Source organism: Hippopotamus amphibius, chromosome 9 (genome assembly GCF_030028045.1).
Source record: "Hippopotamus amphibius kiboko isolate mHipAmp2 chromosome 9, mHipAmp2.hap2, whole genome shotgun sequence".
Taxonomy (NCBI): Eukaryota; Metazoa; Chordata; class Mammalia; order Artiodactyla; family Hippopotamidae; genus Hippopotamus; species Hippopotamus amphibius.
In genome coordinates, this window is record NC_080194.1 from 39,675,810 (window position 1) to 39,747,898 (window position 72,089).

General features: G+C 35.2%; 2 protein-coding genes and 4 pseudogenes across 2 annotated transcripts; 5 read left to right on the plus strand and 1 right to left on the minus strand.

Moving 5' to 3' along the window:
* Window positions 1-6,062: 6,062 nt before the first annotated feature.
* On the plus strand, window positions 6,063-7,015 carry LOC130829001 (olfactory receptor 52A5-like; annotated as a pseudogene).
* Window positions 7,016-9,623: 2,608 nt separating this feature from the next.
* On the plus strand, window positions 9,624-14,132 carry LOC130860824 (olfactory receptor 52A1-like; annotated as a pseudogene).
* A 9,765-nt stretch (window positions 14,133-23,897) lies between these two features.
* Window positions 23,898-24,854, plus strand: LOC130861785 (olfactory receptor 52A5-like; annotated as a pseudogene).
* Window positions 24,855-29,926: 5,072 nt separating this feature from the next.
* LOC130861758 (olfactory receptor 52A1) lies at window positions 29,927-30,865 on the plus strand. The gene has a single exon (XM_057750926.1). The coding sequence runs from the start codon at window positions 29,927-29,929 to the stop codon at window positions 30,863-30,865; it is 939 nt and encodes a 312-aa protein (XP_057606909.1).
* Window positions 30,866-38,790: 7,925 nt separating this feature from the next.
* Window positions 38,791-41,935, minus strand: LOC130860825 (olfactory receptor 52A1-like; annotated as a pseudogene).
* A 21,825-nt stretch (window positions 41,936-63,760) lies between these two features.
* Window positions 63,761-64,717, plus strand: LOC130861648 (olfactory receptor 52A5-like). The gene has a single exon (XM_057750707.1). It carries the CDS (start codon window positions 63,761-63,763, stop codon window positions 64,715-64,717), a length of 957 nt encoding a protein of 318 aa, XP_057606690.1.
* Window positions 64,718-72,089: the final 7,372 nt, after the last annotated feature.

Here is a 72,089-nt window from a genome sequence, read left to right on the forward strand (position 1 = left end):
ACAGGAAAGCATGGCTCAGTCTGAGGAACAAAATGAATCTTTAAAAATCAATCCTAAATAAACAGAGGTATATGATTTACCTGACAAATAATTGAAAATAACCGTCATACAAATGCCTAATGATCTAAGAAAAACAACAAATGGACAAAATGAGAATATCAACAGAAATAGAAAACATATTAAAAACATTAAACAGAAAATTTGGAGCCGAAGAATATAACTGAGTTGAAAAAATTCAGTAGGGGAGTTCAACATCACACTTGATCAATCACAAGAGAAAATCACTGAACTCAAAAACAGGTTTCTCCCTTCTAATTGAGAAATAATGTACATATTATAAAATTCATCCTTTAAAGTGCAAAAGTCTAGTGTTTAGTGTATTAAAAATTGTGTGCCTGTCACTATTATGAAATTCCAGAAGGTTTTCATCACCCCGATAAAAATATCGCCTTCCTTTTAGCAGTCACTCCGCATTCTGTCCTGTCCCCAGTCTATGGAGAAACCACTAATTTACTTTCTGTTTCTATGCACTTGACTATTCTGGACATTTCATATAAGTGGACCATATAATATGTGGCTTTTTACCTCTGGCTTCTTTCACATAACATAAAATTTTCAAAGTTCATGCAATTGCAGCATAAATCAGATTGTGATTTCTTTTTCTGTCTAAATGAAATCTGATGGCATGGATGTACCAAAGTCAACTCTTGCACCAAGGAAGCAGGTCTCCAGCCAAATAAACATTGCCATGATCCCTCTCTATCTTCATGGGAAGGACTCCCATCGTGATTCAGAAAATTCCACAAATAATATAGACGTGGCCAGGTCCTTCCATTTTATATTTTCCACATTTCATTTACAATGACTTCTTCTCACTTGATGAATTTCATCAACCATCCATAATAAAATGTATTCAGCTTCCATTTCTAACTGTTTTACTTAAAAAGTAAATGTTTTGTTTCTGATTCCTCTGGAAAATATACAGAAATAAGGTCCTCTTCTGAAAATCTGCTATTTCCTATTACATTTCACAGAGGACTATATTTATATTAAAACATTTATTGAGGCAATTCTTTCTATTTAATGTTAGAAGTTATAAGTAACTATACCTGTCACCAAAATAGTCACATTGTTGCTAAAACATTTTATACCCTTATATAGTTCTAATAGATTTTAACTAAATAGTAGCTAAGACAAATTTTGTCCTTAACGTTCAATGGCATTATAATTCCTTGAGGTTTAAACATTTTTGGCCTGTTTCCCAAAGTAGCTTGGGAGTTATTCAATAGACCTATACTATTAGTTCCATTGTATAGTAACAGTAGTATACAGCCTTTGGAACTTGCTGACCTCACCTCTGCCAACTTCATATTCTATCTGGAAAGTACTCATCTTGTTTACCCTGAAAATATTTCTATTTATTTTGAGTCCATATGTTGTTACTTTGGTGGGTGGTCTACACTGATATACACTGTTGTTTTGCAGTTTGCTTATATCAATTGGCCGACGTAAATCACTGAGGGCAGAGCTGGGAAGAGATGCACACAACCAGCTCTCCTAATCCAGGGTGACCTGGCTCCACCATGTAAATGTCCTCAATGTTACACCATTGTTTTTTCTAGGATGAATTAATGACAAGATGGGGTCATAGAGTCTTTCCGTGGAAACAAAACAGGACTATGAAACAGGGCCAGGCCCAATGACACAAAACAAAAACAGTTTGACCACAAGTAAAGCCGTCCATGTCTCTCAGGTAGATGAAAATAATACAGTCTTGTGAGACTTTTTCTTGTACTCTGTAGAGAATGGGAATCTTTCCCCTTTATCTTCTTGTTACTAAAGCTTAAAATCCTTTTCATAAGGCACGCTTTTCAACTAAATAAATACCTGCCATGAGCAATAGATCTCAATGGGAAGCTACTATAGATATTGTGACTGGTACTAAAATATGTGAAAATGCATATCATTTCATAAGAATTCTGAACATGACTGGGACAAGTTGGTGAGAGCAAGTTTGGATATGGAAAAGATTTGTTTCACCAAAGTTCACGTGGAAGAAGCTCAGAAAGTGACAGATGATTGAGGCTCTGAGGGAAACTTTCCCGTCAGCTCCTTTCGTGAGCCTAAATAGAAAATCAGTTCTTCTCTGATTGGAATTAGATTACAGAAATATTCCTTTTATTTCTAGGTCAGCATGTCTACACTAACTAGTCAGTATATCTCAAGATGCTTTTATGTTCTTATATTGGCTCATTATTTTTGTAAATAAGTATAACTGACTTGTTTTGTGTTCTCTTGGGGGTACTGTCTTCTCTTAGGAATGTTTAAAAGGAAGCTGACTTTGTTCCCAGTCCCAAAATGAAATCAAAACTTAAGACCTTTTTCTCTTTAGAAGCAGAAACTCTATTGCACAATGAATCTTGTATGTTCTGAACCATATAGTGCTCCCTCTTTCCCCCTAGTCCCAGGTGAATCTAAAACTCACCAGGGATTGGTGAAAATCAATCCTGCAGGTGCATCCTCTTATATAAAATATTCATTCTTCACTCTCTGAAACAAGAAAAAAGATTCCCACTCTATTGCTTGTATGTGTATTACCACAGATGATCCCAGGTAAGTCTTTAGGCTTGAAACTCTGCACTGAGTGTGGGGAAATGGAGAATGTGTATCCCATGTGATCCAATATGATACCCAAATGATTTTTAAAAAGCTATAGAATCTTACAGTAGTTGAGTGTTCAAAGACTAGGAAGATTTTGTTCCATGCTTTCCAGAATATTTCTAAATCAGTTAATGACACAACGGGTGATAAATTTTAATGAGCTTGACACCTGGAAGTACCTCTAGAGAATGACCTGGGCTGATCAATGAATGGAAAGCTTATTTGTTTAACAGGTTAGGAAATAATACATATTTAGACCAGGAAAGATTCATGGGGAATGATGTCCTTCAAGTCATTCCTGTGAAATGCTCATCAAATATCTAAAGTTATGGGAAGGAGAGGATGAACTTCAATGGATAAATAGCTGACATTTAGTGACAAAAAATACATTTTAAATATTTTTTCTAAATATTTAGATGAATTATGTCATTGATTCCTCATATTCACACTGTAATGTGTTTCTATCCATGGACATTGTTATAGCAATGAAGAAATTTATAACTGGCTGTAGAGCAAATCTAAGTAGTAGCATCCAGGTTTAAACTCTCTTGACTGACTTCAGATCCTGTGCAATTAACCACCATTATCCATGGCTGATGTGTGCATTTAGAAGGTAGATTGAGGACTTTTATGAGAAATTAAGAAGGAGGCATTTTTGTCCTCGATGTAAAGACAATGAATCTGACATTTGGAGCTCCTGTAATGTGGCAAGCTATCTCAGAAAACAAAGACAGTCCTCAACCACTGGAGGACTTGAGCTCAATGAGTGAATGTCAGAGACTTCATAGAGGGAGAATATTTTTGAGATGTAGGTAGTTTGGGTTTAGACCCCCAAATTCCCTAAAAGTTTTAGATTCTTGTAATCAGTCTTAGTAGAATTAGAGTTGTAAGTAACACTAATGTTCCAAAGTTTATGCCACACATGAGACGCTGTTGTTTCCCTGGCCTGTGAATTTCAAGAATGTAAGGTATCTTTCCTCCCTCTTCTAAACATATAGATCTGTATACTCCAGCTTGTCTTTTGAAAATCAGTACTGTAGGGACTAAACTGGTGGCCACCTGCCAATGAAGGAGACATTGGTTCGATCCCTAATCCAGGAAGATCCCACATGCCTCAGAGCAACTAAGCCCACAAGTCACAACTACTGAGCCAACGTGCGGCAGCTACTGAAGCCTGCACGCCTAGAGCCTATGCTCCACAACAAGAGAAGCCGCTGCAATGAGAAGTCCATGCATCGCAACAAAGAGAGGCTCCCGCTTGCCACAATTAGAGAAAGCCAACGCGGAGCAATGAGGACCCAATGCAGCCAAAAAAAAAAAAAAAAAAAAACCCAACAAAAAACAGTGCTGTAACCCAAAGCATCTTTATCTTCATTTCTCTGAATTTCCCCTGCATCAACTTAATGATCCTCAGATATTCTGCTACCTCGTTATTTCTCTGATATTGCTATAGCACTTCATAATACCTATCTCGACTATCATAGGTATCTTTCTAATGTGATCTTCCTAGGCCTAGCTTTCATCCCTTCAAGACTTTCGTCAAGCTGCTATCAAATGAAATTTTTAAAAGGCAAAAGAGCTGTCTTGCCACCTGAAGTTTTGAAATTATTTGGTTTAAAATAGTAACTTTACATTTGATATTCTTCCCTTTTCAGTATCTTCCACAATCATCATTTCTGCTTATAGCACCATTTTTAAGTGAAAATTGTTAACTGATTCACAATTACACCATATGTTTCATTTATGTAATTTTGTACTAATTCTTTTCAGAATGCCCGTCCCCATCTCCTTTATCTGGCTAATACTTACTGAAGAATGATTCACCTTGATAGCCAGATTTATTCTGCCCATTTTGATTAAAGGTGCATAATATTAATTCTTATTCAATTAAAGGCTATTTTTCCCCAGTGTAAGACAAGAATAATGTTTAGTAACCAGGAGTGATGTGCCTCACATTGCATATCTAGGGGATATTTGGCAATGTCTGAAGACATTTTTGGTCATCATGACAAGAGAAAGCTACTGGTATCTAGTGGGTAGGAGGTAGGGATGTGGCTAAAACTTCTACAACATAGAAAAATAGTCCACAATACAAAGTTTATCTGACCTAAGCTGCCAATTTTGCTGCCACTGAGACCCAGTCCTAGAAGAATATCAATTAGGTAAGGTAAGGAAGATAAAATAATTTAAAATGTTTAAAGAGCCTATTAAGTTAATTATATATTATATATATAATTATTTATATGTATATATGTGTGTGTTTGTATAACTAAAAGGCATATACTAGTTTTGAATCCCAAGCACTCAGCAAAGATAGGAGATTAGAAAGGAGTAGTTAAAATGGCAACAACAAGAGGTATATTTTATCATGTGTATATATACATATCTTCTTGATCCATTTATTATTCATTGATGGGTATTAAGGTTGTTTCCATATCTTGTGTATTGTAAATAATGCTGCAATAAACATGGGTGTGCAGGGTGTGCATATATCTTTTCAATATTATGTTTTTACTTCCTTTGGACATACACCCAGATATGGAATTATTGTAAAGTATAGTAGATCTTTTTCTGGATTTTTTTGGTGAACTTCCAAATTGCTTTTCACAGGCCGAACAAATTTACATACCCACCAACAATGTGCAAAATTTCCTTTTTCTCCACATCTTCACCTACACTTATCTGTTGTCTTATTGATTGAAGCTCTTTCAGCAGGTGTGAGGTGACATCTCACGGTGATTTTGATTTGCATTTCCTGGATAATTAATTTATTCAGCCATGAGAAAGAAGAAAATCCTACCCTTTGTGACAATAATGATGGACTTTGAGGATATTATGCTAAGTAAGATAAGTCAGGCAAAGAAAGACAAATACTGTATCATAAAACATATGTGAAATCAAAAAAGATGACTTCATAAAAACAGAGTAAAATGATTGTTACTTGGAACTGAGTGGTAGGAGACCAGAGGAGATATTTATTGTTTAAGGGTACAAATATGCAACTAGTAAATAAATAAGACCTGGAGCTCTATTTCACAGTATAATTTTAAAGACAATATTATTGTACTATAAACATCAACCATGCTAAGAATCTACATCTTATTCATTAACACCATAAAAAAGAAAATATAATTGTGTGACATGGTAGAGGTGCTACCTAATAGTACAATGGCAATCATATTGCTATATACAAATGTCTCAAATCAACATATTTTGCACATTAAAATTATAGTGTTATCTGTCATATTTATTTCAATAATAAAGATAAAATGGTATAACCTAATCAAAAGTATATTCAGCTAAAATAAGCTAATTTCTTCTTCTTTGTAATTCATAAACTCTTGACAGGAGTTAGAAGATGACATAGCATACTCCTACTTGATTCTCCTGACCAAATCACCATGCTCACATCCAATGGCTCAGTCTTCATGCCCTCTGTCCTAACACTCATCGGCATTCCTGGCCTGGAGTCAGTGCAGTGTTGGATCAGGATTCCATTCTGTCATGTACCTTATTGCTGTGATTGGGAACACTAATTTTAGTGATAATCAAATATGAAAACAGCCTCCATAAGCCCATGTACATACTTTTGGCTATGTTGGGGGCCACAGACATTGCACTTAGCACCTGTTTTCTCCCCAAAATGTTAGGCATCTTCTGGTTTCACTTGACAGCAATTTCTTTTGAAACCTGTCTTCTACAAATGTGGCTTCTTCAGTCATTCCAAGGAATTGAATCTGGTGTCCTACAGGTGATGGCCCTAGATCGCTATGTGGCCATCTGTAACCCCTTGAGACATGCCACCATCTTCTCCCGACAACTCTTGACTCACATTGGAGTTGGGGTGACACTCAGGGCTGCCATATTTGTAGCACCATGCCTGGTACTTATCAAATGCCGACAAACTTTACCGAACAACTATCGGTTGTTGCACCCTTATTGTGAGCACATGGCCATTGTGAAGCTGGCTACTGAAGATATACGGATCAACAAGATATATGGGCTATTTGTTGCCTTCACTATCTTAGGATTTGACATAATCTTTATCACCTTGTCCTATGTTCAGATCTTTATCGCTGTCTTTCAACTGCCCCAGAAGGAGGCAAGATTCAAAGCCTTTACTACGTGCATTGCCCACATTTGTGTCTTCCTACAGTTCTACCTCCTTGCCTTCTTCTCTTTCTTCACACATAGGTTTGGTTCTCACATACCACCATATGTTCACATTCCCTTATCAAACTTTTACCTGTTAGTCCCACCGTTCCTCAACCCTATTGTCTGTGGAGTGAAGACCAAACAAATCCACAACCATGTACTAACAATCTTTCTATCCCCACAACATCTTGATCATTAGTGGATCCTTCTAAAGAGAATTTAAGTTATTTCAAAGTAGCAACATCAATCTGCTAAAGGCTAGATCTTTTATAAATTTCTACATCTGAAAAAATACTTTAAATCTCAGATGCTCATAATTGGAGATGTTTAACAAACTATCAAATACTTAAGAACTTAGATTTACTACACTTAGAAGAAAACTTTCATATGTTGTGATTTCAAATTATTTCCATTATCCTTCTGATTATGGCCTGTCCCTTAAAAACCTAGAGCTTTCTTTCTAGCAACACTTAGACCTATGTGAATAAGAAAATTACAGAAAACAGCACTTGATTCCAGGTAACTTCCAAGGACTATGTCACACATTAATATTTTCAAACTGTTAATCCAACCCATAGTTGTAATTCTGGTCATGTCTCATTTTCAAATATCTGCTTGTGAATCTATATTTTGTCCATATTTAATCACATCTATATCTGTCTACTTTTTCTGAAATACTGACATATATATAAATAATGTAAAATCAATAAGACCAATAGCAGCAACACAAAAACTGGATGATCTAACTAAAGTCTGTAAACATTTGTATTTGTATAAAGTATACAAATAAAATATTCAATGTATACCCCACTTTGTATATTTGTATAAGAAAGATATCACGAAAAAAGACTGATAAAAATAAATTAGGCCTATTCACAAATAAATTTTTTCAAGGAAAAAAGATATCACCAGTACTTAAATAGAACACAGCCTTCCAGAGGCACACAGTTTAACAGTTTTACCCAATTTGACTTTTACCCAAATTTGAGGTTTAAATTATAAAATGGAAAATATAAATTCCACTGCATTTAGAAACCACCTAGTGTAAGTATCTAGAGTAGAGTAACTGTGTCTTATTTACTCTTGTACTAACAGTACATAGGATAATGCCTGAGACTTCTTAGAACTTCAGTAAAAATGGCATTGTATAATGAATCATTTAAAGATTTCATTGTTGTTTATCAGTGGGATTCAAGAGCAATCTTGAATTTAAGAAGGTTTTAGGTAACAGGTAACATCATCTTACAAAAAATAGGCATATCAAAGAGTTAATTCCAATATTATTATGTAAACAGAGACTGTGCCTTGAATGAATCACTATATCATCTTAAAATGAGCAAAAATCAAAGCTGTCATGAATAATTGACTTCTAAAACAACAACTTTAGATCTTTCTTCACTCTTTGCTATTCCTCTGCCCACACACCTTCATCTTCTCTCAGGATGCTGCACCAGTAGAGATCAGCTTTAAATTTTCTTCAGTCAGCCTCCAACACTGAGGACTAATAAGAATTTTAAAGAATCAAGCGCACAGGGAGAGACATCTGGTCTCTAATTTTGGACTGATGCATAGTTCAACAAAGAATAATCCAAGAAAAGATTCCACTATGATAAAAGGAAGGGAACATATTATTAAGATGCAGAGGTAGAAGAAATTTTGGAGTGATATCTTGTTGAGTAATGCAGAATTACATTTGAACCATAATGTATTTTGGTTTATTAAAATTTTGTGAACACGAATTATATGAATCAAGACAAGAAAAAAAATACAGTGAGAGAAGGAATAAAATAACTCGTTAATGGTTAATTAGACATATGTAAAAGATATAAATGACTGAATAAAAAATAAAAATCTGTCTACAAGAGAGTCATAGGATTTAAGATTTAAGACTACATATAGGCTAAAAGTAAAGGCACAGAAGAAGAAATTTCATGCCAATGGTAAACAAAAGAAGACATGAGTGGCCGTATTTTTATCTGACAAAATAGGCTATTAATTAACACTGTCACCAGGAGTTCCCTGGTGGTCCAGTGGTTAGGACTCATCACTTTCACTAACATGGGCCTGGGTTTGCTCCCTGGTTGGGGAACTAAGATCTCATGAACCATGCTGCATAGCCAAAAAAAAAAAAAAAAAAAAAAAAATCTGTCACAAAAAACAAACACATCATCTAGTATTAAAAGGGTGAATCCACCATGAAAATACCTTATAAATATTACATTACCCAAATATATGAAGCAAACATTATCATAACTAAAGGGAGAAATAGACAGCAACACAAAAATAGTAGGAGAGTTCAATACCCGACTTTCAATAGTGGATAGAATATGTAATTCTTATCAGAATTGCCTCATTGAAAGGAAGGGTCACAGGATATTTATTTAAATAGAATTCATTGGAATAGGAACATGTTTACATTTAAGAGAACAGCAGAAAAGGAACTCAGCCTATTAAAAACTGGTGTATATACTTATCTCTGTATATAGCGGGAAAAAGAAAAAAGAAGAGCAAGGAGGTATCTGTAAGTTGTAGTAATGATTTCAGGGATATTAGGTTTGGATGAACCCAAGAGGGCATAATTAAAACCCCCTTGTGGTTTATCTAATGGCTAATAAATGTCTCATTTTGTGTTTATAACTCCTCCTTCTCCACAAATCCATTAGGAAACATTAAAATTAGTGGCCAGCAGCTTTCTTCTTCAAAACAAGTTAAATAGATTGATGCTATGTCCTAGAATAACACAGATCTTGTTGTGAGTTTTGTTGGAAATGAACACAAAGACGTGATCTCAGACAGACTTATAAAAGATGGAGAACGTCTGTATTGCAGAGACAACAGAAAAGCATGAAAGACTGGCTCAAAGATGTCCACCCATTGCAGATGGCCCCAGCACCAAATGGACTGGCGTTCCTGACATTGACTGGGTGGGGTTGAGGGTTCAGATAGAAAGAATAGGCATTCTAAGACACATAATGCAAAGAAATAAGAAGAGTTGAGGAGTGGTAAGTTATGTGTGATAGTGATATGAAGTTGACAGTATTCTTCAGGTATCTGGTAAGAGCAGAACCAGCTCCCAACAGTTGGCAAGTAAGTCTCACTGTTCCTATGTTTACCTCCTTAATTTTTCATTACAAACCTTTAAAATAATAATCATTCCATGCCATCAATGCTGTACTCATTTCTGTACTCCCCACCTGCCATTCCACACTATCTGTACTTGTCAAACCAAGCTCAAATGTTACTCATCCTCTTGAAAAAGTCAGACACCATGATTGTTCTCAAAGGATTCCTATTCTAATTCTGATTATCTTTGAGAAAGAAAGACTTTACTACTATTAGAATCAGTGATGTAAGGATTGATCATAAAATTAGTCATTGGGGAGCAAACTGGCGGGTATCCAACTGTTTATTTTAGTGACTAGTCTATCCTAAATACATATTAACTGATGTAGGCTTCCTATGTTAAAAGGTCCTCTTCATTATTTTACTTGAGATTTAGCAGCATAAACCACAGCTGCTTCCTGAATTACTGCCATATTTGTTGACATTCTGTACAAGGTTAGAGGATCCTGAGTTTACTGACATAAAGCAACTTTATTGGAGAGTCTATGAAAGAATGAAATAACTAATGCTCTTTATTGGAATATAATTGCTTTACACTGTTGTGCCAGGTTTTGCTGTACAACAAAGTGAATCAGCTGTATTTATACATATACCCCCATATCCCCTCCCTCCTGTGACTCCTTCCCAGCCTTACTATCCCAGCCCTCTAAGTCATCACCCATCATCGAGTTGATCTCTCTATTTTATGCAGCAGCTTCCCACTAGCTATCTATTTTACATTTGGTAGTGTATATATATCAATGCTACTCTCTCACTTTGTCCCAGCTTCCCCTTCACCCCCAACCCCGTGTCCTAAAGTCCGTTCTCTACATCTGCATCTTTATTCTTGTCCTGTCACTGGGTTCATCAGTACCATTTTTTTAGATTCCAATCATATATGTGAGTTAGCATAATGTATTTGTTTTTTTCTTTCTGGCTTACTTCACTTTGTATGAAAGACTCTAGGTCCATCCATTTCACTACAAATATCTCAGTTTCATTCCTTTTTAAGGCTAATATTCCATTGTATATATGTGACACATCTTTATCCATTCATCTGTTGATGGGCATTTAGGTTGCTTCCATGTCCTGGCTATTGTAAATAGTTCTCAATGAACATTGTGGCACATGTTTCTTTTGGGATTATGGTTTTCTCAGGGTATATGCCCAGTAGTGCGATTGCTGGGTCATATGGTAGTTCCATGTTTAGTATCTTAAGGAACCTCCAGACTGTTTTCCATGGTGGCTATACCAGTTTACATTCCCACCAACAGTGCAGGAGGGTTCTCTTTTCTCTGCACTCTATCCATCATTTATTGTTTCTAGATTTTTTTGATGATGGCCATTCTGACCTGCGTGAGGTGAGAATGGCCATCATTGTGGCTTTGACTTGCAATTTTCTAATGATTCTTGATGTTGAGCATGTTTTCAAGTTTGTTGGCCATCTGTATGTCTTCTTTGGAGAAATGTCTATTTAGGTCTTCCACCCATTTGTGGATTCAGTTATTTGCTTTTTTGGTATTAAGCTGCATGAGCTGCTTGTATATTTTGGAGATTAATCCTTTGTCCGTTGCTTCATTGGCACATATTCTCTCCCATTCTGAGCGTTGTCTTCTTGTCTTGTTTATGGTTTCTTTCTCTGTGTAAATTCTTTTAAGTTTGATTGGGTCCCATTTGTTTATTCTTGATTTTATTTCCATTATTTTAGGAGGTGAGTCAAAAAGGAGCTTGCTTTGATGTATGTCATAGAGTGTTCTGCCTATTTTTTCCTCTAAGAGTTTCATAGTGTCTGGCCTTACATTTAGCTCTTTAATCCATTTTTTTTGAGTTTATTTTTGTGTATGGTGTTAGAAATAACCTAACCTTATTTTCACAGAATTACAAACATTTCTCTAATGTATGGTTTTGAGAATTTCTTGATTCCAATTATGTACTATTTAACAAGTAATGCTTTTAATCAGATAAGAATATTAATATAATTCATGAACCCAAGTTTTCATAAAAATCAGTTCTCAGTGAATTGAGAAATAATTAATATTTTTTCAGCTGCTCTATAACCCTCTGCTGAATTATTTCTGGTATCTCAGTGTCAGCCCTCTGTCTTCCATTTCTAATTCTACTTTTAACTCCTTTTAAGGAACATGTCTTTTCACTTCTTCATTTTCTGTTAATTTCTTATGCCTGGGTTCACAAAACATTTTTCACCTATTCCAGATTATCTAATTCATTAAGAACTGATGAGCCTAAATTAGCCAAATCTCATGGTAATGGTAGCTCTGAATGCTTTAAACCCAAGAAACAATCCTTTCTTCCAGTCAACTTACTCATTTGCCCAGGTTTCTATATCCTTTATTCATTAAGAATGAGTCTCTTGCCTTTATAGATTGCTGCTGCTGTTTGTCTTGCCTCCTGGAGTTTCCGCTCCTTTAGGTATCTTGTCATGTATATAGCAGAATTTTTAAATCTTTAATTTAAAATCTTTAATTCTTTATGCACACAACACTTTTAAGTATCTCAGTTTTAGAAATATAGGCAGAAATAATACAGTTTTATTAGAAATGTAAAATGTTGCAAGGAACTTTGCCCAACTCGCTAAACGTACATGGATTTGAATGACCTTTTCTTAAACGCTCCTTCGTATTCTCATGAAGGACTTCCAGTCTTACATAGAGACAAAGAGTACAGATTAATACATAGATAAACATATACTTTTGGGTAACATGTATTTCTATCTCTATTCTCTTTCATAGGGAGCTTTTCACCCTAATATTACTGGTCAGAATCTGAGTATTTGATGGTTCAAGCCAACTGTTCCAAATTTAGAGACAACTAAGAAAGAGAGAGAAGTAAAGCAGTTACCTGGAATGTCAGACATGGAGAGATTCATCAAACTCTGATTAAAATGCAATTTTCAAGCAAAATAAACAAGTCTTTTATGTTGACAGTTCAGGAATGAAATGACAGTCAAGTCAGCAGTTTATTTCCTAAATCACTTATTTTGCTGATTTTAATGCAATTGTCCTGTCCTGCACATAACATTTTATTGTGGTACAAGCACTATAGTACTGTGCTTGTCACAGGCTTTCCTAAAAGCAGTGATGTGTCTCTATGGATCTTTCTTTTACCTTCTTTATGTAAATGAGATGGATGATACGATCTAATATTTCTACCAAAATCAGAAAGATTCTATATGACTTTGGATGAAAATAGGAAGTAGAAAAAGAAGTAGCATTGGCTGAGAAAATTATTTTGCATCAGAGGATCCAAGGACATTAGGTTCACTTCCAACATCACAGTCTTCATGCCTTCTGTGTTGACATTAACAGGGATCCCAGGCCTGGAGTCCATGCAGTGCTGGATTGGGATTCCATTCTGTGCCATGTACCTCATTGCTGTGATCAGAAATTCCTTGCCCCTGATCATCATCCAATCAGAACGCAGCCTCCGTGAGCCCATATACATTTTCCTAGGCATGTTAGGAGTCACAGATATTGCACTTAGCACCAGCATTGTGCCCAAGATGCTTGGAATCTTCTGGTTTCATGTACCAGAGGTATATTTTGATTTCTGCTTGCTTCAAATGTGGTTCATCCACACATTTAAGTGCATAGCGTCAGGCATCCTGCTGGCTATGGCCCTGGACAGCTGCGTGGCCATCTGCCATCCCTTAAGACATGCTGCTATCTTCACCCTCCAGCTAGTCACCCAAATGGGGGGCTGTGATGACACTTAGGGCTGCCATTCTTGTAGCCCCATACCTAGTGCTGGTAAAGTTCCGGTTGCAGTTTTATCACACAACAGTCATCTCCCACTCCTACTGTGAGCATATGGCCATTGTGAAACTGGCTGCAGAAAATATCCGGGTCAATAAAATCTACAGTTTATTTGTGGCCTTCACTGTTGCAGGGCTTGATCTCATATTCATCACGTTGTCCTATATACAGATATTTATCACAGTTTTTCATCTGCCCCAGAAGGAGGCTATGTTGAAAGCATTCAATACTTGCATCACTCACATCTGTGTCTTCCTCCAGTCCTACCTCCTTGCCTTCTTCTCCTTCTTTGCACATAGGTTTGGTTCTCACATCCCCCCTTATATCCACAGCCTCATTTCTAGCATTTACTTGCTGGTCCCTCCATTTCTCAATCCACTTGTCTATGGTGCAAAGACCAAGCAGATCTGTGTCCATATGGTAAAAATGTTCTTTTCATAAAATTTGCCACGAGTAATACTTTTGTGTTTTACTTTTTGTGCAATAGTAACAATATTTCACAACATAATAAAACAACAAAAATCCATGTTGAGATGCTTGAGTTTTCTCTTTGTTATTTTTGTTGTTGTTGTTGTTTTTAATTTGCCAGCATGTTAGTTGGTTTGCAGATCCTATTAATGCATGACAACTATCTGTCAATAGGATTGTGAATTCTACCTGCATAATGAGAGTAAGAAACATACTAGAGGAAAATAATGAATGTATGTCTCTTCCTTTTCTTGCAAAAATGGTGATAAATGGACAATTCAGGAAGGGACTTCTAAGTGCTAGTAATGCTATATTCTTCAATTGGGTTGTTGCATATTTATGCCTACTTTGGGAAAAATTATCTAATCTGTACAAAATATGATTTTTGTACTTATTTCAGACTTCAACATAAAGTTTTACAATATTAAGTAAATGAATTCTCAGAAATGAAACAAAACAAATCAAAACAAAGGAAAAAAGAAAACAGTCTGAGGAATTGCTATAGGTTAAAGAAGTCTAAAGAGACATGAATATTAAATGCACTGTAAGATCCTGAATTGGATTTTGGTCAAGGAAAATATCGGTATAGAAGTCTTCGTACTATTTTTAAACTTGGAATGTGGACTAATGCTTATGTTGTAATATTACTTCAGTGCTAAATGTCCTGATATTGCCTATAATACTATAGTTATGCAATAAATGATCCTTTTCTTAGGGAAATATATGTTGAAATACTTAGGAGGAAGGGAACATTACTTCTCTGATTTACTCATAGACTCTTCAGAAACATAATCTATGAGTGTTATCTATCTATCTATCAATCTATCATCTATCTATCCATAATCTATCTATCCATGTATCTATCAATGTGTTCAGTGATAAAGCAAAATAAGGCAAAATATTAAAAATTTATGAACCTGGGTAAATTATACAAGTGAGTTTTCTATATTATTCTTGAAAAATTCAGTACATCAATATAATATGTATTTTTGTAAAGCACTGTTCTGAAAATATTCTCAACTCAGAAATGGCTATCATTATTCACTTACTGGACGAATCCAGAAACATTATTTGCTTTTGATGTTGGCCTCAATTCCACACCGTACACCTAGTCAATCACCAAGTCTTAGTGATTATCTCTAAAATAATTCTCTAATAAACTACCTTCTTTCCATTAGCTATTACTTATTCCCTATTTCAATCTTACAGAAGATTTTATGAAAAATAAAATATTATCTTTTTCATCTTTCATTTGCTGGTATTTTTCATATAAACACTGTTGTATTTTCAACAGAAAATAGTTGATACATCTGTATCTTATTTCTGATATTATGTATTTATACAAAAATGTGTATTCTTTTTTTACCTGCCTGACTGCTATTCTGCTCTTAGAATTTAGTTAGACATTTCCTTTAAGGAATTTTAGCCATTTTTCTTATTTTTTCTATGCCCTTCCTAATAGCGCTCATAGTGTGTATCACAGTATCCCTCTATGTTTTCTGTATGTAACTTCTGTTTTCATATAGATTGCATGTCTAATATATTTGTATACTCATTACCTATACATACATGACACATTTTAATTATGCATAAGCACATATTGAATGAAGGATTTAGAAAATAAATGCACAAAAATTCTACCAAAATTTTCACAATGAGCATTTATTTTCACAATAGGATAATTTACATGGTTTCCTGATGAGGACATGTGGAGAAACAGGTGTTCCAAACTCAAATAACTTAATCATGTGATATTTTCATTGTTGTAGAATGATAATTTCCCCTACTCTTAAATTATTTTAATTAATACAGTTTATTTTTTAGAACAGTTTAAGGTTTACTAAAAATTTGAGTACAAAGTAAGAGTTCCCATGTAACCTTTCTCCCCAGAATAAATATTTAACACTTACGTTTGAGCTAAGCTGCCTTCTTGGGCATCAAATCACATCACCACGTTTCTTTGATATTTCTTAAATTTAAAAACATATGTCTGATAATTTTCCTAGTATGGTCTCTGAATATGATACTGAGTCAATTTTTTATTTATTGAGATATAATTTATATACCATATAACTCATCCTTTAAAGAGTACAAGGCTCTGGTTTTTGATATGTCCCCCAAACTGTGAAATCACCACTACTATCACAATCCAGAATATTTTCATCCTCCCAATAAAGCTATCCCATCCCACTTAGCCGCCACTCTGCATTCTCCTGCCCTCATTAGGCAGCAACCACTGATTGTCTTTCTGTGTCTGTGATTACACTGTTCTGGACATCTCATGTAAGTGGAGTGAAACAATATTTGGCCTCTTATGTCTGACTTCTTTCATTTAGAATAGTGTTCTCAAGTTTCATTTGGGCTGTAGCATAAATAAGAATTTATTTACATTTATGATTGAATGACATATATTGCATGATGTAACTGAGTCTATTCTCGTGCAAAGGAAGCAGGTCTCCGGCCAAATAAGCTTATCCATGATCCATCTCTCTCTCTGCATGATAAGGGCCCCTATCTTAATTCAGACAATTCCAGAAAAACTATAGGCATGTCCAGACTCTTCTCGTTTATATTTTTCACACTTCATTTAAATTTGTTTCTTTCTTATTTGATGAGTTATCAACCATCCATAGTAAAAGCTATTCAACTTGCATTTCTAACTTGTTATATTTTAAAATTAAATGTTTTGTTTATGGTTTTCTCTGGAAAAGATGTGGAAATAAGTGCCTTTTCTGAAATTTTATTCTATTTCCTATTTTATTGCACAGAGGTATATATTTCCATTAAAAATGCTTTGGAAACAATAACTCCTTATTGATATTGGCAGTTCTTAGGAACTATATGTGTCACCAAAATAAGAAATCCCATCATTTATAAAACATCCCCCCCCACCACTCTTCTAACAGATTTTAACTAAGAATATTTTTGTCTCTAACATTCTATAATATTATGATACCTTCAGGTTGAAACATTTTTTGCATGTTTTCAAAAGTATCTTTGGAGTCATTCAATAGGTCCATATTGATCGTTGTACTATATATAAAGATTAGTGCACAGATTTCAGAACCTGTGGTCCCCTCCTCAACATACTTCATGTTCTATCTGAAAGGTATTCATCTTTTTTTTTTTCATATTTATCTGAAAATATTACTTTGGGTCCATCTGTTACTTTGGTGGGTGGTTGGCACTCTGATATGCCCTGGTTTTGTTTTTTATTTTTCTGGGCTAGATACTCAGCTATGGCTGACTTCAATCTGCTAATGTGTATCCCTGAGTGCTCAGTTGGGAAGAGATGAACACACCCTGATCCAGGCTGAGCTGGCTCCTCCATGTAACTGCCCTCAATCCTATGCCTTTGTTTTTTCTAGGATGATGATAATTTTATGGCAGTTTAACAAGAGGATGGGGTCAGAGAGTCTTGTAATTCAAAAGGAAGAGAGCTACTAAATTGGGCCTGACCCAGTGACACAGGAAAAAACCAATATGACATCAAATAAGGTCATCAGGTAATCCAAGGCTGTTAGCCTCTTTCTTGTCCTTTTCAGAGAACTGAAGTCTTTTCCTTCCTCTTCTTGTTATGTAATTTCCTTATGTACTTACGTGTTCTATTCAGAGAGCCCATTCTTAAGTCCAATTTGCTTGTAAGTCCAACAAATTAGCCTAGGTACCCAATGAACATAATTGGATCTATAGTACTGTGCTATAATAGGTTTACAAATCTTTTCACACTAATAATACTTTAAAAACAAACACAAAAAATAAAGAAAACATTTTTAATCTTTAGTGCAGTACATTAAACAGTACAGTAATACAGTATAATAGCTGGGATACAGGAGTTAGCATTCAGTGAACAGGCAAGACATAAAGATACTGTACTACTGTACTCTATGCAGTACTGTACAGTAAAGTATACAAAAGCACAACCGCTTGCAGAGGATGCACGCACGTGACAATGTACACCAGAAACATGAACTAACTTTCGTGATTGGACATTCAAAGGCACGTTCCCATCTTTGAAGTTTGCAACTTGAAGGTTCATATGTAGGGGACTTGCTGTACTAAAGCTTAAAATCCCTATTGTAAGGTACAAACCCTTCTTTCATGCAAGTAAATACCTGCCATGAATAACAATTTCAGGTTGGGAAGATGATACAAATTTTAGATGGATAGTAAAATGTTTGAGAATATATACCATCCATTCATGACAATTCTGAACATGATTGGAACAATTTGTTGAGAGCTGGTTTGGATATGGGAAAGATTTGTGTCACCCAATTTTATATGGAAGAAGCTCAGAAAATAACTAGTGACTGAGGATCTGATGTGAAATTTTTCAAGTAAGCCCCTTCCATGGACCTAAATAAGAAATCAGTGCTTCTCTGGCTAGAATTAGATTAAAATAATATTTTCTTATTTGTCTGTCAGCATGTCTATGCTAATTAGTCTGAAAGTGTCAAGATGTTTTTATTCACCTTTATTGTCTCATTCCTGTAAATAAGTATTATTGACTTTTGTGTTGTCTTAGGGCATTGTCTTCTCTTAGGAATTTTTCAAAGGAGGTTTCCAGCCCCAAATGAAATCAAAGTTTGAGAATTTTTTTAGATGCAAAACCAACCATCAGACAATAAATCTTGTATGTTCTGAACCATATTGTGCTTCCTCTTTCATCCTGGTCCCAGATGAATCTCAAAGCTTACCAGGGATTAGTGAAAAACAACCCCCCAGGTGCATGCCACAGTATAAAACATTCATCCTTCACTATCTGAAACATCAGAAAATGTTCACTTTATGGCTTCTATGTGTATTACCACAGAAGACTCCTGGTAAGTCTTTGGGTTTGAGATTCTGCACTGAGTGTTCGGAACTAAAGGATTGGTTTCAAAAATAATGTGTATATCCTGTGATCCAATATAATTCCAGGATTTAAAAAAAAGCAATACAGTCATACAGCAGTTGAGGGTTCAAACACTGGGAAGATGTCTCATGCTTTTCACAATATTTCTGAATCAGTTAATGCCACATTTGGTGACAAATTGTACACTGAGGTTGACAAAAAGAAGGCTGTTTAGAGAATGATATCTATGCTGATAGATGAATGGAAAGCTTATTTGTTAAAAGGTCAGGAAATTGCACATGTTTAGACTGGAAAAGACGCAGGAAAAAATATGCCCTTGAAGTATTTCAGTAGAATGTGCATTCAGATAAATTCTCATTAAATATCTCAAGTTATTTGTGAGAAGATAAACATCCATTGATTAATAGCTGACATTTATTGACAGATGAATGTATCTTATGTTTCCTTCCAAGTATTTAGATGGAATATGTCATTTAATACTCACAGTCACACTAAATGTGCTTCTATCCATGAACATTGCTTTAGCAAGAAATAAATTGAGACAATTCAAAGTTTTATGACTGGCTTAGAGCAGGCAAAACTAAGTAGTTGCATCCAGTATTTAAACTCTCTTGGCTGACTTCAGATCCTGTGCAATTAACTGTCATGACCCACGGCTAATGTGTATCACTGGAATGCAGATTTAGGACTTTAATAAGAAATTAAGAAGGAGCCAGTTTTAGGCTCATTATAGAGAAGGTTTATTTGACATTTGGAGCTGTCCTGAAATGTGGCAATAAAATAAAGAGAGTCCTCCAACACTGGGGGACTTGAGACAGAGATCAGTGGATGAATGTCAGAGACTTCATTGAGGAAATATCTCTGAGATTTTAGGGAGTGTGGATTTAGAGTTCCAAATTCCCAAAATCTTTTAAGATCCTGGGTTTCAGCTTGATTCAAAATTGGAGTTGTAAGTAACGCTAATAATTCAGGTTTTATGCTATAAAGATGATTCCAGTATATTCACCCTGGCTTATGAATTTCAAGGGTTTAAGATATTGTTCCTCCCTCTTCTAAACATACACACATCTGTACACAGAAATTTCCTTTCCGCTCGCCTTTCATCATGCATTGCTGTACTTCTCAACCCAAGAACACCTTTAGCATCATCCCCCTTAATTTCTGCTACATAAAGTCAGCGAGTCCATAGATTTTGTTTCCTTGTTACTCTTTTGATGTACCACATCACTTCCCAATATACTCTGTGGACTATCAGAAATATCTTTCTGACTTGATCTCTTTACACTTAGCTGCCATGTCTTTCAAGCCATTCATCAAGCTGCTAGCAGATTGAATTTTTTACCTTCCAAAAAACCTGTACTTCCACCCAAAAATGTAAAATCATTTGGTTTAAAATACTAACTTTACATTTGGTATTCTCTCCTTTTTATTAGCCATCATTTCTGTTTATGAAATGACTTATATGTGAAAAATGTTTATTGATATTCAGCCCCACCATATCTCACATGCTTCTGTGATTTTGTACAACTATTTTCTCCTGGAGTGCCCTTCTCCATCTCTTTTTTCTGGTTAGTTTCTACTGAAAATGATTCTCTTTCATAGGCAATTTATTCTCTCCATTTTGATTAAAGTCACATACCTATTAATTCTTATTCATTAAAGACTGTTTTTTTCCCCGGTGTAAGACTCTATAACAATGTTTAACAACCAAGGTGATGTGCTTTTTCCTACACATTCAGGGATCATTTGGTGACACCTGAACACGTTTTTAATTGCCAAGGTAAAAGAGAGCTACTGACATCTAATGTGTAGTAACCAAGGATGCTGCTAAACCTCCTACAATGCAGAGAATTACCTCAAAATAAAAAATGTATCTTACCTAACTTGACCATGTTCCATGATTAGAAAACCCTGCCATACAAGAATATCATTAGGACTCATGAAGTTAGTGTCAATGAAAAAACTAATTGAAGAAATGGAAAAAAATTTTTGAGCCAAATTGAAGATTATAACCCAGGAACAATATCTTTAAAAGCTCTGAGACCTGTTCTGCCTATTAGAAGTCAAAGCACAGTTATATAAATTGTTTGAGACCAAGAGCTGTACTTTAAATGATGTATTATTGACAGTTTACATTATCCAGACCTGCAGTTATAAAGTGGTGGGTCATGGTGACCCCTTATAAGATCTTTAAGGAGTTGTGTTATGTGCTAAGATAATGTTGCTCTTTATAGTCAGGCAGTAATTTATGCAGATGGGGGAGGTTTGGTCAATGCATAATGCAGATAAACAATGCATAGTAGGGGGAGAGGGGAGGCCAAAGGGCAGAGAAAATGTTTTCATGTTTTTAAATTTTTTGTCTTTTCGCCAAAATATGGATTTTATTTCACATTAAAAATGTAAAACTATCATCTGAAAAAGTAACTACTTTTGTCAAAAGAGATATGTTCTTTGAGACGGAAGGCACACTTTTCTATTTTATGTATCTAGTCATTTGTTTACTGCTCTCTTCTCTTTTTGCTCACCTTCCTCTAATTATTCACAATATTCACTTCTGTAGAGCTTTGGCCTCCATATTATACAGATTCTCCTGAACAAATATTCTTTATATACAGCCATGTTAAATCTCCCAAGCACATTTTTGAGCCAAATCATAGAGATTGTTGGCAAGCATGTGGATGATATGAGGTTGCTAGTGGGGTCCTGTGTCAGACATGTAGCATCTAATGAACACGTGCTATAATGTATGTATTATAAGTACTTGGTGAATTAAGAAGCTAATATAGGAGTTCTTTACTTTCATATTCTGAAGAGGAACAAACATTGAAATCTTTAGTGTGTTTTCATGCAATTCATCCTGATTTAGTTACATTCTGATGTGTATCTCACAGTATTTCCTAAATTATAGCTATAAAATCTCAGCTACGCAGATTACTTTTTTGTTCTTTCTGGGTCAATATTCCATGGAATTTAGATCCAAGTAGATTTATTTATAACAAGTCTTAGCTTTTCATTAATAAAATAGGGTAACGATACCAATACCATAATCTAAGGAAAATAAGGTAACTCGAAAGTTTTAAAACTTTAAGAAATGAAATAATTGAATACATATTTAATAAATGATTGACACAACTTTTTGTACTCCAAGCACTCAGCACAATGTAGATACTTTATAGTCACAAGATATATAACTTGATTTTTGTTCCCCAGTTGCTGCAAATAATACTTGGATCAGAGTAGGTGCTTAATTCATTTGTATTGAATAAAATCATTAGAAAGTGAACTTCTCAAATGTGTTCATTGGTGTTACCTTCTGATTTGAAAAACCTCTACTTTGGTATATTGTGTATTTGCTCAAGGAGGATTCCTGAACAGGGGTCTCCAAATGGAAAGATTTGTTCAGAGATGAATAAGTTTTAACAGAAAGAAGCAATAAATGCTCTTGCAATTGACCTCAGGTAGGTTATAGATATCCTTTTTTTTTTTTTTTTTTTTTTTTTTTTTGTCTGAGAGACCATCTAAGTTTATCAGTGGGGAAAAATTGAAGGATGCTGGAGAGGACATGAACATGAGATTTTTATTATCTCAAATCTGTTGTTTTAGAACTTTCTCATTGTCTCTGTCTATTTTATACTTTGCTCTATTGGTTCCAAAAATGAGTTGTACAATTAGTAAAATAAAATACTTATAATTAATAAATTAATATTTTGCGTTTACTAGAGTTCAATATATATACACACACACAGAGACACATACATGTACATGTATGTATATATTTCACAGAAGAAATAGTAGAAAATTGGCAGGCAGGATAAACCCCAAAAGCTTTGGAAAATGATAAGATGAAGCCACTCATAGGAGGCCCTGGAAGCATGTAGTGTTATGGGTGAAGTAACCACTAAAGGGCAGATACAAAGAAGGAGATGGATCTGGTCCTATGAAAAACACTTGTGTGAAAGAAAAACTTTACCTGTACAGAAGTTGTATTTTGAATAGCTATAAGATGCATAAGCTTATACGTAAGGAAAGATTACATTTAATAGAGAGGTCTGTGTTACTACAAATAGTTAAGAAAAAAAAAAACTATTCAGGCTTAATGGTTATTGATAAAGAGAGAGAAGAACAGAAGACATCGATTGGCACTTGAAATTGAATACAAGTGATGTGCACATAGCAGGGCATAATGAGAACAGATCTAAGAAGAACTGCTAAGGATAACACCCGTGAATTTAAAAGAAATGGATTTATTTTCTCAGAGTTTAAGTAGGGGAAGGTGCAAGATTTATGGTTGGTATTTAGGAAAACACTGAAAGTTTGAAAAATTAAGTTGAAAGCATTCTGAGAGCTTCTATTGCAGAGGGATCCAACCATTAAAAGACTAACCTGAAAAATAGTTAGTGAGCTGAAAGACTGGAAAACATTCTTTGATTATGATCAACCAGAATGATTTACCACCACTGTAGATCCTTCGCGTCTAATCTAAGTAGAGTCTAGTTCATGAAATATCTTTACTCAATTCCAATTGGCTCACTACAAAAGAAGCACAGTTAATGATTACCAAAAACAAATTAAAAGGAATTTGTTTGTTCCAGTAGTCGTGGACTACTGGATGAAGCTATCCAGTCCACTTAAATTTTCTCATTGAAAATGTTAAAGGCAATCAGAAACATAGAATCTGATGATTGCTCATTTAAAGACATTAGGAAAAGAAATGGAAAATTACAGAAGAATCGTTAGGATAGAAGAAATAAGGTGCTATCTTCCTAATCTAACTAAAGTACATTTTACCAAAATAATTTATTCTTATTTTTAATTTATGAAATTTAAATAGGGAATAGAAGACAACACAGCATGCCCTACTTGATTCTCCTGACCAGATCACCATGCTCACATCCAATGGCTCAGTCTTCATGCCCTCTGTCCTAACACTCATCGGCATTCCTGGCCTGGAGTCAGTGCAGTGTTGAATCGGGATTCCATTCTGTGTCATGTACCTTATTGCTGTGATTGGGAACACTCTAATTTTAGTGATAATCAAATATGAAAACAGCCTGCATAGACCTATGTATATTTTTCTGGCCATGTTGGGGGCCACAGACATTGCACTTAGCACTTGTATTCTCCCCAAAATGTTAGGCATCTTCTGGTTTCATTTGACAGAGATTTCTTTTGAAGGCTGTCTGCTACAAATGTGGCTTCTTCACTCATTCCAAGGAATTGAATCTGGTGTCCTACTGGCAATGGCCCTAGATCGCTATGTGGCCATCTGTAACCCCTTGAGACATGCCACCATCTTCTCCCGACAACTCTTGACTCACATTGGAGTTGGGGTGACACTCAGGGCTGCCATATTTATAGCACCATGCCTGGTACTTATTAAATGTCGGCTTAAACTCTACCGAACAACCATCATCTCCCACTCTTATTGTGAGCACATGGCCATTGTGAAGCTGGCTACTGAAGATATACGGATCAACAAGATATATGGGCTATTTGTTGCCTTCACTATCTTAGGGGTTGACATAATTTTTATCACCTTGTCCTATGTTCAGATCTTTATCGCTGTCTTTCAACTGCCCCAGAAGGAGGCAAGGTTCAAAGCCTTTAATATGTGCATTGCCCACATTTGTGTCTTCCTACAGTTCTACCTCCTTGCCTTCTTCTCTTTCTTCACACATAGGTTTGGTTCTCACATACCACCATATGTTCATATCCTCTTATCAAATCTTTACCTGTTAGTCCCACCGTTCCTCAACCCTATTGTCTATGGAGTGAAGACCGAACAAATTCGCAACCATGTACTAACAATCTTTTTATCCCCAAAACATCTTGATCATTAGTGGATCCTTCTAAAGAGAATTTAGGTTAGTTCAAAGTAGCAGCATCAATATGCTAAAAGCTAGATCTTCTGTAAATTTCTACATCTGAAAAAACACTTTAAATCTCAGATATTCATAACTGAAGGAGATATTTAACAAATCATCAAATACTTAAGAACTTTGGTTCTCTACACTTAGAAAGAATAAAACTCTCTTATGTTGTGATTTCAAGATATTTCTATTGTTCTTCCTTTTTTGGCCTGTCCCTTAAAACCTCGAGCTTTCTCTCCAGAAACATTTAGACCTACCTACCTAGACAGGAAAATTGCAGAAAACAGCACTTGATTCCAGATAACTTCAAAGGATCATTTCACACATTAATATTTTCAAACTGTTAATCTAACCCATAGTTGTAATTCTGGCCATGTCTGCTTGTTGAATGTATATATTGACATTTTTTAATCCCATCTATTTTTGTCTACTTTTTCTGAAATACTGAGATAGATATATATATATATATATATATATAAATAATGTAAAATCCGTAAGACCAATAACAGCAATACAAAAACTATATGATGTAAAGTCTGCAAACATTGAATTAATTGTATAAGAAAGCACAAAAAAAAAGTTGATAAAAATAAATTAGGCCTATTCAGAAATAAACTTTTTCAAGGAAACAATATCATCAGTACTTAAAAAAACACACACTTCCAAGGCACACATTGTAATACTTTTAGCCAATTTCACTTTTACCCAAATTTGAAAGTTTAAGTTATAGAATTGAAGACATAGACAAATCAATTCCACAGCATTCAGAAATCACATACTGCAAGAATCTAGAGTACACTACTTGTCGTATTTACATTTGTATTAACAATACATAGGATAATACATAGGATAACATAGACTTCTTAGAACTTCAGTAAAAGTGGCATTATATAATGAACTGCTTAAACATTTTACTGCTGTTTATCAATGGTATTCAAGAGCAACTCATCTGGAGGTGTTCAGGCAACAGGTAACATCATCTTATAGAAAATTGGCATGCTAGAGAGTTTTTTCCAATATTATATGTAAACGAAGATGGCGTCGTCAATGAATCACTGTATCATCTTAAAATAAAGTATGAGCCAAAATCAAAACTGTCATGTGAGATACTGACTTCTAAAACAAAGACTTCAGAGCTTTCTTCACGTTTTGCTATTCCTCTGCTCACATACCTTCATTTTCTCTCAGGATGCTGCACCAGTAGAGATCAGCCTTAAATTTTCTTCAATCCACTTGCAACCCTGAAGACTAATAAGAATTCTTGAGAATGATGTACACAGAGAGAAACATCTGGTCTCTAATTTTAGACTGATTTGCATAGTCCAAGGAAGAAATAATAGAAGAAAACATTCCACTACAATAAAAGGAAGGGGACATATTATTAAAGATGCAGAGGTAGAAGAAATGTTGGAATGACATCTTGTTGAGTAATACAGAAATAAATTTGAGCCATAAGGTATTTCGGTTCAATAAAATCTTGTAAACATGAATCATATGAATCAAGACTAGAAAAAAATTACAGTGAGAGAAGGAATACAAAACTTGTTAATGGGTAATCAGATATATGTAAAAGATATAAGTGACTTAATAAAAAATAAAAATTGAACTATATGCTGTCTACGGGAGACACAGGATTTAAGATTTAAGAACACAAAAAGGCACAAAAGAAGAAATTTCAAGCCAATGGTAAACAAAAGTAGGCAGGAGTGGCCATACTTTTATCAGACGAAATAGGCTTTTAATTAAAACTGTCACCAGGAATTCCCTGGCGGTCCAGTGGTTAGGACTCAGCACTTTCACTGCTGTGGGCCTGGACTCCATGCTTGTTCACGGGACTAAAAAACCTGCAACCTGCAAGACACGCAGCAGGGCCAAAAAAAAAAAAAAAAAAAAAAAACTCTGTCACTAAAAGGGAAGACATTATCTAATTTTAAAAGGGTGAATTTACCATGAAAATACATTATAGGACTTCCCTAGTGGCGCAGTGGTTAAGAATCCACCTGCCAATGCAGGGGAAACGGGTTTGAGCCCTAGTCCAGGAAGATCCCACATGTCATGGAGCAACTAAGCCCATGCACCACAACTATTGAGCCTGCGCTCTAGAGCCCACGAGCCACAACTACTGAGCCCATGTGCTGCAACTACTGAAGCCCGCATGCCTAGAGCCCATGCTCTACAACTAGAGAAAGCCCACACGCAGTAATGAAGACCCAGTGCAGCCAAAAATAAATAAATAAATAAATAAATAAATAAATAAATAAAATAATAAATAAATCTTTTCTAAAAAGGAAAATACATTATAAATATTAGAGCACCCAAATATATAAAGCAAACATTATTATAACTAAAGGGAGAAATACAGACAGCAACACAAAAATAGTAGGAGAGTTCAATACTCCGTTTTCAAAAGCGGATACAACATATAATTCATATCAGAATTGCCTCATTGAAATGAAGGGTCACAGGATATTTATTTAAATATAATTCATTGGAACAGGAACATGTTTACATTTAAGTAGATTTTAGACTTGTTTGCAAATAAGAACAACAGAAACGGAACTCAGCCTATTAAAAAAACAAAAATCTATATTTAGCCTGTGGATGAAAAGGATAAAGAAGAGCAAGGAGATATCTGCAAGTTGTAGTAATGATCTCGGGGATATTAGGTTTGGATAAACCCAAGAGGGTTAGTAACTAAAACCCCCTTGTGGTTTAGCTAATGGCTAGTAAATGCCCCATTTTGTGTTTATAACTCCTCCTTCTCCACAAATCCATCAGGAAACATTAAAATTGGTGACTAGCAGCTTTCTTCTTCAAATCGAGCTGAATAAATTGATGCTATGTCCCAGAATAACACAGATTTTGTGAGTTTTGTTGGAGAATGAACACAAAGACATGATCTCAGACAGACTTACAAAAGGAGAGTGTTTGTATTGTGGAGACAAGAGAGAAGCATAAAATGTTATCCCAGATATGTCCACTCATTGCAAAGTCATGGGTAATAGTGATATGAATCTGACAGTACTCTTCAGGTATCAGGTAAGAGCAGAACCAGCTCCCAACAATTGGCAAGTAAGTCTCACTATTCCCAAGTTTACCTCTGTAATGTTTCATTACCAGCCTTTAAAATAATAATCACCCCATCCCATCAACCTTGTACTCACTTCTGTACTTCCCACCTGCCATTCCACTACCTGTACTGGTCAGATCAAGCTCAAGTGTTGCTCCTTTCTCTTGAAAATGTTAGACACAGTGATTGTTCTCAAAGGATTCCTATTCTAATTCTGATTATCTTTGAGAAAGAAAAACGTTACTGCTAATAGAGTCAGTGATGTAAGGACTGATCATAAAATTAATCATTGGGGAGCAAATCTGTGGGTATCCAACTGCTTATTTTAGTGACTAGTCTATTCTAAATATATGTCAACTGATGCAGGCTTCCTACATTAAAATGACCTCTTCATTCTTTTACTTGAGTTTTAGCAACACAAACCACAGCTGCTTCCTGCATTACTGCCATATTTGTTGACATTCAGTACAAGGTTAGCAGATCATGAGTTTATTGACATAAAGCAAGGTTACTAGAGAATATGTGAAAGAATGAAAAACCTAACCTTATTTTCACAGAATTATGAACATTTCTCTAATGTATGGTTTTGAGAATTTCTTGATTCCAATTATGTAGTATTTAATATGTAATGCTTTTGATCAGATAAGAACATTAATATAATGCATGAACCCAAGTTTTCAGAAAAATCACTTCTCAGTGAATTGAAAAATAATAAAAATGTATTCAGTTGCTCTATAGCCCTTTGCTGAATTAATTCTGGTATCCCAATGGCAACCCTCTGTCTTTCATTTCTAATTCTACATTTAACTCCTTTTAAGGAAACTGTCCTTTCACAGCTTCATTTTCTGTTAATTACTTATGCCTGGGTTCACAAAAAAAATGATGAAAGTGTTCCAGATTATCTATTTCATTAAGAGTCGATGAGCTGAAATTAGCCAAATCTTATGGGAATGGTATCTCTGAACAGCATAAACCCAAGAAACAAGCCTCTATTCCAATCAAGTTACACATTTACCCATGTTCCTATATCCTTTAGTCACTAAGAATGATTCTTCTTGCCTTTCTTTATTTATTTTTCTTGCCTTTATACATTGCCTCTGCTGCTTCTCTTGCCTGCTTGGAGACCTCTCCCTTCTAGGTATCTTGTAATGAATATTACAGAGGTTTTTTTCCCCCTAATTTAAACACACACAAAATTTTAAATATTTCAGCTTTTAGAAATATAAGCCAAAAAAATACAATTTTATTAGAAATGTAAAATGAGCAAGGAATGTTGGCCCAAATTCACTAAATGTGCATGGATTTGAATGATTTTTCTTCAACTCTTCCTTTACATTGTCATGAAGGATATTCAGTCTTAACATAGAGACCGATGGTATAGATTCATAGATAGATAAGTATATTAAGCTTTAGCATAACAAGTGTTTATATCTAAATCATCTTTTATAGGGAGCTTTTCACGCTAATATACTGGGCAGAGTCTGAGTATTTGCTCCTCTAAACCAACGGTTCCTGGTTTAGGGACAATTGAGAAAAAGAGAATAGTAAAGCAATGAACTGGAATGTGGAATGAGGAGGGATTCATTAACAACTGATCAAAATGCAATTTTCAAGTAAAACAAACAAGTCTGTTTTTTGGTCCACAGGTCTGAAATGAAATGACAGTCAAGTCAGCAGTTTATTTCCTAAATCACTTATTTTGCTGGTTTTAATGCAATTGTCCTGTCCTGTAATAACATTTTATTGGGGTACAAGCACTACGGTACTGTGATTGTCAACGTCTTTCCTAAAACAGTGATATGTCTCTATGGATCTTTCTTTTACTTCGATATATAAATGAGAAGGATGATATGATCTAAGATTTCTACCAAAATCAGAAAGACTCAATATGATGACTTTGGATGAAAATGGGAAGTAGAAAGGAAGTAGCGTTGACTGAGAAACTTCTGTTTGCAGGAGACCCAAGGACACTATGTCCATTTCCAACATCACAGTCTTCATGCCTTCTGTGTTGACATTAACAGGGATCCCAGGCCTGGAGTCCGTGCAGTGCTGGATTGGGATTCCATTCTGTGCCATGTACCTCATTGCTGTGATTGGAAATTTCCTGCTTTTGATCATCATCAAATCAGAACGCAGCCTCCATGAGCCCATGTACATTTTCCTAGGCATGTTAGGAGTCACAGATATTTTACTTAGTACCAGCGTTGTGCCCAAGATGCTTGGAATCTTCTGGTTTCATGTACCAGAAATATATTTTGATTCTTGCTTGCTTCAAATGTGGCTCATCCACACATTTCAGGGAATAGAGTCAGGCATCCTGTTGGCTATGGCCCTGGACCGCTATGTGGCCATCTGTTATCCCCTGAGACATGCTGCCATCTTTACACCCCAGCTAGTCACTCAAATCGCAGCTATGGTAACACTTAGGGCTGCCATTCTTGTAGCCCCATGCCTAATGCTGATAAAGTTCCGGCTGCAATTTTATCACACAACAGTCGTCTCCCACTCATACTGTGAGCATATGGCCATTGTGAAACTGGCTGCAGAAAATATCCGGGTCAACAAAATCTATGGTTTGTTTGTGGCCTTCACTGTTGCAGGGCTTGATCTCATATTAATCACCTTGTCCTATGTACAGATATTTATCACAATTTTCCTTCTGCCCCAGAAAGAGGCTAGGTTGAAAGCATTCAATACTTGCATCGCTCACATCTGTGTCTTCCTCCAGTTCTACCTCCTTGCCTTCTTCTCCTTCTTTGCACATAGATTTGGGTCTTACATCCCCCCTTACATCCACATCCTCTTTTCTAGCATTTACTTGCTGGTCCCTCCATTTCTCAATCCACTTGTCTATGGTGCAAAGACCAAGCAGATCCGTGTCCATATGGTAAAAAGGTTCTGTTCATAAAATTTACCATGAATAATACATTCATGTTATTCTTTTTGAGCAATAGCAACAATATTTTTCACAACATAATAAACCAACAAAAAACCCACGTTATTTGAGGTGCCTTAGTTTCCTATTTAACTATTTTTTTTCAACTTGCCAGAATGTTAGCTATTAACTATTAGCCCATGACAACTATCTGTCAATAGGATTGTGGATCCTCTTTGGGTAATGAGAGTAAGAAAATAAAAGAGGAAAATAGTGAATGTATGTCCTTTAGTTTTCTCTTTCATTTTTTTAGTACCTTGTTGAGTATGCCCTTGTGAGAATCCAATTTTAGAAGGATTTAGAAATTATGCATCTCTCTCTGCATTTAGATACACCCAAGGCTTGTTGTTCTGCAGTGTTCAGATACTCAGTGAAATCTAGTTCTTGCTTCTGTTCCTTGATCATCCAAGTAGTCTTAAAAAGTATTAGAGGAAGTGTATTTTAACTATGTTCTTATCAAAAACAAAACAAACCAAAAATAAAACTCTTTATGTTGCTAATGAGACAATGAAGTCTAAAAATTTCAGTATATTTGCAGGATCATTCAGGGAATTATAGGCACAAAAATCATGAGAACTTAAGTGTTCCATTTTACACATCAGTACTTTTTCTGCTACCTCCACCATTTACTTTTTATTATTTCATCAAGTGTCATCAAAATCCTAGAATATTATAAATAACATGCCAGAGAATAGAGGCATAATGGTAAATTTGAAACAGTGGTTAATTTTCATGAGTTTGTAACCTTTGTAGCCTTATATTTCTGAGAGAAAGAGAGACAAGGAAATGAAAGAGTAGTAGTGGCATGCATGAATTAATCTTCAGATTTTGTAGCAAATTAAATCTTTAGGGGAGCAGAGTGTCAGTCTCCCATTTTTTGAGAAACTTCCAGTCTTCACTGGAATTTTATAGAATCTGATTCCCTTAGGTCCAGAGGTGGAAAAGCACCACTGTCTGCTCTTCTAAGAGCAGGGAATAAGGAAACTCTAGGACAAACAGTGTCCTCCAAATGTCCTCCAGGAAATATGAATGTCCTGCCTCTTTCAAGTACTGAGACATGAGTAGGAAATTGCAAGGAGAGGGATGATAGCTAGTTGTGGCAGTAGAGACAAATACAATTTAGTAATCCATGGCAGCTGTTAGTGATTTAGGAATACTTAGTGCCTTGTGTCCTCAGCTTTAGGTTTTAACTACAATTCTGAGACAACAGGAAAAAAAAAAAACCTAACTCTGCAATCTCTTCTATATGCAACAAATACTAAAATCAACCTTAAATTCATGAATTACATTTTTTATTCTGCCATAGTAAAGAAGCTTTAGGTAATTTGGAAGACTGCTCCAGAACAGTTTCCACCTAACAATAAGTGAAAAAATATGCCTATTGATATGTTGTGGCTTCAAATTTGCTTTTTGCCACCAAACCCAGAGGTAAACAAGTCTAAATCATCTGCAAGGAGAAATAGTTTCTTACAGTGAGAGAATAGACAGCCTTCTTTGATCAGGTTCTTTGAGATGGAATCAGCCAGTGTCCAAGCATGAGAATAGTCAGTTCACGTAGGACAAGAGCCCAATACACTTTCCAAGTTATACCTGAATATCTGAGGAATGCCCTTGTATAATAAATATTTTATCTGAATAAACTAACTCTAACATAGTGATCAGAATTATGGGATTCAGAGTCAATATTTGAGCTGATAGTTCATCTCAGTCTTACATTAACTCTGTGAACTTAAGCAAATTGTAGACCTTTCCGAATCTCCGTGGAATCAGCCTTAAAATAGTGTCTCCTGAGTAGCTATGAGGGTAACATAATGTAAATGCAAGGCTTGCATTATTCTTAAACAAGTGTCATTGATTTTTACATTACATTCTAATAGTACTGGAATCCATGCTATGAACTGAATTGTGTCTCCCCCAAAATTCCTGTGTTGAAGCCCTAACAACCAATGTGTTGGTAATTGCACATGTGGGAGATAATTAGGTTTACTTGATGTCATGAGGGTGAGCTCTTCGTGATGGAATTAGTGACCTTAGAAGAAGAAATACCAGACAGGCTAAAGGAAAAAAAGCAATACAAATAACAATAGTTACCACATTTTGGTCAAAAACTCACAATAGAAGGGATAATTAGAGAAGAAAAAAAACATAGAGGAAAAGGATTGAACTCATATAGGCTAATGAAGATAAGATGCTATCAGCAGAAAAAAAATATTATTTTACATGTGAGACATTTTATACAAACTTCATGGTTAAAATAAAATCTAAATCTAGAGAAGAGACAAAATAAAAATGAGAAAACTGAAAAAATATTATAGAAAACCATCAAACTAATGTGGCAGAAAGAAAAACAAGAGGAAGTCCCTTGAATTTCCTTATAAAATACAAAATAATTTCTCAATTCTTTTCAAAAATATGTGTTAGGATTTTTTCAGGACTGCTTTAAATCATTAGATAAAATTAAGGGAACTCACATCTTAACAATATTGAGATTCCAATATATGAAGGTGGTATGGCTCTCTATTTCTTTAGGTCTTATCTACTGTCTCTCAACATTTTTTGTAATTTTCAATATAGAATCCTTGTGTTTTATTTTATCATACATATAAACATAACATAAATGTATTATGTTTTTATTCTCTATAGCAAATTACTATTTTTTTTACTTTCCAGTTATTTTTTCCAGTAAGTAGATTTATAAAACATTTTATATGAATCTTATTATCTTACAACCTTATTAATATCACTTATGAATAAAGCTATTAACTTTATAAATATACTCTGTAAGTATTTTCACATTAAAAAATTATGTCTACTACAAATAAAGTATGAATTTGGCATTGTATATATCAGTCTAAGGCCTTGCACACAGATGATAATCATTATTCTCTGATCTAATACTCTATTCTTCTGGGAGTTATTGCCTACAAGGTATTAAATCATACAATATAGGGAACAGCTATTTATCAGAACCCTATCATAACTTTTAATTTCATACTGACTTCTTGAAGTCTTTTGTATCACTGTATTAGTCAGGATTCTCCAGAGTAACAGAACCAATAGGATGTAGATAATAGATAGATAGATGATATAGATATATAGATAGATGATAGATTAGATGATAGAAAGATAGATGATAGATAGGTAGACAGATAGAGAGAGAGATTGATTAAAAGCAATTCGATCACACAATTATGTAGTCTAGCAACTCCCAAGTTATACCAGAAAAGTTAGCAAGCTAGAGACCCAGGAGACCCAATGGCTTCTTTTCAGTTTGAGTTTGAAAGCCTATGAACAAGGAAAGTTGATGGTATAGTCTTGATCTGAAGGCGTGAAAATTCAAAACATTGAAAAAGCCAATATTTCGGTTCTAGTCTTCACACAGAAAAAAAGCCAAGATTCCAATCTGAAAGCTATCACACAGGAAGATGTTTCACTTACTTGAAGAAGGGTCGGGTTTTTCATTCTATTCGGGTCTTCATCTGATTGGAGGAGGCACACTACAGCATAGATGCCTATCTGCTTTCCTCACTAAACCACTTTAAATGCTAACCTCATCCAAATACGCCCGCAATGAAACACCCAGAATAATGTTTGACCAAATATCTGGGCACCCTGTAGCCCAGTCAAGTTGACACATCACATTAACAAGCATACCATTTTAGAGATTATAAATAAATATTAATAAGTTCCTGCAAGTTGTTTATTCCAGTATCCCTTCCTAGTAGCTTCTAAACCTTAAAAGTGAACCTCTGCTGGGGTCCAAAAAAATACTTAACTGCTTTGTGCCTTGGGTTCTGTGATGGTCACTTTTAAGTGTCACATGGCTGGGCTAAGGTATCCAGTTATTAGGAAAAACAGCAAAGAGCATACTGGGTTTTACTGGAAGGTTGCTTTAGATTTTTTTCAAAATATATATACTTACATATGCATAAATATAAGTATATTACATCTCTCTTTTCCTAGATAGATAGATAGATAGATAGGGACTTATATACGTACATTTTATTTGTTCTGTTACTCTGGAGAATCATGACCTATACAATATATGAAATTTAAGATTCATACATAAAAGTGGTAGATGGAAAACAAAATATCATCTATATTTTTGATACAGTTTAAATGTAAGGATACAGCTTAGTATGAAAGCAAATTGGATCTGCTCATTAAATCCCAAATGAGCCTGATTTTTCCATCAAGTGAGAGTGAAATGGATGTCAGAACAACATTTCCACACTAGAGTATAGACCACTCCAGGAGGGTCAGCAGAAAAGACCCGCAGCCTGGGTGCAGTTCTCTACCAAGAGAAGGGTGGAGATGTCCCAAAAGTTGCAAGTTATTCTTCCCAAAGTAAACATTTAGATAAGGAAATGCAAATAGCCAGAAGGGTCAAAACATTATTGCTACCTCACCTGAAAGCCATCATCAAGCAAGGGAAGAGTCAATTCCTGCCCCTAAGGGGTCAAACATCATCAACATCAAGACCTCTTCCTTCATCTGAAGTCACTCTACTAGAAAATACCCATGGCCTATTGGAAGGTCTCCTGTGATGTCCCCAGGAATAAAACCCTTAAAGTATTAGTTCAGAATTTCTTTCTCAGATCTTAAACTCAAGAAGAAAAAATGGACAGAAATTAGAAAAATTATCAAAAGAAACAAAGTATTTCATAGAAAGGATATAGGAAATCCTTTCTATGAAATAGAAATCAGAAAAATGAGAAATATTTCAGTCTTTCTTAAAGGCCAATTATAAGAAGAATCATTTCACTTATCAAATTGTCCAAGGTTAAAAATATTTATATTAATCAGTATTTTTGAAAATTCAGGAAAAGTTTTGGGATTTTTGTCTTCATTGAAGTTGTTGAGGTCTCTTTGAAGGTTCATTTTTAAATTTCTAGAAATCACTAAAATTACACTTCCCAAAATGTATTTTCTTTTGCAAGCAATTTTCCATTTAAGAATTTTTCCTATAATTGTTGTGGTCCACGTGCGTGGGTAGATAGAGAATCCTGGTTGTCCCCTGGTCCCTGTAATGGCCCACGTATTTTTTTTCTCTTTTCCATCTGTAGGTTTTAGTTTGGGACTGGTTCTGATCATTGAAAGACCACCATAATTGAACAATCTGGACTCCAGGCTAGGTATTTTATGGGATTCAACAATTGATATGATGCAAACATTTTCTAGTCTCCCATTTCTTTCTCCAGGTTGGTCTTATATTTCCACATATTTTCAGGGTGTTCTCCACAACTCTCAATTATTAAACGTATTTCAAACTTCTCCAAATTTTCTTAGAATTATAGTGGAGCATCCTAAGCTATGTTGCTGCCTGTTTTTGTATAGCCCACTAGCTAAGAATAGTTTTACAGCAGAAATTTTGCAATTAATTTTGCATTAAGAAATCTTGAAATTTAATCCCCACATAAGCAGAGTATTTACCAGAAAAAATAAATTTGATGCTTCTAATTAATGGATGGGCATTACAGAAAACAACACAGTTATGATTACTACTGTTATTTAAATTATTATTATAAATTGAATTAATTTTTTTGTGGAAATATGTTCTGTCTTTTGTTATCAAGACAGCACATAATATTCTTGAATTGTCTCTTTGCCCACAAAGCCTATACCATTTATTTGGCGTTTAAAAGTTTCCTGAACCCGTCTAGAATATTAAGAAATTAACTCTGATTCTATTTTAGTTTTATACCGAAGGAAGTTATGTTATCTAAGAACAACAACCCCTATCAGTAATGCAATCTAATCATCTCTAATAAACACCGATATTTAAAACATTCTCCAAAGATGCCCCAAAGTAGCCTTGAGATTGACAAAATAATCATTCCCAACTGGCATCTGATAAGCTCAGATCATAAAACCAGCCAGAGTACCCACTATCTATACAACATTGTTGACTTAAAAAAATGCACAATGTGAGAGTTGCGAGTTAAGTTTTATTTGGGGCAAAATGAGGACTGCAGCCCGGGAGACAGTATTTCAGATAGCTCTGAAAAACTGCTCTGAGGAGGCGAGGAGAGGAGCCAGGATATATAGGTGTTTTGAACCAAGGGCAACTAATCCAGAACTTCAAAAGATTATTGTTAAATAAAGAAAAGCAGATATCTCAAGTTAAGGAATTCAGTGCTTTTCTATATATGGGAAGATGCAAGAGTCTGGGCTAACTGAAATTATTTCTTTGATATGCACCTCAGCTATCTGGGGCCAGTATCCTGTATTTTCACATCCTGAGTTTCCTCAGGGCTCACTTCAGGGAGTGGCTGTAGTCTGTTGGCTGCTAGATGGCAGGTATTCTTTTCAGCCTTGAATTTCTTCAGAGTTCACCAGCTCACACTGAAGGGCTGCAATCATTGATGACTGTGATAGCCTTCGTTTATTGGTTTGGCAGGAAATATTCCATTTATAAATATTCCATTTATTAACATGAACTGTAACATTTATTACATACACAGTGATTCTAATGTCATAAATCAAAGTATGGTCATCTTCACACAAGTGAATATTTTTTATCCTCTTGATTAAAAAAAATGTTCAATGAGTTGAGTTTTTCAGGAACAATCCACTACACCTAGATTCTAAAGTCATTACTCTTGGAACAATCATATATTTACTAATATAATCAAATTAGCTGTTTAAAAACCATAGTAATTTGTATTCATTGAGAAGATATGCTGTCACATGCCAAAGGAGATACACACACATACATTAGTCTTATAGAGTATGAGACATAATAGCTTTCAGAATAAAGTTCAACAACTTTGTGCACGGCCATTCTTGATATTTGCATTTTGTTTCTCCAAAGTGTACCTTACGTTGCAAAAAAAAAAAAAAAGCAAAAAATCAAACCAAAACAAAACAACAAGAACAACAGAACAACAAACCTGAGCAGTTACCTTAACCAACATTCTCTATTTTAAATCTCCTCTATCCAATACCTGGCATGCTGTGCCCTTACTTCCATGGTCACTCAGTCATCATTCCTCAAGAATCACACTACCTAATTTAAAAATTAAACAAAGGAGTTCTATAACTGCAGCTTTCAGTTATATTCAATCCTTTGTTCTCTTCCCTAACTCCACATTCCATGGGTACCACTACTACTTCTCTCGCATTTCCCTTTCTCACTTTCTTTGTCACTCTCTTTCCCCCAGAAATATAGGGCTGCAAAGGCTACAAACTCACAAAACATAAACACTATGCCAAATTTACCACTAAGCCACTATTATCTATCATAATATTTATAATATTATGGAACTTTGATAACAATTGATGAATTAATGAAGAAGTAAATGATGGAGGTAGCAGAAAAAATATTTATGCTAAATGGGAACCCTGGAGTTCTCAAGACTTTTGTGCTTGCAACCTCCTGAATGACCCTAGAAACATACTGAAAATTTTAGACTTTATTGTCTCATTAGGTGCAATGTTTTTGGTAGGAACATGATTAAGATACACTTTTTTTTTTAAGATGATGTTTTGATCAAGAAACAAAGTGACTCAGCAACTTGTATTCATTGAACACTCCAGAACAACTAGCTTTGCGTGCATTAAAAATCAGTGAGAAATCCATTATCCGTGAATCTTTCTGGAGAAGGATTCTTAAGGAATGTAGCTCAACCTGGGACTAAATCCAAAAAAAGAACAGGAAGCAATATTTGCTCTTTCTACATACCTCACTCTACTCAGGATTCACAACCCCATTGATTGACAGGTGTCATGGGCTATGATGATCTAAAACTAACTAACATCCTGGAAAATTTCACAAAACAATTACATAGAAAACTCAAATATATCAAATAACATGATTTTTATTGCTTATTTTTGTTTTCAAAGATTGTTACTATATCACAAAAAGCAAAGCAGGAAAGTATTAATCATGATGGATTTTATGAACAGAACATTTTTACTACATGAATGCGGATCTGCTTGGTCTTTGCACCATAGAAAAGTGGATTGAGAAATGGAGGGACCACGAATTAAATAGAGGGACCATCTTAGAAATGAGGATGTGGATATAAGGAGGGATATTGAGAACCAAACCTGTGAGCAAAGAAGGAGAAGAAAGCAAGGAGGTAGAGCTGGAGGAAGACACAGATGTGAGCAATGCAAGTACTGAATGCTTTCAACCTAGCATCCTTGGGGAGAAAATGAAAAAGTGATAAATATTTGTACATAGGACAATGTGATGAATGTGAGATCAAGCCCTGCAACAGTGAAGGCCACAAACAAACCATTGATTTTGTTGACCCGGATATTTTCTGCAGCCAGTTTCACAATGGCCATATGCTCACAGTAGGAGTGGGAGAAGACAGTTGTATGATAAAATTGTAACCGCCATTTTATTAGTACTAGTCATGGGGCTACAAGAATGGCAGTCCTGAGTGTCACCACAGCCCTGATTTGGGTGACTAGCTGGTGGGTGAGGATGGCAGCATGTCTCAGGAGATAACAGATGGCCGCATATTGGTCTAGGGCCATGGTCAGCAGGAAGGCTGACTCTAAGCCCTCAAATGTGTGGATGAGCCATATTTAAAGCAAGCAGGAGTGAAAATAAATTTCTGGCATATGAAACCAGAAGATTCCAAGCATCTTGGGCCCAATGCTGGTACTAAGTGCAATATCTGTGATTCCTAGCATGCCTAGGAAAGTGTACGTGGGCTCATGGAGGCTGTGTTCTGATTGGATGATCATCAGGGGTAAGGAAATTCCAATCACAGCAATGAGGTACATGGCACAGAATGGAATTGCAGTCCAGCACTGCATGGACTCCAGGCCTGGGACCCCGGTTAGTGTCAACACAGAAGGCATGAAGACTGTGATGTTGGAAATGCACGTAGTGTCCTTGGGTCTCCTGATGTAAACAAAAAAAGTTAGTGCCACTGTTCTATTTCTTATTTTTATCCAAAGTCATCATATTATCAGAATTTTGTTGAACTCTACACTTATATCATGCATACATTCACCTATTGAAGGGAAAAGACAGATCCTTAGAGACACATCACATTTTCAGGGAAGGTGTCCACAAGCACAGAATTACAGTAAGATGTCATGTGCATGGCAGAGTATATGCATTAGAACTAGCAAAATACCTGGGCAAGGCAAGAAACCGCTGGTTTCTGTCCTTCTTTCCTGGACCTGTTGACAAAATACTTAGACTTGCTTATTTTGCTTGGAGATTTCATTTTAATCTGAGTTTATCTGTGATTGTTTAATTTCTCTGTCACCCCTATCCAGTTATGTTAGGACTGTATTATTCCCAGTTGTCTTTAATTCAGAAACTACTGGTTTGGATCAGCAATTTTTTAGACTATGATCAGTATATTAGGATAAAAGACTACCTATGAAACAAAATAGAGGTAGCATCAGTAGATATAGATTTATGTATCTATATCTATCTAGTCATCGCTCTATAAAACGGATGTCCTTTCAAAGAATGTGAAGGAAAGAGCTTTAGAAAAGATCATTCAAATCTATGTGTTTTGGTGAATTTGGGTCAAACTTTTCTTTACTAATTTTTACATGTCTAGTAAAATTATATTTCCTTATGCCCATATATTTAACAGCTGAAGCCCTCAAAATTAGTTTTGTTTTAAAATAGTTAAAATTCCATAATGCACATTACAGAATATCTAAAGGGGGAAGAATCTCTAAGAAGCAAGATAATTAGCAGCAGCAATGTATGAGGGAAAGATGACTCATTCTTGATGACTATGGAATATAGAAAAAAATAGTTAAATGGGTAACTTAGCCAGAGAGAGGCTAGTTTCTTGGATTTAAACTATTCAGAGCTATAGTGAGGATGAGATTTGGTCAATTTAGTCTCATTCATTCTTAATGAATTATAGATTATATAGAACACTTGAATCATTTTATGAGCTAAGATATAAGAAATTAATAGGAAATAAAGGATAAGGACAGTCCCTAAAAGGAGTCAAAGAAACAGGTATGGAAAACAGAAGGCAGATCTTGGTACCTGACATGATTCAGTCAAGGGCCTCAGAGCAACTGATGAAAATTTCATCACTGCGCAATTCACTGACTACTGTTTTTTCTTAAAACTTGAGATCTTATGCTTTATATGAAAGTTCTCTGACCAAAATTAGTACTTTTAAAAATTACATATTTTGAATCAAGATTCTAAAGCTATACATTACATAAATGTTTGTGATCATGCAAAAAATAGAATTAGGTTATTTTATTGTTTTGTAGACTCTCCAGGAATGTTGCTTTTGGTCTGTAAGCTAATGATCAGCTGTTTACTGGATGTCACCAAACGTGCCAGTGATGCAGGAAGCAGCTGGGATTTATGCTGCTAAACCTTAAGGGAAAGAACATTGTCAGCAGGGGTCACTCTGTGACAGAAGGCTGTATGGGCTGACATATATTCAGGATAGACTAGTCAGTCAAGTGAGTACCTTGATTTTCACAGGTTTCCTCTCCATTCCTTAATTCTATGACTCCGCGATCCATAGATCACTGACTTCCTAATGGCAGTAAACTTTTTCCTCTTCAAAGATAATCAGAATTAGAATAGGAACCTTTAATAAAAAGCACCCTATGTTACTTATTCAAGGGGTAAGAAGAGACACATGAGCATTACCAGACAGGTACAGATAGTGGGATGGCAGGTGGAGAGTACATACTTGAATACAGGGCTTGTGGGATGGAGCTATCATTATTGGAAGAGCTGGTAATGAAAAATTATGGGATTAAATGTGGGGATAGTAAGAATTACTTGCTGATTGTTTTTGGACCCAGGGCCTGCTACTACGTGACACCCAAGAGTTAACATAAATTCTTCATTTCACTATCACTCATTATTTATCATTCAACAAGTCCTCTCCCCAGATTTCAGTCTCATTTCCTTGCATTATACGTTCTGCAATACCTCTTCTTTCTCTGAGCCCTCTGTAACAGAACCCAGGCAGTGTCAGGAATCGTAATCCATTTGGTGCTGCGGCCATCTACCAATATGAGGGCATCTCTGGGATTGCCTTTCATGCTTCTCTTCTCTCTCTGCAATGCAGACATTCTCCATCTTCTGTACATCTGTCTGAGATCATGTTGGTGTGTTCACCCTCTGACAAAACTCATATCACAGTCTGTGTTTTTCTGAGACAGGGTATCAATTTATTGCGCTCAAATTGGAGAAGAAAGATGCTAGTCACCAATTTTAATATTCCCTAATAAATATATAAACAAGAGGGACTTATGAATATGGAATGAGGGATTTATAGCCACTAGACAAAACCACAAGGAACCCAACATATTTTAATTAAGCCCCCTTCAGTTAATCCACAGCTAATTTCCCTGTGATATCATTTGTACAACCTGCAGAAATTGCCTTGCTTTCTTTTCTCTTTTCCCACAGACCAAATGCAGAGAAATTAATATATGCAAGATTTCTTTTTATAAGTGAAGTTCTGACTTGTTGCTATGCCAAGTAAATTCTATTTATATACATATTCTTGTGACCCTTCCTTTCACTGAGGTATCTCTGGAAAGAAAAAATTTCTATCTGTAATTGATCTTTTATTACATTTTTAAATCTAATTCTCCTACTGAGTCATTATTGAGATTTTTATTTCATTGTAGCCGTTTTGATAAGTTCAGTAATTTCTCAGAATGCCCAATTATGGTGGAAATTTCTAAATGCTACCATATTGAGCTCTGATCCTATCTTCCTCTTTTCCTTTAAAAAGGATTCTTTGTATGTCTCATATATGTGGAGGAAACTTGCTGTTAGCTCTTTTCTAAACATTTACAAAAATTTACCATGAAGCCATCTAGTCTTGGACTTTTGTTTGTTGGGAATGTTTGATTACTAGGTCAACTTCATTACTAGTAATTGGTCTGTTCATATTTTCTATTTCTTCCTGGTTCAGTCTTGGGAGATTTTATATTCCTAGGAATTTTTAAACTTCTTCTAGGTTGTCCATTACATTAGTTCATAGTCATCTCTTAGGATCTTTTGTATTTTTGTGACATCAGTTGTACCTTCTTTTTCATTTCTGATTTTATTGATTTGGGTCTTCTTAATGAGTCTGTCTAAAGGTTTAGGAATTTAACTTATTTTCTTCAAAGAACCAGCTGTTGGTTTTATTAATTTTTTTCTACTTTTTCTTTGTCTCTATTTCATTTATTTCTGCTGTGATCTTTCTGATTTCCTTCCTTCTGCTAACGGTGGGTTTTCTTTGTTTTTCTTTTTCTGTTTCCTCAGGTATAAGGTTAGGTTGCTTATTTGATATTTTTCTTGTTTCCTGAGGTATGCTTGTATTGCTCTAAAATTCCTTCTTAGAACTGCTTTGTTGTGTCCCATAGATTTGTCTCCAGGTATTTTTGGTGTTCATACTGTTAACAATACTGTGTGGTACACTTAAAGGTTTGTTAAGAAGTCTGACTTCATGTTATGTGTTTTTTTTGTTTCTTAACCTCACTAAAAAAAAGAAGTCAGGATTATTATTTACCTTGAAGAACTGATGATTGTAAAGGAGAAAGGAGGGGTTGGGTTGCTTCTAGGGTGAAGAGATTTATGGTTTTCAATGGAATGGTTACATATTTACTTCTACCTGGTGAAAATTAGTTAATAAGCTTTATCACATAGGAGTTTTGTATGTATGTTAAAATTCAATAAAAATACCTATCAATGTTAGGTAAATAACTACTCAGAAACAAAACTAAATAAACAAAAAAAGCATAAGTAAGAAAAAGAAATTCTGATGAGCTGCTACAGTTTAAAGGATTCTGAGGATACATTAGTGTTAAATCACTCTGTGATCCTGTGTTGGATTTTGGGCAAGAAAATAAAATGTAGCAATAGGAAGTCAGTCTTTGAGCTATTATCTAACTTTGAATATGAGTTGTAGATTAGCTTATAGTATTGTTTCACTACTAAATGTTTTGATCTTGGTTATAATAGTATAGTTTTATAATAGAATATCATTTTTCTTGGTAAATACAGATAGAATTATTTAGGAATAAAGAAGCACAAAGTGTTCAACTTAGTCACAAATGGTTCAGAAAAAAAATCAATCAATCAGTCAATCTAGTTATCTAGCTATCATCTATCTATCAAATGTAAAAGGAAAATGGGGAAAAATGTAAGCCATTTGTGATTCTGGCTAAGTGTTATAAGGGTGTGTACTGAACTATTCTTGGGAAATTCTGTACTTTTAAAATTATATCAATAAAAAAAATTTAAGCAATGTCCTTGAAAATAACCCCAATTCAGAAGAGGTTACAATTCACACACTTGACCAATCAAAAAATATACTAATTTGTTTCTGATTGTGGCTTATACTGATCCCTACTCAATCACCGGGTCCTAAGTGTTGTCTCTTAAATAGCTCCAAATATGACCCCTCCTCCTTATTCCTTATCACTCACTTTCTTTCTTTCTTTTTTAATAAATTTATTTATTATTTATTTATTTATTTATTTATTTTTATTTATTTTATTGACTGTGCTGGGTCTTTTTTTGCTGTGTGCAGGCTTTCTTTTAGTTGCGGTCAGTGGGGGCTACTCTTCGTTGTGGTGCGCAGGCTCTGCATTGCCATGGTTTCTCTTGCTATGTAGCACGGGCTCTAGTCACGTGGACTTCAGTAGTTGCAGCACATGGACTCAGTAGTTGTGATTCATGGGCTCTAAAGTGCGGACTCAATAGTTGTGGCACACAGGCTTAGTTCTCTGTGGCATGTGGGATCTTCCTGGAGCAAGGATCAAACCCGTGTCCCCTGCATTGGCAGGTGGATTCTTAACCACTGCGCCACCTAGGAAGCCCCTCAGTCACTTTCATTTTCAATCTTACATGAGAGCTTATGAGAAATAAAATATGTTTTTCATCTTTAATTTATTCGTATTTCTTCTACATGTCCTACTCCCAAAATTTACTAAAGTTAGCATTCTAAATTTAAAAACTAGTTTGTCAACTTCAAATATTATGCATTATTTAAAGGTTGCTTTAAATTTCTTGCATTTTCTATGGAAAATAAACTGATGGATGTATGTGTATACTGTTCTTTCTAACTTCTTTACAAACATGGACTTTTTTGCTAGCCTAACTAGTTATCTTTTATAATTTAGTTAGGTTTGTCCTTTATTTAAGGAACCTAGGCCATTTTCATTGCTGTTTTTTCATACCCCTCCTAAAAGCTTCAATAACATATACAATATTACCCCTTTATTTCAATAATGTAACTACTTTCTCTATTTAGATCATGTCTTATTTACCTGTATGCTCATGACCTACATCGTATATGACACGTTAGTGATCAATATATATTAAATGAAGAAATGAGAGAATAAATACACATTATTTTTTAACCAAAATTTATACAATAAGCATTGATTCTCACAATAGCTTTATATATACATATTTTTCAATTTAAAAGACCTATGGAGGAAAAGTTGTTCTAAACTCTAATAATTTACTGAAATAACATTTCAGTAGCCCGGCAACAAATTTCACGATGCTTAATACTAAAAGCTCTGTATCCTAATTTTAAGGTCAAAAACACCAATAATTAAAATCATAAATTTATGTGACAAGAGCTCTATACAATATAACATTCTAAGTGATTTATATTTATTAAGATTATTTAATAAACAGAAGAAATATATGAGGTAATTATCAGTATTTTTACATAGTAGAGAGATGGAAATAGAAACATAAAGAACTCAAGTACAATACCCCAAGTCACGGAGTAGTCACTAGCACAATCCAGATTCAAAACTAGACAATCCAGTTCAAAAACCCATTTTTTAACCAACCATGTTTTGAGTCATTCCATAACTGAAAATTCAAATCCAATTTTAAATTGGAATGTGAAGAATATTAAGCAACTATACAAACCATTTTTCCATTTGTGATGCATAAGGACACATTTACTCACTTGTTTCTTCTAATTATAGTCATGTAATGATGACACCTAAATGTTTCTTAGAGAAGATCTTTATAAAACGGGTCTCCACGTAACACCAGTCTAGCTGCTAAAGGATTCTCTTCTACTTCCTTAACCACCACACCATCACAAGTGTCATCTAACATCCTGTCAAACTTTCATTCTTGTGGTTATGATAAATACTGAAAACAGCAACTGAATTTTATGATGCTTTGTTACATATTATTCATTCTAAGTTTAGGTCCTAGATGTGATAGACTTAATTCACTCTTAGGATCTCACCAAATATCTGACTCCTCTCATCATTGTTGTACACATCAGTGTAGGCTAGTTTGTGCTGCAGTAACATATAGCCCCCGATGTCAGTGGATTCAAACATGAAATTTCTTCCTCTTTCATGCTATATTTAAATGTGTGCAAAGAATAAAGAATAGAGCTATACTTCATATAATTATCACTGAGAGAAGTTGACAGAGCCTTTTACCATTTCAGTATGAAACTCTTATATATGACATTGTAAATAAAGAAAAAGAAAATGAAGAATTAATGACGGAATGTTAATGCCTCTACCTAGAAGTTTCACATCAATTTCGTTCACATTCACAAAGGAAATTAAAAGTCACAAATTAATAGCTATAAAGAAGAGAATGGAAGAGAGGGGAACTAACAAATACTGGCAAACAATAGCAATGTCAAACTTAGGTTTACAGTTGATCTGCTGTCCTTTCACCAGAGTGCAACCTGAGAAGATCAAACCTTCTAAATATGATGTGACCATCAAGCTATATTTACTGTTACCTCTGTTTATTCACCCATTCAATTAGTACTATTGTTCCTATGAAAGTGAACATGTGACAATTAAATAGTTTTAGTATCTTATTTATTGATTAATCTGTGGATGAGTACAAGTACTCCATCAATTTCTAACAGGAAAAGAGGAAATATTATGTAAAAATTTTATTGAACTTGATTTCAACATAAGATGCTATCCCTGGCACAGAGAGAACATGATGCCAAAATTGTGTTTTTCATCCAAATCTGAAATATCTAAAATACTTATTCAACCAATGTTATAAAGAAATGTTATAAAAACAAAACTGACCAGATATGAAACAATAGAGGCTAGTAAAGACTGAAGCATATGGAAGAGACTTTTCTCTATACAAAGAAGGAAGAACCTATGCAGTTCCAGCCAATTTTTATCTCTTTCAGGAAAAAAAGTCTGATGTTAATGTATTTTCAAAGAAAACCACACATGTAAAATTTTAGGCCATTAAGAACAATACTGATATGATTATTTGGGTAAATCTCTTGCATAAGCTAGAGATTTACTCCTCTTTCATAAATACTAGGAGCGGGAGTGCTGGGTCATTTGTTATTTGTATTGTTAACTATTTATTTATTTATTGGCTGTGATGGGTCTTCGTTGCTGCACAAGGGCTTTCTCTAGTCGCAGCGAGCAGGGGCTACTCTTCATTGTGGTGCGTGGGCTCTTCTTTGCCGTGCCTTCTCTGCTTGCGGAGCATGAGCTCTAGGCAAGTGGGCTTCAGTAGTTGCAGCACACGGGCTCAATAGTTGTGGTACATGGGCTTAGTTGCTCCGCGGCATATGGGATCTTCCTGGAGCAGGGATCGAACCCCTTGTCCCCTGCATTGGCAGGTGGATTCTTAACCACTTCGCCACCTAGGAAGCCCCTGTATGATTAACTTTTGAAACAAATTTCAAACTGCTCTCTATAATGGCCATACAATTTTACATTCTCATCAGCAGTATATGAGAGATCTGGTTGTCTCTCATTATCACCAGTGATTGGCAATGTCAGTCTTTAAAGTCCATCTATTGTAGTTGATAAGTAATTACATCTCACTGTGATTTTAATTTGCATTTTCTAAAACATAAAGATGCTGTGATTCTTTTCATGTGCTTATGTGCCATATGTATCTTTTTGTGTATCTATGTGAAGTAACTTAAAATCTTTCTAGCAGTTGTAGAAATAGTCCTAAATATTTCTGTATATACTAAATTTTTCTGGCTCTATATATATTTTAGTTAGTTTTCTCTCTCTAGGTTTTTCAATTAGGATAATAAGTATAACTATGCTCTCTTCTGTACTACTGATATCATCTCATGAAGGGCAAAAATTTGAAGAGTTACTAAGTAAAAAACATTTTCAATAAATTTTTCTTTTTTATTGTTTTGAATTTTTTGGCATATCCTGGATTAAAAAAATACCTAGCTATAAATTTTGCAGCTATTTTTTCCCAGTCTCTGGCTTTATTTTAATCTTCCTAATAGCATGTTAAAGAACAAGTATTTTTGATGTTAGTGAAATCTAATTTATGAATTAGTACTCTTGGATTATGCTTTTTGGTCCTTTCTAAGAAACTTTTGCCTAATATGGTCACAAAAATGTTTTCTTCTGGCAATTGTAGAATTTTAGAACTTACCTTTAGGTTTATAACACATTTCAAGTTACAGTCAGAGTGCAGATAATTTCTGACTCACTCTCATATTATTATTATTATTATTTGTTAAGAATATGGTTATTTTTTTAAATGGCTATCCAATTATTTAAACAGTATTTGTATAAAAAGATCATTCTCCATTGAATTACCTCAGCATTGTTTTTGAGACTCAATTGATTTTTTATATGGAAATTAACAATGATTTTAAATTTTATAAGTTTTGGCAGTTTAGTAGATTTTGGAGATATGCATTCCTCAATAACTAGCTTTGTCAAAATAAAAGACAGACAGAAAAATAACAGATCTTACTCTGCTGAAGTCTAATAAAAGTCTAACAGATCTTACTCTGCTGAAGACCATGATTGCAAGATTGATGTATGCTTCATAATGAATACATATCTGGTTTTTTTTTCTTTTTTTTTTTAACAGACAATAAACCGCATATATTTAGAGTGTACAATTTGGTATCCCAATCTCCCAATTCATTTCCCCCAACCCACCCCGCTTTCCCCACTTGGTGTCCATGTGTTTGTTCTCTATACCTGTGTCTCTATTTCTGCCTTGCATTTCCTCTTTCATAGTTGTTAGCATTTGCCTTATGTATTGAGGTGCTCCTATATTGGGTGCATATATATTTATAGTTGTTATCTCCTCTTCTTGGATGGATCCTTTGATCTTTATGTAATGTCCTTTCTTGTCTCTTGTAACATTTTCTATTTTAAAGTCTATTCTTTTTCTGATATAAGTATTGCTACTCCAGCTTTCTTTTGATTTTCATTTGCATGGAATATCTTTTTCCATCCCCTCACTTTCAGTCTGTATGTGTCCCTAGGTCTGACGTGGGTCTCTTGTAGACAGCATATATATGGGTCTTGTTTTTGTATCCATTCAGACAGTCTGTGTCTTCTGGTTGGTGCATTTAGTCCATTTACACTCAAGATAATGATCGATATGTATGTTCCTATTACCATTTTCTTCATTGTTTTGTCATTGATGTTGTAGGTCCTTTTCTTCTTTTATGTTCCCCGCTTAGAGAAGTTCCTTTAGCATTTGTTGTAGGGCTGGTTTGGTGGTGCTGAATTCTCCTAGCTGTTGCTTGTCTGTAAAGCTTTTGATTTTTCCGTCAAATCTGAATGAGATCCTTGCTGAGTAGAGTATTCTTGGTTGTAGGTTCTTCCCTGTCATCACTTGAAATATATCATGCCACTCTCTTCTGGCTTGCAGAGTTTCTGCTGAGAAATCAGCTGTTACCCTTATGGGAGTTCCCTTGTATGTTATTTGTCAATTTTCCCTTGTTGCTTTTAATAACATTTCTCTGTCTTTAATTTTTGCCAACTTGACTACTATATGTCTTGGTGTGTTTCTCCTTGGGTTTATCCTGCCTGAGACTCTCTGAGCTTCCTGGACTTGGGTAGCTATTTCCTTTCCCATGTTAGGGAATTTTTCAAATATAATTTGTTTCAGTATTTTCTAAGGTCCTTTCTCTCTCTCGTCTCCTTCTGGGACCCCTATAATGTGAATGTTGGTGCATTTAACATTGTCCCAGAGGTCTCTTAGGCTGTCTTCAGTTCTTTTCATTCTTTTTTCTTTATACTTTTCTGCATCAGTGATTTTCACCATTCTGTCTTCCAGGTCACTTATTTGCCCTTCTGCCTCAGTTAATCTGTTATTGGTTCCTTCTAGTGTATTTTTCATTTCAGTTATTGTGTTGCATATCTCTGTTTATTTGCTCTTTAATTCTTCTAGGTCTTTGGTAAACTTTTCCATCTTTGCATCCAGTCTTTTTTCAAAGTCCTGGATCATCTTCACTATCATTATTCTGAATTCTTTTTCTGTAAGGGTGCCGATCTCCTCTTCATTTAGTTGTTTTTCTGGGGTTTTATCCTGTCCCTTCATCTGGTACAAAGTCCTCTGCTTTTTCATTTTCTCTGTCTTTCTGTGGCTGTGGTTTTCAGTTCTGCAAGATGAAATACTGATGATACTGCTTGATACTGCTGTCTGCCCTCTTGTGGAGGAAGCTATCTAGGAGGCTCATGGGTGCTTCCTTATGGGAGGGACTGATGGTGGGTAGGGCTGGGTGGGTAGAGCTCAGTAAAGCTTTAATCTGCTTGTCTGCTAATGGGTGGGGCTGTGTTCACACCTTGTTGGTTGTTTGGCCTGAGGCCCCCTAGTGCTGGAGCCCACAGGCTCTTTGGTGGGGCTAATGGCGGACTCTAGGAGTTCTCACACCAATAAGCACTTCCCAAAACCCCTGCTGCCAGTACCCCTGCCTCCTCAGTGAACCACCACTGCCCCCAACCTCTGCAGGCAACCCTCCAAAACCAGCTGGTAGGTCTGGTTCAGTCTCCTATGGGGTCACTGCTCCTTTCCCCTGGGTTCTGGTGAGCACATTTTTTTGTGTGCCCTCCAAGAGTGGAGTCTCTGTTTCTCCCAGTCCTGTGAAGGTCCTGCAATCAAATCCCACTGGCTTTCAGAGTCTGATTCTCTGGGGATTTCTCCTCCCGTTGCTGGACTCCCAGGTTGGGAAGCCTGATGTGGGGCTCAGAACCCTCACTTTAGTGGGTGGACTTCTGCAGTATAACTGTTCTCCAGTTTGTGAGTCACCCACCCAGCATTTATGGAATTTGATGTTAACGCGATTGTGCCCCTCCTACCGTCTCATTGCAGCTTCTCCTTTGTCTCTGGGTGTGGGGTGTCTTTTTTGGTGAGTTCCAGTGTCTTTCTGTCAATGATTGTTCAGCAGTTAGTTGTAATTCCGGTGCTCTTGCAAGAGGGAGTGAGCACACATCCTCCTACTCTGCCATCTTAATCCTATATCCCATATCTGTATTTTTTAATTGATGACACTTTATGTTAAAGAATATTGAATAACAGAAACAAACAAACAAAAAAGAAACAAGAAAGAAAAACCCAACAAACATAAGGATTGATTTAGGTATGAAATTACCCTAAAGTGAAAAAAAAATTGTTTACCCTTCTTGGAGCAAAATTGACTGACAGTTTTTCAAAGATTGTTAGCATGAACCAAAATCTGGATAAGATATGTTGGCCTATTTAAAGGGAACAGACTGAGTAAAATGAAAAAAATCTGTATTGGAATATTGTTCTAGAAGATGACATACTGAAGCTGATAACTGAATTATTTTCAGTAGATAAAATTACTGTCGCATTTGTATAGTTTGAGTGAAAAGACCCATGAAGCAACTTTGGGAAGCACCAAAATGTAAATGCAATTAGTAGAAGAGAAGAACAGGAGGCAAACAGAATGTTAAATTAGGAAATGGAAAAATAGGCTGAAGGTAAGCTCAGATGCCAATTGGACCTCTGAATCAATTCCATTCAATATGAATCAGCACAATTGTTTCATCCTACTTCACAGAGGAATTTCTGGAAAGAGAATTTAGGGGCCTTTCCCTTTCATCATTATTTCTTATTCTCCCTGAAATTCTCCCTGGTTATTTCATTGTAAATACCCTCCTGCATCTCACTGAAATGATTCTTCCTGAATTTGCCAATGAATCCAAATTACATCAAGTATATCTAATGTTTAGTTACATGTAACCAAGCCTAGAAACTGGGTGAAATGTCAAGGAGAAAGGTATCATGTGCATAAGACTCTCTTAGAATTTATTATTTGCATTTATGATAAGATATACTAATTCATCTCTCCATAGTTCCATAAATTTCAAGACATATTTTTTCATTAACAGTGCATGGAATGATTCCTTCATATATCTGACACACATAACAACTTCTTTCCAAAGGAAGAAAGGAGGAAAGAAAGCAAAGTTATAAAGGGAAGTTTGGAGAAAAATTTAGTCAAGTGTACAATAATTTGCTCAGAGCTCAGTTGGTAGGATTTAGAAATGTCCATCACAATCAGTCATTCTGAGACATTTATTGAAAAAAACTCTACTGAATTTACAAAATTAGTCTTAATAAAATACAAATCTAAGGAATGAGACTACAGGAAATGAGAAGTAAATGAGTAATAAAAGAGTATTATGGATTGAGATTTGTCTTTCCAGAATTGCCTCATTGAAAGGAAGGGTCACAGGTTATTTATTTAAGTAGAATTCACTAGCAAAAGAACATGTCTATATTTAAGTAGACTTTATTTTTTTTTTTCAAATGATGACAGCAGAAAAGGAACTCAGCTTATAAAGAGACAGTGGTGTACATAAATGTCTCTAGCCTTTTGGGAAAGAGAAAAAAGAATAGCAAGGAAGTGTCTGCAAGTTGTAGTAATGATTTCAGGGGTATTATCTGGGGATGAACCCAAGAGGGCATAAATAAAATCTGCAAGGTCCCTTGTGGTTTAACTGGTAGCTAATAAATCACTCATTTTATGTTTATAAATCCTCCTCCAGTCATCCATTAAGGAATACTAAATCGATGGCTTTCTTCTTCAATTCAAACTCAATAAATTGATGTTAAGCATCTAAATAACACAGATCTTACCCCTGGTTTAACTGGTGAATGAACACAAAAATATGATCTCAGACAGATGTACAAAATATGGAGAATATCTCTATTGCAGAGACAAGAGAAAAGCATAAAAGGCTAACCCTGAGATAACCACCCATTGCAGATGGCCCCAGAACCAAATGGATTTGCCTTCCTGACATTGACTGAGTGCTGTTACAGAGATTACAGATAGAAAGAAGAGGCATTGCAGAACACATAATGCAAAGAAATAAGAGTAGTCGGTGTGTGATAAGAGTTGAGTGATATTGATATGAAGAACTGGCAGTACTCCTCAGATATCTGGTAAGAGCAGGACCAGCTCCCAACAGTTGGCAACTAAGTCTCACCATTCCCAAATATACCTCCACAATTTTTCATTATCAGCTTTTTCAGTAATAATCACTCCATCCCATCAACACTGTACTCATTTCTGTACGTCCCACCTGCCATTCCACTATCTGTACTTGTCAGATCAAGCTCAAATGTTGCTCCTTCCCCTTGAAATTGTCAGACACTGTGATCATTCTTAAAGGATTCCTATTCCATTCTTGATTATCTTTGAGAAAGAAAAAATTTACAGTTATTAGAATCAATGATGTATGGGTTAATCATAAAATTAGTCATTGGGGTGCAAGCCTATGAGTATCCAACTGCTTAGTTGAGTGACTAGTCTCTCCTAGAAATACATCAGCTGATACAGGCTTCCTGCATTAAAGTGATCCCAGCTAACTTGATTCATTCACTTGAGCTTTAGCAGTAGGAACCACAGCTGCTTCCTGTATTACTGTCCTATTTGTTGACATTCTGTATAGTTTTAACTGAGCCTGAGTTTACTGACATAAAGCGACATTATTGAAGAGTCTATGAAATAATGAAATAACCCAAAACCATATTTTCACAGAATTACAAACATTTCTCTAATGTATGGTTTAAGAATTTCCTGATTCAAAATATGAAATGTTTAACAGGTAATGATTTTGATGAGATAATTTTCATATGATGCATAAGATCTAAAGTTTTTAGAAAAAATCAGTTATCAGTGAATCAAGTAATGATTAAATGTCTTCACTTGCTCTATATTTCTCAAATGTTTTTGAAACCTCCAGGTTAGCTCACTGTCTTCCATTTCCAATTCTATACTTGACTTATTTTAAGGAACATGTTCTTCTACCCCTTCATCTTTGCTAATTTCTTATGGCTGAGTTCACAAAAATGACCCAAATATTCCAGATTATCTATTTTTCATTAACAATTAATGAGCATAAATTAGACAAATCTCATGCTAATGGTAGCTCTGAAAAGTTTAAACTCAAGAGAGAACTCTCTATTCCAGTCAAGTTACCCCTTAACCCACGTCCCTCTATCCTCTTGTCATTAAGAATGAGGCCTCTTACTTCTATATTTTGCTGCTGCTGCTTTTCTTGCCACCTAAAGGTCCCTCCACTCTAGGTATTTTGTAATGTGTATTGCAGAATTTAGTTTATTTATTTTTAGCACAAAAATATAAGTATTTTGGCTATTAGAAATATAGGCAAAACTTAAGTTTCATTAGAAATGTAAAAACGTAGCAAGAAACATTGGCACAGACTCACCAAATGTATATAGATTTGAATGATCTTTTCTAAAACTCTTCCTTCACATTCTTCTAAAAAGACATCCAGGCTTACACCGAGACAGATAATATAGGTTGATACATAGAAAAAATATATTTTGCTTTTTGGTGAAGAAGTGTTTCTATGTCTATTCTCTTTCTTAGAAAGCATTCTGCACTAATATAGTGGTAAAACTCTGATATTTGGCCGTCCAAACCAACTGGTTTTGACTGGGAGACAATGAAGAATAACAGAGTACTAAAGCAGTAACTGGATTGTAGAATATGGAGAGAATCATCAATCTCTGATTAAAATGTAATTGCCAACCGAAATAAACAAGTGTACTGTTTTTGTCCACAGGTCTAAAATGAAATAATAGGCAGGTCAACAGTTGATTCCCTTAATCCGGTATTCGGCTGGTTCTAATGCTGTTTCACATAATATATTTAGGGCTTGTGGATAGGTTTCCTAAAAACAATAATGTGTCATTATGGATCTTTCTCTTACCTTCTATATATGAATAAGGTGGATGACATGATCTTCGAGTTCTACCAAAATCAGAATGACTTGACATTATGACTTTTGATGAACATTGGAAGTGTAATAGAAGAGGAAGTAGCACTGACTGAGACTCTTCTTTTGTTTGTGTAGGAGACCCAAGGACACTATGTCCATTTCCAACATCACAGTCTTCATGCCTTCTGTGTTGACATTAACAGGGATCCCAGGCCTGGAGTCTGTGCAGTGCTGGACTGGGATTCCATCCTGTGCCATGTACCTCGTTGCTGTGATTGGAGATTCCTTGCTCCTGATCATCATACAATCAGAACGCAGTCTCCATGAGCCCATGTACATTTTCCTAGGCATGCTAGGAGTCACAGATATTGCACTTAGTACCAGCATTGTGCCCAAGATGCTTGGAATCTTCTGGTTTCATGTACCAGAGATATATTTTGACTCCTGCTTGCTTCAAATGTGGCTCATCCACACATTTCAGGGAATAGAGTCAGGCATCCTGCTGGCCATGGCCCTAGACCAATAAGTGGCCATCTGTTATCCCCTGAGACATGCTGCCATCTTCACCCTCCTGCTAGTCACCCAAATGGGGGCATTATTTCCTTCTGATGTTGGCCCACACTGTGCACCTGATCAATCACCAAGTCTTAATGATTATCTCTAAAATAATTCTCTAAAACACTACCTTCTTTCTATTAGCTATTACTGGTTCCCTATTTCAATCTTAAATAAGATCTTATGAAAAATAAAAAAAAATTATCTTTTTCATGTTTAATTTGCTGGTAATTTTCACACAAACACTGTTGTATTTTCAACAGAAAATATTTGATACACCTGTGTCTTATTCCTGATATTATGTATTTATGCACACATGTTTTTGTTTTGTTTTGTTTTGTTTCTTTGGCTGCCTGACTGCTATTCTGCTCTTAGAATTTAGTTAGGCTTTTGCTTTAAGGAATTTTGGCCATTTTCCTTACTTTTCCTATATCCCTCCTAATAGCGATCATAGCACGTATCACAGAATTCCTCCATTTTTTCTGTATGTAACTTCTCTTTTCATATAGATTACATGTCTAATTATTTGTACACTGATGAGCTACACATACGTGACACATTTTAATTATGCATAAGCACATGTTGAATCAAGGATTTAGAAAATAAATGCACAAAACTTCTACCAAAATTTTCACAATGAGCATTTATTTTCACAATAGGATAATTTACATCATTTCCTGATGAGGACATGTGGAGAAACAGGTGTTCCAAACTCAAATAACTTAATCGTGTGATATTTTCATTGTTGTAGAATGATAATTTCCCCTACTCTTAAATTATTTTAATTAATACAGTTTATTTTTTAGAACAGTTTAAGGTTTACTAAAAATTTGAGTACAAAGTAAGAGTTCCCATGTAACCTTTCTCCCCAGAATAAATATTTAACAATTACATTTGAGCTAAGCTGCCTTCTTGGGCATCAAATCACATCACCACGTTTCTTTGATATTTCTTAAATTTAAAAACATAAATCTAATAATTTTCCTAGTATGGTCTCTGTATACCATACTGAGTCAATCTTTTTTATTTATTGAGATGTAATTTATATACCATATCATCATCCTTTAAAGAGTACAAGGCTCTGGTTTTTGATATGTCTCCCAAATTGTGAAATCACCACTACTATCACATTCCAGAACATTTTCATCCTCCCAATAAAGCTATCCCATCCCACTTAGCCGCCACTCTGCATTCTCCTGACCTCATTAGAGGGCAACCACTGATTGTCTTTCTGTGTGTATGATTTCACTGTTTCAGACATCTCATGTAAGTGAAATGAAACAATATTTGGCCTCTTATGTCTGGCTTCTTTCACTTAGAAGAATAATGTTCTTCTTTCTAATAATATTAGAATAGTGTTCTCAAGTTTCATTGGGGTTGTAGCATAAACAAGAATTTCATTGGCTTTTATGCTTGAATAAAAGCATGATGTACTTGAGTCTATTCTTGCACCAAGGAAGCAGATCTTTGGCCAAATAAGCTTATCCATGATCCCTCTCTCTCTGCATGGTAAGGGCCCCCATCTTAATTCAGACAATTCCACAAAAACCATAAGCATGGCCAGACCCTTCTCGTTTGTATTTTCCATATTTCATTTAAAAGTATTCTTATTTGACGAGTTTTATCAACCATCCATAGTAAAAGCTATTTGACTTCCATTCCTAACCTGTTATATTTTTAAATTAAATGTTTTGTTTCTGTTTTCTCTGAAAAACGTGTGGAAATAAATGCCTTTTCTGAAAATTTGTTCTCTGTATCTCCGATTTTATTTCACAGAGGTATATATTTCCATTAAAAATACTTCGGAAACAATCATTTCTTACTGATACTGGGAGTTCTTAAGAACTATATGTGTCACCAAAATAAGATATCACATTATTTATAAAATATCTTTCCGCCTCACTGTTTTAACAAATTTTAACTAAGTAGTATCTAAGAATATTTTTGCCTCATATTCTGTAGCATTATGATGCCTTCAGGTTCAAACATTTTTTGCATATTTTCAAAAGTATCTTGGGAGTCACTCAATAGGTCTATTTTGATCTTTGTACTATTTATAAAGAGTAGTGCACAGATTTCAGAACCTATGGTCCTCACCTTGACTGGTGGTTGGCACTCTGATATGCACTGGTTTTGTTTTTTATTTTTCTGGGCTGTATACTCAGCTATGGCTGACTTCAGTCTGCTAATGTGTATCCCTGAGTGCTCAGCTGGGAAGAGATGAACACACCCTGATCCAGGCTGAGCTGGCTCCTCCATGTAACTGCCCTCAATCCTATACCTTTCTTTCTCTAGGATGATGATAATTTTATGGCAGTTTAATAAGAGGATAGTATCAGAGGGTCTTGTAATTCAAAAAGAGCAGGGCTACTAAGTAGGGCCTGTCCCAATGACACAGGACAAAAATATGACTTCAAATAGGTCATAAGGTAATCCAGGGCTGTTAGCCTCTCTCGTCCTTTTCAGAGAATCAAAGTATTTTCCTTCCTCTTCTTGATACTAAAGCTTAAAATCTCTATTGTAAGACACAAATGCTTCTTTTAACCCAGTAAATACCTGCCATAAATAACAGTTTCCATTTGGGAAGTTGGTTTAAATTTTAGAAGAACTTAAAATGTTTCACAATTCTCATCACAATTCTGAAAATGACTGGGACAATTTGGTGAGAGCTGGTTTGGATACTGAAAAGATTTGTGTCATCAAATTTTACATGGGAAAGGCTCAGAAACTGACTGGTAACTGAGACTCTGAGGTGAACTTTTTCAAGTCAGCAACTTTCATGGGCCTAAATAAGAAATCAGTGCTTCTTTGACTAAAATTAGATTACAGTAAATTTTTTCTTTATTCATTTATTGTAAATAAATTTACAATTTATTTTCTGTTTAAAAATATTTAATATTTTTAAATATTATTTTTAAATAATTCTTTTATTTCAGCATTCCTATGCTGATTAGTCTATGTCAAGATGTTTTTATTTACCTTTATTGTCTCATTACTTTTGTAAATAAGTATCATTGACTTGTGTTCTCTTGGGGCACTGTCTTCTCTTAGGAATTTTTAAAAGGAGGTTCATTTTGGTTCCCTGTCCAAAGTGAAACCAAAGTTTAAGAACCTTTTTTTAGAAACAGAACCAACTATTAGATCATAAATCTTGTATGTTCTGAACCACATTGTGCCTCCTTTTTCACACTTGTTCCAGGTGAACGTAAAAGCTTACCAGGGATTGGTGAAAACCAATCCCCCAGGTGCATACTCTAGTATAAAACATTCATCCTTCACTATCTGAAACATCAGAAAGATTTCCACTTTATGGCTTCTATGTGTATTACCACAGATGACCCTGGTAAGTCTTTGGGCTTGAGATTTTGCACTGAGTGTGGGGAACTGGACCACTGATTTCAAAAATAATGTGTATATCATATGATCTAATATAATTCCAGGATTTAAAAAAACAATACAATATTACAGTATTTCAGTGTTCAAACACTAGGAAGATGTGTCTCACACTTTTCATAATATTTTTGAATCTGTTAACATCACACTTGGTGACAAATTGTAAAGTGAGGTTGACAGAAAGAAGGCCCTTTAGAGAATGATATCTGTGCTGACAGATGAATGGAAAGCTTGTTTGTTAAAAGCTCATGTAATTACACGTTTAGACTGGTAAAGATGCAGGTAAAAAGATGTCCTTCAAGTAATTCAGTAGAAATGCTCATTCAGATAAAGTGCTCATTAAATATCTCAGGTTATTTGTGAGAAGACAAACATCCATTGATTAATAGCTGGCATTTATTGACAGATCAATATATCCTACATTTCCTTTCAAGTATTCAGATGGATTATGTCATTTAATACTCACAGTTACACCAAATGTGCTTCTATCCATGAACATTGCTTTAGCAAGGAAGAAGTTGAGACAATTCAAAGTCTTATATCTTTTTTTTTGATTTTTAGTGTACAATTTGATGGTTTTTTTCATATTAGTAATGTATATATGGCAATCCCAGCAAGCAAAGATAAGTAGTAATATCCAGGATTTAAACTCTCTTGACTGACTGCAGATCCTGTGCAAAAATTAACTTCCATGACCCATGGCTAATGTGTACCATTGAAATGCAGATCTAGGACTTAAGGAGCCAATTTTAGGCTCATTATAGAGAAGATTTATTTGACATTTGGAGCTGTCCTGAAATATGTCAAACTGTCTCAGAAAACAGAGAGTCCTCCATCACTGGGGGACTTGAGACAGAGATCAGTGGGTGAAAGTCAGAGACTTCATAGAGGAAAGATCTCTGAGATTGTAGGGAGTGTGGATTTAGAGTTCCAAATTCCTTAAATCTTTTAAGATCCTGAGTTTCAGCTTGATTCAAAATTGGAGTTATAAGTAACACTAATAATTCAGGTTTTATGCTATAAAGATGATTCTAGTATATTCACCCTGGCTTATGAATTTCAAGGGTTTAAGATATTGTTCCTCCCTCTTCTAAACGTACACACATCTGTACACAGAAAGTTGCTTTCAGCTTGCCTTTCGTCATGCATTGCTGTACTTCTCAACCCAAGAACACCTTAGCATCATCCCCCTTAATTTCTGCTACAGAAAGTCAGTGAGTCCACAGATTTTTCTTCCTTGTTACGCTTTTGATGTACCACATCACTTCCCAATATACTCTGTGGACTATCAGAAATATCTTTCTGACTTGATCTCTTTACACTTAGCTGCCATGTCTTTCAAGCCATTCATCAAGCTGCTAGCAGATTGAATTTTTTACCTTCCAAAAAAACCTGTACTTCCACCCAAAAATGTAAAATCATTTGGTTCAAGATACTAACTTTACATTTGGTATTCTCTCCTTTTTATTAACCATCGTTTCTATTTATGAAATGACATATATGTGAAAAACGTTTATTAATATTCAGCCCCACCATATCTCACATGCTTCTGTGATTTTGTACAACTATTTTCTCCTGGAGTGCCCTTCTCCATCTCTTTATCTGGTTAGTTTCTACTGAAAATGATTCCCCTTCATAGGTAATTTATTCTCCCCATTTTGATTAAAGGCACATAACCGTAATACTTATTCACTAAAGACTATTTTTCCCTGGTGTAAGACTCTATAACATTTTTAAGCAACCGAGGTGATGTGCTTTTCCCTTACACATCCAGGGGACATTTAGTGACACCTGAACATATTTTTGGTTGCCAAGATGAGGGAGAACTACTGACATCTAATGTATAAGAACCAGGGATGCTGTGAAACCTCCTACAATGCAGAGAATTACCCCAAAACAAAATATTTATCTGATTTAACATAGCAATTGTACCATGATTAGGAAACTCTGCCCTAGAAGAATACCATTATGATTCATGAAGTTAGTGTCAATGAAAAAACTAACCTAAGAAACAAATGGAAAAAGTTTTTGAGCCAAACTGAAGTTTATAGTGCAGGAACAGCATCTCAGAAAGCTCAGAACTGTTCCCCCTATTAGATGTCAAAGCACATTTTGAGACCAAGAGCTGTACTTTAATGACATATTCTTGAGAGTTTACATGATCCAGATCTGCAAGTATAAAGTGGTTGGTCATTGTGACCCCTTACAAGATCATGAATGAATGGTAACTGTTAAGAAGTTGTGTCATGGTGCTAAGATAATGTTGCTCTTTATAGTCAGGCAGTAATTTATGGAGATGGGGGAGGTTTGGTCAATGCATAATGCAGATAAACAATGCATAGTAGGGGGAGAGGGGAGGCCAAAGGGCAGAGAAAATGTTTTCATGTTTAAGTTTTTTGTCTTTTCCCCAAAATATGAATTTTATTTCACATTAGAAATGTAACACTATCATCTGGAAAATAACTACTTTCATCATAAGAGCTATGCTCTTTTAGACAGAAGGCACACTTTTCTGTTTTTTGTATCTGCCATTTGTTTACTGCTCTCTTCTCTTTTTGCTCCCCTTCCTCTAATTATTCACAATATTTACTGCTGTAGAGCTTTGGCTTCTGTGTTATACAGATTCTCTAGATCATATATTCCTTATACAGCCATGTTAAATCTCCCAAATTAATATTCCGGATAAAGACAGTAGCATACATTTTTGAGCCAAACCACAGAGATTGTTGGCAAGCATGTGGATGATATGATGTTGCTAGTGGGGTCCTATGTCAGACATGTAGCATTTAATGAACACGTGCTATAATGTATGTACTATAACTACTTGGTGAATTAAGAAGCTAAAATAGGAGTTGTTTTCTCTCAGATTCTGAAGAGGAACAAATATTGAAATCCTCAGTGTGTTTTCATATAATCCATCCTGATTTAGTTACACTCTGATATGTATCTCATACTATTTCCTGAATTACAGCTGAAAAATCTCAGAGGACACAGATTACTTTTTTGTTCTTTACAGGTCAATATTCCATAGAATTTAGATTCAAGTAGATTTATTTATAATAATGTCTTAGTTTTTCATTAATAAAACAAGGTAATAATGCCAATATCACCATCTAAGGAAAATAATTATAGTTTAAAAATTTAAAAACCTTAAGAAATGAAATAATTTAATACATATTTAGTAAACAGTTGACACCATTTTTTAATTCCAAGCACTCAGCACAATGTATATACTTGATAATTATACAATAAACAAGTTGATATTTGTTCCACTATTGCCGCAAATAATACTTGGATCAGAGTGGCTGCTTAATTAATATGTATTGAATAAAATCATTAGGAAATTCACTTCTCAAATGTGTGTATTAGTGTTACCTTCTGATTTGAAAAATCTCTACTGTGGTATATTGTGTATTTGCTCAAGGAGAGTTCCTGAACACTGGTTTCAAAAAGGAAAGCCTTATTCAGAGATGAATGTTTTAAGAAAAAGAAGCAATAAATACTCTTGCAATTGACCTGAGGTAGGTTATAGATATACTTTTTTGTCTGAGAGAAAATCTAAGTTTACCAAGGGAGAAAACTTGAAGAATGATGGAGAGGATGTGAATGTAAGATTTTTCTTATTTCAAATCTGTTGTTTTAGGACTTTCTCATTTCTTTATCTGTTTTATACTTTGCTTTAATGGTTCCAAAATGAGCTGTACAATTACTAAAAGAAAATATTTATAATCAGTAAATTAATATTTTGCTTTTATTGGGGTGTTATATATACATATATTTACACACACATGCATATATACATTTCACAGAAGACATAGTAGGAAGTTGGCAGGCAAAAAAATACCCCAAAGGCTTTGGAAAAATCATAAGACAAAGCCATTCATAGGAGGCCCTGGAAGCATAACATTATGTGTGAAGTAACTGGTGAAGGGCAGAGACAAAAATCAGGATGGATCTGGTCCTATGAAAAACAATGTATAAAGGAAAAATTTCACCTGTATAGAAATTGTATTTTGAGTGGCTATAAGATGTATAAGGCTATAAGTAAAGAAAATATTACATTTAAAACAGAATTCATGTTATTGTAAATAGTTAAGAAAAAAATAAGTATTCAGGCTTTATGGTTATTGGTAATGAGAGATACAGTTATTGATAACGAGAGAGAAGAACAGAAGACATCAGTTGGCACTTGAAATTGAATACAAGTGATGTGCACATAGCAGGGCATAGTGAGAACAGATCTAAAAGAAACTACTAAGGATAACACCCATGAATTAAATTAATGGATTTATTTTCTCAGAGTTTAAATAGGGGAAGGTGAAAGATGTATCATTGTTTTTTTGGGAAAACACTGAGGTTTGAAAAGTTAGGTTGAAAGCATTCTGAGAGAGTATATTGCAGAGGGATCTGACCATGAAGAGACTAATCTAGAAAAGAAAAGTTAGTGAGCTGAAAAACTGAAAAATATTCTCATCAAACTTATTTTCTGATTATGAGCAAACAGAATGATTTTCTACCACTGTAGATCCTTCATGTCTAATCTAGGTAGAATCTAGTTCATGAAATATCTTTATCGAAATTAAATGAATGTTTTCCCCTCAATTCCAATTAGCCAGTCACAAAAAAATCACAGATGATGATTAGCCAACACAAGTTAAAGGGGATTTGTTTGTTCCAGTAGTCATGGTCCAGAAAGAAATCATCCAGTCCACGTAATTTTTCTCATTGAAAATGATAAAGGCATGCAGAAACACAGAATCTGATGACTGGTCATTTAAAGACATTGGGGAAAGAGATGGAAAATTAGGGAAGAATAGTTGGATAGAAAAAATAAGATAGTATCCTCCTAATCTAACTAAAGTACATTTTGCCAAATTAATTTATCCTTATTTTTAATTTATAAAGTCTTAACAGGGAATAGAAGATGAAACAGCTATACCCCTACTTGATGCTACTGACCAAATCACCATGCTCACGTCCAATGGCTCAGTCTTCATGCCCTCTGTCCTAACACTCATCGGCATTCCTGGTCTGGAGTCAGTGCAGTGTTGGATCGCGATTCCATTCTGTGTCATGTACCTTATTGCTGTGATTGGGAACACTCTAATTTTAGTGATAATCAAACATGAAAACAGCCTGCATAGACCTATGTATATTTTTCTGGCCATGTTGGGGGCCACAGACATTGCACTTAGCACCTGTATTCTCCCCAAAATGTTAGGCATCTTCTGGTTTCATTTGACAGAGATTTCTTTTGAAGCCTGTCTTCTACAAATGTGGCTTCTTCACTCATTCCAGGCAATTGAATCAGGTGTCCTACTGGCAATGGCCCTAGATCGCTTTGTAGCCATCTGTAACCCCTTGAGACATGCCACCATCTTCTCCCAACAACTTTTGATTCACATTGGAGTTGGGGTGACACTCAGGGCTGTCATTCTTGTAGCATTATCCATAGTGCTTATCAAATGCCGTCTTAAACTCTACCGAACAACCGTCATCTCCCACTCTTACTGTGAGCACATGGCCATTGTGAAGCTGGCTACTGAAGATACACGGATCAACAAGATATTCGGTCTATTTGTTGCCTTCACTATCTTAGGGGTTGACATAATCTTTATCACCTTGTCCTATGTTCGGATCTTTATCACTGTCTTTCAGCTGCCCCAGAAGGAGGCAAGATTCAAAGCCTTTAATACATGTATCACCCACATTTGTGTCTTCCTACAGTTCTACCTCCTTGCCTTCTTCTCTTTCTTCACACATAGGTTTGGTTCTCACATACCACCATATGTTCATATCCTCTTATCAAATCTTTACCTGTTAGTACCACCTTTTCTCAACCCTATCATCTATGGAGTGAAGACCAAACAAATTCGTGACCACATCCTGAAAATGATCCTTTCCAAAAGACATCTTGATCATTAGTGGCCCTTCTGTAGAAATTTTAGGTTAGTTCAAAGTATCAACCTGGATGTGGTGAAAACTTATATCTTGAACAAGTGTCTACATCTGAAAAACAAATCTTTAAAACTCAATTAAAACAATATTAAAACTCAAATTTAAGAAAGTGTTTAACAATTCTTCAAATGCTTAAGAAGTTTGGTTTGCTATCCATATAAAGAACAAAACTCTTATGCTGAGATTTCAAATTGTTCGGGTTGTTCTTCTGTTTTGTCCTGTTTGTTTACATCTGAAATTTCCCCTCTGGCAACACATAGGCCCACATATAGAAAACAAAATAGAAGAAAACAACACTTCATTTCAGGTAACTTCCAAGGACCATGTTATACATCAATATTTTCAAACTGCTAAACCAACTCATAGCTATAATTCTGGGTATGTTTCACTTTCTAATATATGTTTGTGAATCCAAATTTTGACAAATTTGGAATCACATCTATTTTGTCTACTTTCTCTGAAATACTGATGAATATATAAACAATGTAAAATTGGTAATATCAATATCAGCAACACAAATCAAAGTCTATAAATGCTGAGGAATTTGCATAGGAAAGAATGCAAACAAAAAGTTAACAGAAACATTAGGTATATTCAAAAACATACTTTTTTAGCCAAAAAATATTTGATCAACATTTAAATAGAAAACATCCTTCCAGAGTAACACATTTTATTGATTTTACCCATTTTGAGTTTTACCCAAAATTGGAGGTTTAAGTTCTGGAATTGATCACATATACAAATATATTTCACTACATTTAGAAATTTCATACTGCAAGTATCTTGAGTAAAGGAACTATGTCTAATGATGCTTGTATCAATAGTAAGACAATGCTTGAGACATCTGTGAAGGTTTGAACCTCAGTAGGAATGACATTGAATAATGAACAATTTAAACATTTTCTTGCTGTTAATCAATGGTATTGGAAAGCAACAAAAATATAGAGGCTTTAGGGTAACATGCAGCATCATCTTACAGAAAATTTACATACCAGAGAGTTTATTCCAATCTTAGTAAGCTAAACAAAGGTGATAACTTGAATGAAACATATGTAATCTGAAGTAAAGTATAAGCCAAATGCAAAACTGGCCTATGAGAAATTGGCTCCTAAAACAGGGACTTCATTCTTCAGTCTTTGATGCTACTCTGCCCACACACCTTCATCCTTTCAGGATGCTGCATCAGTAGAGATCAGCCTTAAATTTACTTCAAACTTCAAGACTCAGAACCAATAAGATAATTTTAAAGAAGAACCAAGTAGACAGAGATATCTGAATATCTAGTTTTAAACTAATGCATAGTCAAAGAAATAACCCAAGGAAACATTCTACTACCAAAAAAAAAAGGAAAAAAAAGAAAAGAAAAAGGAAGAAATCATGTCATTCAAGGGGCAGAGGTAGAAGATTATTTTGGAAGAAATAATCTTGTTGAATAAAGCAGAAATGAACTTGAGTGATGATGTACTTAGTTTTTAATAAAATTTGTGTAACCATGAAGTACATAAAGAAAGGAAAACTACACTGAGGTAAGTAATAAAACAATATATTAGTGAATATCAGACATACAAAATATTTTTAATGATATAATAAAAACTTAATTCATTTTAATTCTATTAGAGCACTAAATATTTTAAAAAGTTGTGGGAATCATAGTGCATAATGAATAATTGATAAGGACATCCATCCCTCAAAAGAAAGTAAAATGGCAAATATGTGAATTCTTTTCAAGAGATTATCATATGTAATGGACACAGAATGGAGGTAAGAAGTATGTGATATTCCTGAATAAGAAACCAAGGGAAATAGAATGCAATGACAATAACAGATTAATTATGCATGAATGGGAAAACCATATTTTGAAGTATAAAGTGCAAAAATGTGCCAAAGCACATAGACGATACTAGAAAACACCTATATTTGAAAAGCCAAAGTTAAAAAGAAAAATCAACCTAGCTGTATCAAGAAGAAAAGAAACATATTCCATATGCTTCAGAATACCTGGTTTCATTTATCTTCTGGAGTATGAGGAAAGATAAACAACATAAACCATAAAAATATATGTCATGGACTTCCTAGGTGGCACAGTGGTGAAGAATCCACCTGCCATTGCAGGAGACACAGGTTTGAGCTCTGCTCTGGGAAGATTCCACATGCCATGGAGCAACTAAGCCTGTGTGCCACAACTATTGAGCCTGTGCTCTAGAGCCTGTGAGCCACAACCACTGAGTCCATGTGCCACAACTACTGAAGCCCATGTGCCTAGGGCCAGTGCTCCACAACAAGAGAAGCCACTACAATGAGGAGCCTGCACACCACAATGAAGAGTAGCTCCTGCCTGCTGCAACTAGAGAAAGCCCATGTGAAGCAACGAAGACCCAACACAGCCAATAAATGAATAAAATAAATAAATTAATTTATTTATTAAAAAATATATGTCATGATACAGAAAAAGTAATTTTCAAATGAAGAATGTAGGGTATAATATGACTGTGGGTTGACAGTCAAGCTTTTTAAGCCTATAATTCATTAAAGAGAACACTAACATGGTGCAATAAATGAGCACCTATTTTTGTCTATAAAATAAAAGATTAGACAGAGGTCAATTAGTAAGAGTCAACAGTTCAGTAGAAAATACAAGCAAGGTAATTAGCTTACATTACACAAGAATGAGTAGTTAGAATTTAAACTGATTTAGATGATTAGAAGACGTAAGTAATACAGCCACTAGTGCCGGCATATTTTCTTTGTTTTTTGAAGTGTAATTCTCATACAGAAAAGTGAAAATAACAAATTTTTGTAAAGATCATGAAAATACCTTCTAGATGAAGAAATAAATTATTTCTCATTCCCTGCAAGCCTTGTATTGTGTCCTGTTGTCATTACAATCTGTCATTACAATCTCTCACTCTCCCCAAAGGTAATCTCTACACGAACATCTAAGATAATTATATATTTGTTTCTCTATATACTTTTACAATCTAAGCAAGCATTCTTAAACCTTATGGTTTGGTTTTGCTTGTTTTTCTATTTTATGTAAATGGAAATACACAGCATATATTTTTTCTGTTTTTTTTCTTGTGAAATTTTGCCTAGGGTATTTTTTGTATACCTATCACATTCATTTTCTTTCCTGCATAAGGTGCTGTGCTATGAATATACTACAACTTCTTTACCCATCCTATATTTATGGGCATTGAGAAGAGACAATTATGAAGAATATAATTTTAAACATTCTTGTATGTGTATCTTGGTGCACTTAGATTGATGATTTCTGCATCTAAAAGTCAATTTGCTGATTCATAGGATACTAACATCTTCAAACATTAGTAGATAATGCAACAAACATTTCTAAATGTTGTACCAATTAAATCCACTGGCAGACTATAAGAAACTGCATTACTTGACATATTTACTAATATTTGATAGAGCCCTTCCTAATTTTAGCCATATGGTGCGTATATAATAATAGATCTTTGTGATTGTAGTTGTCATTTTCTAAGTAAATGATCAGATTGAATTAAATTTTTACATATTTAGGGGACGTTTGAATATTTTTTCCTGAGTTAAAAAACTTTCATCCATTTTCTACTGGATTGCCTGTATGGTTTTTATTAACATTCATGAGATCTTTACATATCTTGGATGGAATCTTTTCCTACATTTTACGTATTGAAAATATTTTACGCTCTTTGTAGAATACTCTTGATGTATTTTTGAAGAACAGATGCCCTACTTAATTGAAGTTATCAAATATTTAAATAAGGGCTAGTTCTTTCTGTTGTAGGAGGGGAGACTCCTTCTAGGGCCCAAGTGTGGACTCTTGTCTAACACTCGGAAATGAATTATCCAAGGAGACCCACATGCTGACAAAGAGGAGACTTTACTGGAAAGAGGCACCAGGGCAGAGAGCAGCAGAGTAAGGGAACCCAGGAGAATTGCTCTGCCACGTGGCTTGCAGTCTTAGGTTTTATTGTAATGAGGCTAGTTTCTGGGTTGTCTCTGGCCAATCATCTTGCTTGACCCATATTTGGTCTGACTCAGGGTCCTTGCTGGGGCTGCTCGCATCTTTCAGCCAAGATGGATTCAAGAGTGAGGGTTTCTGGGAGGTTGGCAGGACATATCATCTCCTCCCTACTCCTTTTGGCCCATCCTGAATTCTTTCTGGTTAGTTTTACGAGGCATACTCATAGGCTGGCAGGTCCTCCCTCCTTTTGGCCCCTCCCTAAATTTCCCAGTTAGTTCTTGGCGGCAGCACCATGTTCCTTATCTGGACCTCTTGTTGTGAGAGGACTCATGCAAGTGGTTACCATTGTGCTTGACCAAGGCAGGTGTTTCGGTCAGTGGTTCCCTAACATTTCCATGCTTGATTTGGCCTATTATGTGTTTATCAATATAGTCATCTTATATATTGGTTTTCTTTCATGTTTAGATTAAAATTCATTTAAAATTGCTTTTCAGTTATAGGTGAAACAGGGAGCATTATGTAATTTTAAACGTCTTTATTAAAAACGGCATACAATTAACTGTACATATTTAAAAACTCACTATCCAATGAGTCTTGACATACACATATGTTCATGAAACCATTACCACGATCAATCCATGACTCCCCCAAAATTTCCTCATGTGCATTTGTAATACAGTTCTTCATCTACCCCAGTCTCCAGGCAACCACTTACCTACTTGCTACCACTAGAGGTCAGTTTGCTTTTCTAGAATTTTATGCAGATGCAATGATACAATATTTTTGATCTGTTTTTCTCATTTACCACAATTATTTTGACATGAATTTTTTTTTTTTTTTTTGGCTGCTCCACACAGCATGTGAGATCTTAGTCTGACCAGGGATCAAACTTGTGTCCCCTGCATTGGAAGGACAGAGTCATAACCACTGGACCACCAGGGAAGTCCAGATAGCGCTCTTTTTTGTTTCTGTTAAATAGTATTTTGTTTAATGGATATACTACAATTCATTTATCCATTCACTTACTCATGGGTATTTGGGTTCTTTTCTGTGTGTTTGTATTTTTATTCAGTCATGTCATTTGCAGGGGAGAAGGAATGAACAAGGTGGATATTTTGATTCAGTTACATATAAGGTGAGCTTTAATGATACCAGAGAGGGGTGAAGGAGTTGAGAACATAGCAGGTAACAATGGAAAAATGAAATATGAACTATGAAAGAGACAATAGACACTCAAAATATGGTAACATCAACAGGTACCTCATTACATTAAAGTATTGTTGAAATCAAAATGAGAGAGAGTGAGCCAGTAAAAGTGCAAGAAAATACATTGCAAATAACAATAATTAGGTATGGAATACCTATGACCTCTAAGAAGAGTGTGGGAAATACTGTGGAGGTGGTATAGAAGTGTAATTCAAATGTATTGATACTTCTCTCAGTAGACAACTGGTTTCAGTTATTACACTTAATTTCCGCTTTGTATATCTTTTATTATATAATACTTTTGGAAAAAAAAAAGAGAGAGAGAGAGATGTGAATGTATTCCTGATGTAGTGCTTGTCAAACACGTTGAAACTGAGCGGGACCCTGCAGACCACCCCCCCACCCCCGGGTACAAAAGCTTTCCCATGTCCCCTATTTCTCATTTGCAGGAAAAAACCTTTAGCTTCCTAGACCTTCCTGAGTCCCAAAAGACAGATTCAGTTACTAATTAGGGAAGTGGGAGAATGCAGAAATAAAGGAAAAGCAGCAAAGGAAAAATTGTGTGGCGATAAGGCAGACCCTTAGTTGCTCCTCAAGGAATGTACGTAGAAACCTGATAAATATCCCTGAGTTCTTCTACAGGAGCTAAGGCCCCCACCCAGCTGGAGGGTGGTAACTTCTGGCTGAGCACAAGCACATGGACCCCAGACTGCTGAGAACGATAAGGCTGATGACTGAGATTCTCAGAATACCACCTTGTTACCTCACCACCAACCACCCAGAAGGAAGGTCACACACCCTGTAGCTATCCCCTCAAATTTGCCATTAAAAAATCTTCTCTGAAACCTATTGGGGAGTTTGGGTCTTCTGAGTGTGAGCTGCTCATACGTCTTGCTTGGCTCTTGCAATAAACCCTTTTCTGCTCCAAACTCCAACTTCTCAGTTTGTTTGTCCTCACTGTGCTTTGGGCACAGGACTTTGGGTTTGACAACAAAGTTAGTTTCACATAGGATGTATAGTGCTGTTATATTCAGATTTAAATTACCTCCTAATGTATTGTAATTTCTTCAACAAATATTTATTAAGATGATTCTATGTTTTGAAAACTGTGACTGGAAATTAGGATAAGAAAATGACTGTAAACATACACTAGAGAGTACATTCCATGCATAAATATCAACTTAGCAGCATTTTTAAACTTAAAAGAGCAGTGTGTCCAACATTCATGTGTTACATTGATTAAGGTATTTCTCCTTCACAGAATATTATCTCATTGATAAAAATATTTTGAATACTTTTTAAACTGTTAATATAATTATAATATGAATTAATGATGCATTTAATGTAACTATTTTTACAGTAACCAATGAAAACTATTAAAAAGCAGAGTGCCAAAAAATTAATCATATTTGATTTTAGGTGTTAAGATTATGATTATATGAGGTGAGTCAAAATTATCTGCACCCTGGTTCTGTTAAAACTTCTTTTGGACCCACACTGTCTTATCAGCACTTTCTGTTCAAGGCTACTGTTTCCCTAGTCACTGCTGTGCAGGTGTGAACGTGTTACATCAGTTCATTTGTAACTGGGGTGCAAGCAAAAATGGATGCCCCGCTTGTGATTTGCACAAAAGAAGAGCAGCCTGGAGTGATTCATTTTTTGTGGTCCGAGGGTGTACTGGTGCCACTATTTTTCGAAGACTTTGTGTGCATTATGGAGAAAGTGTTTTGTTGTGAAGAAGTGTGTATGAATGGATAGAGAAGTTCAAGGAAGGTCACACAAGTGTTTTGCCATCAAGAAGGAGCCAGATTCACTTCTGATGAAGAAGAGAAGACAGCGGTGCATTCGTGGCTCACAGCTCAGCCTAAAACATTTTTTAATGAGGGAATATGAAAGCTTGTTGACAGATGGACAAAGTGCATTGAAAATCAAGGAGATTATGGTGAAAAATGTTGTATTTGCTTTTTCTAAAAATTAATTAAAATAAATTCTCAGCTAGAGTGTGGATAATTTTTATTCACCTTCGAATGTCCCTCTTTTCAACAAATGTTTATTAAGATTATTAATTTTGTATGATGAGAAAGTAAAACCCAAAACATATGTATCTTAAATTAAACTATATATTGAAGATATTTAAGAATATAGAAGTTCCTGTGATCAAGGGATTGT

What these genes read in the sequence shown, in the direction of transcription:
- LOC130861648 (XM_057750707.1), top strand. Translation starts at nt 63,761, where the DNA reads ATGCTCACGTCCAATGGCTCAGTCTTCATGCCCTCTGTCCTAACACTC.
- LOC130861758 (XM_057750926.1), top strand. Translation starts at nt 29,927, where the DNA reads ATGTCCATTTCCAACATCACAGTCTTCATGCCTTCTGTGTTGACATTA.